Below are 71,610 nucleotides of genomic sequence, written 5' to 3'. Positions count from 1 at the left end.
ACATAGATATTCTTTGTCAAATTTCAGGAGTGGTAAACCTCGCACATGATCACCAAGAACGATCTTGTTGATATCTTTAAAATTGAGATGCGAGAGTATCATGTTCCATAGCCAACTATCATCAGTAGAAGCTTTCGCAAGTAAGCAAATTGTTGGCTTCCCTTTGATAGGATTCAGATTCAGCGGATACATTTCTCCTTTGCTTTTTTGTGACATCCCCCTTTTTACGGCCAGAAAAGACCGATTTTGTTTATGCTTTATAAAAATCAGAGTACTTCTTTTAATAAAAATGTTGCAGAATTTGTTCCCAGAAAAAACACGATAAATACGTTATTAAAACATTTTCGAAGTAACGTATTTTATTCATTTTAAAACGTTTGGGATTTCATCGTTAATACATAAACATAAGCATAAACAGAACTTACATTTATTTACACTAGTGATCTACATCTCTTTAAATCTCTCAGTGTAATGTGACTTCATATCAACACCTGTGATATAAATAAACTGAGTGGGTCAGGTTGGGAAACCTGGTGAGTACATAGGGTTTTCAACCCACAATAATATAATTATTAGGTTTAAACAATCAAGCAATTAAACCCCATTACCCATCCCCATTATATTCTCTATTCTTAAGGATCTACCCTAAGAATCAGTTTATTCCTTGTTCATTCGTTCCTAAGGATCATCCAAAGGAATCGGCACGAAGTCCATCGTTGCCATGGTTTACACAATGGGCACTAAGTCTGCATAGTCGCCAGGGTTTAGGCACCAAGTCTGCATGGTCACCAAGGTTTAGAGTACACCAGGTGAACACATCGTTCACAACACCTACAGGTTGCAAGCCTGCTAGTGTTCCACTAGACTGTCTAGAATAGTCTGTGGTTGTCATCCATACTCTGCTGAATGACAGGGACATCGTTTAGGAAAAAGGCTTCTCACATCGTACACCTCTCACCCATACCTCATGGTTTATATCACCTCTCAACTCCTTGTCCAACTCATATTTCATCTATTATATCTACCCATGTTTTATCCCAACATTTTCGTAGATATAAAATGCATATATAGTTTAAATCATTTAAAACATGTATAAAATCTTTCACCACGTATAGACAGCAAGTAAACAGACAATATGCACACATAGCACAAAGTAAATACTTCATATCTATGTGTAAGTTGAAGGGGACCATGCACTCACTTGAAAGGTGGTGACTGAGTACTCGAACAGCGCTTCAATACTCTCAAAACAATTTTTCCTTCGATAAAACCTAGTATCAACACCACTAGGGTTTAGTCTAACGATAACCGCGACAAATTAATAGTCTGACTATTATTATTATTATTATATAAGCGTTAAATAACACTCAATATAACTCATAATAATAACCCAAATAATTATTTTAAGGACCTAATAACATTACTATAATTATTTGGAAGCTATATTAAAAATTGCGTAAGCATAGCTCACTTACAGCGAATTTTATCGAAAACCGGAACTTTATTTGGAGCAGCGTTTCGAAACCGAAAGACCCTTTTTCTCGGGACTTCGGGAGCCTCGGGGCTTCCTTCGGGTGCTAGGGAGGTTCCCTAGGGTTTAGAATTGTTTAGGACACTTAGAGAGAGAAAGAAGTTAGAGAGAGAGTGAAGAAAGGTGTGAAAAATGCGGAACCCTCGCCCCCTTTTTATACCCTGTGAGGCCTCGGACTACGATGGGCGTAATCCTTGGCTACACGGGACGTAACTTCGAATAGGGTCCAGCTGCATCCAGTTGTCTCGCACTTCGGAAGAGGATAAGGACCGAGGGTACGCTGGGCGTACCGAACTCCGACGCGAGGCGTAAGGCGAAGCAAGGCGACGTGGCGTGATCCGAAGGGCGCTCTGTGATCGGCGATGGACGGCTGCGATGAGGCCACGTCATCTATCTCGCATCAGATTTCGCAATTTGCATACTCAACTTTAAAAATTCGTAACTTTCGCGTACGAGCTCCGTTTTCGACGTTCTTTATATCCACGCGAAGGTTGGAATGTACTCTACAACTTTCGTTTAGACTACGTCGACTAATTTTGACTTGATTTTAAATTTTATATTATTAACAGGCCGGGACAGGATTGGCCCGTTAAATCCTCATAACTTCTTCATCCGACGTCCGTTTTTGCACATCTTTTTCTCGTTACGCTACTCTTAACAAGATCTTCGATTCTTGTTTAGGTCGTGTCGGCTAAAAATCACTCGATCTAATATTCGAATTTCGGGCTGTACACCGCTAATCCGAAACTTCAAAAAATCATAACTTCTTCATACGAAGTCAGATTTGGGCGTTTTTTTATTGATGTTCTTAGTTTAACGTATTCTACAACTTTCTTTTATATCGCTAAGGCTAAAACTCGCTCTATCGTAAATTCACTATTTACGCTTCCCGATGACGTGTCGGTTTCGTCGCGAAACTTCGACGGGTCATAACTTCCTTGTTATAACTCGGATTTCGGCATTCTTTATATGTACAAAAACCTTGTGACATATACTACAACTTGGTTTAAATTATTTATTCTAAATAATCTTTTGTCGAAAAGTCGTTTTCGACCCTTATTGCCTCTAAATTGACTAGTCCGGATCTGCAGGCGTTACAGTTTTGATTTCACAAGCACAATTTTAGACTTCTTTTCGATTATCTCCGATCCTTCGTCGTCAAATGAAACTTCCAATCATGTCCTCACCACCAACTATGAAACACTAGGTTGTGTTGTAGTCCTTCCACGTAGGTGACCTTGCGAATTGAAAACTCTCAATTGGTTATCACCCCGTAACCTTTGATTTCACCAAGTGAATTGTTTCCATATTTCACTCTGCCGTCACCCTTTAGTGCTCTGAACTCTCACAGTTCCTCCTTCCTACCTGTCATGTGATGCGAGCAGCCACTGTCGATGTACCATTCAGATTCAAACTGCTCGTCACGTATTACCTGCGAAAGTTAAGCAGATTTAGGAACCCAAAGTTGTTTGGGCCCTCATGATTTTTCCACATGAAAAGAAATAGTAGGATCAACCAAATAATTTAATTTTATTAAGGCTGTTTTATCTTTCTTTGTGATTTGAAAAACAGTAATCCTATTGTCTTTTGAGTTCGTATCCTTGGAGGATAGATTCTTTTGTTTATTTTGGATTTGTTGTTTAACAATCTTTTTCTAAACTATCTTAGGCTTAGCTTCAGATATTTTTAGAGGAACTTTAGGCTCCGAAACTATCTTACCTTTGCCTTTGACATCTCGTGAAGTCTTGGCTAAATGCGAAACATTCATATTAGGAGAGAAGTAAGAGTTGGATTTCTGCACAGGTTTCACATGATTTAGAAATGATGGTTTTTGCAAAAACTTTTTTATTCGAGACCTATGGAGCATGATTTTGTTGAAAATTCTTAGGTTTCGCAGGTGAAGAGACTTCGCATTTGGATTGGATTTTTCTCTATGAACGAAGTTGGAATTCTTAAACTGCCATAACTGCTTCCTTTCCTTGAGATTCTTGTTGTATCTAGCATTCCTTTGGCGTTTTTGAGCTATGAACTGCTTAGAGTATTTGTGAATGCTAGCCCTAGGTTTTGGCTTTCTGGTAGGGGTTTTGGTCCAAATTGACGATGTGTTACTTGGAACGTTCTTAGTCCTACTTGGACTACCCTTTTCGTAGCTTGAGTTGACTTTGTTTAGGGGTTATGCTACGTATCGGCTCTTCATTTTCCATGAGGTCATTTCTGATAGACCTTTGGTTTCGTCTGCATTGTCGATTGGAGCAGACCAGAAGAACCCATCATAGCCATTTGTGTTATCATCTTCGACCATGGACGTTAATTCAACTGTTTGATTTTTGTTCAGTCCTTTAGTTGTAAAAACTTGGCTAGGAACAATTTGAACTTTGGGGAAAACAATTGCTTTTGCTTTTAAAACTGTAGATCAGAAACATGTGCGAACTTAATTGAATTTTCAGAGATTAGGACTTTCGCAGGTAGAGGCTCATTTTTAACAAACTCAGAGTAGTCAAACTCATCCTCCACAAAGATTTCAATCATATCACTTTCATCGTCAAATTCAGAAACATTTTCAATATTAAGTTTATTTTCTGAATCTAACTTGGTGCTTAACGAGTCAAAGTTCTGTACAGTTTCAGATTTAATTTGCTCTTTGTCTTTTTCTTCTAAAAGTTGTTTAAGCATGTTTTTGTGATCTTTGGACTTTATGAAAGATTCAATTTTGTCCAGTCCAACTCTGTATACATCTGAGGTTTCGTCTGATGAGACGATGGATTCACACCTGTAACACTCAACATTGATTTTGTCCTCTTTCAACTCAAGAAAGGGCAAAATCATCTTGTGAATTTTCTTTCCAATATCACAGTTTAGATGTAACTGAGTAATATTAAAATAAAGTCTTTTGGCAATCAAACATAAAATGTTATGTTGTTTTAAAAGACCTAAATTTTCTCTCTGCAAATAAATAGACTCATCCCTAAACTTAGACAAATCTGACTCCAACTTTTCAATCCACATGCGTCTTTCTTCACTTTTTGGCGAAACCATGCCGAGTTGATCGGTTAAGTTAGAACTTGTTAAGCGAGTCCGTTTTAAACTATCAATGAAATTTGAAAATTTGTATTTTAATTCGTTCAATTCAGTTTCATATCTGGACACATGTATATTAAAAGATTCGAGAATGGAGTTTACCTTGTTAATCACCTACTCGCATTCGCTTATCTGCTCAGCAACTGGTTTAGCAACGAAACAATTATCGACGTCGCGTCCACCATTAGTTGCATAGCCTCTCATCTTTGACACTTCACTTGTAAGCATCAACCACCTTCCATTGAACTGCGAAACTTCATCCTTCGTTACGAAGCTCCTTCCATGAGTAGGTCTGTGAACCTCTTCATCTTCAGAGTCAGTCGACCAGACTTCGACTCTCCCAAACTCATCTTCAACTTCGTTTTCCTGCATAATCAAAGCAGACATGGTGTTATCAACATTCTTATTCTTTTTTATCTCCTTCAACTTTTGGATATAATAAGCTTCATCATCCTCTCCTTCCTTCTTCTCGTTCAATCTTCTCAACATGCACTCCGTAGCCAGATGGTTTTTGCCATGACAATAATTACAATCATAGTCAGAGTCCCCCACAAGCTTTTTATCCTTCTTCGCTTCTTCTTCCAGTTACGGTTCTTGTTGGGACCAAAGTTCTTCTTTGCAAACTTCTTTGGATTAGACACCAGAAACTATCTTCCCTTCTTTCGTCACTTCATCTTCATGTGACCTCAGTACTCCAACTAGCTTTACCAACGTGTAGTTCTTGAACTGCTCATGCGCTTTTACAGTAGGAACTACAGCCTTCTATTCAGATCTCAACCCATTCATGAACGTGACTTTTTGCTCGATTAGTTCACATCCAATCTTGTGCTTCATCATGCTACTGAGAAGATGATTATAGCGATTGAAAGTTTAATCCAAACTCTCTTCAGGATTTTATACAAACACTCCAAACTCTAAAAAGCAGTAGAGTCTGAGTGGAATGCTCAAGATCAGCATCAGTTGAGTATAATTCTTTAAGCCTTTCCCAAATGGTTTTTGTTGTGTCATATGAACTAACCAAACGAAAAGTGTCTGGTGGTAAGGCAAACCTTGATTCTCATTGCTTTGACGTTGCTTATCAGCCTGTCCTTCTCATCTCGTGATACGTCTTTAACATTAAGAAGAAGCTTGTTATAATCGACTTGAGTTTTGATTTCTCTTCTTGTTCCTGTATGAGTAAACGTCACAGTAATGGCTTCCCATATCAAATAGCCATTGTCTTCAAGCCCAAGTGTGTAGTCTTCAAAATGCAACACCCACACTTCATAATCATTGGGAAAAAGAATGGGACTCCTGGTTGTAGATCCAATGTTGCTTGAAAGATTTATTGAGTTAATGTAAGAATCTCCTGTCATGTTTAGAAATCGATAAAACATGTAGGAATCAGATGTGTAAACTAAATGGTTTTTATGTAATATCAAGATCAAAGATCAACGTCGATAACAATGATGATGGCTGAACCATATCCTATAATAATGGAAACCCTAAAAACTCTTTTCAACAGAAGAAATGCATATAGATTACACAGTCTCCTGCTCTGATACCAATTGATGAGTTGAAAACTCTAAAGATTGATTAGATTCAAACAGATAATAACAATCAAACACGAATATGAATCAAGAATGTGTCGAATGATTATAAATCACAGCCTCAGAAGAACTCGATAAAGAATTGCTACTGTAGAGGTGTGTAGGGTTTACAATGACATGATTAACTGATACATGATGCATGCATGCACTTTAAATAGTAAAACCCTAATCATTAATCATGGGTGGACAGACCCAACCTGGATACACAAAACACTAAGTAAAAGGCCCAAAAGATGCAACACTAAATACCCAACACCTAGCAAAGCCAACTTTTTAATTCCACCCATTTCTTTTACTTATGACGCTTCGTATAGTTATGTTTGTTCTTAGGAACAGGTTACAACTCCTCACTGGCTTGTTTGTCGTCTTGTTCATTTCTTTCGGGAGTCGGGTCGTCACTAGAACTTTTAGATTCTATGTGTTGAGCATCTCGGAACTGGAAAGCCTCGGGAGGAGGAGATTGAAATTGGGTTTCTATAACCCTTTGAGAAGACTACATAAATGAATTATAACCCGAATTTTCTCTGAGACTAAATAGGTTGTAAGATTGTTGCACCAGGTAATAATATTGTGGATAGTTTTGGTATTGTTGATACTTTAGGAATTGAAATCCTGGAAAAGAAAATTAAATATTATGACTTGAACTGCCTTGCATGGATTTACGTCTTTGGCTAGAAGTTACTTGTTTAGTTGTATCTCGAGAATCCGTTGAATTGAGTAAGAGAATGAATTGCAATGACTAGCTACTTTGGATATATGTATACAAAGTTATGTAGAAAGAAAAAGTCACAGGTTGCATGAAAGCCCTTTTGTTTTTTCTTTGAAAATTAATTATAACGCAGACAAAATTTATCACGGGTTCTAAAGTCGTTGGCATGAATTATTCCACAGTCTGCTCCTGGCGGTACCATCGGTATCGTGGTGGTACCGCCCCAAAAAAAAAATTCAACCCGCACCTCGACTCAAAGCACTGTAAGACATTGAAAGAAAAATCTCAAGTACTAATAATTGAATAGTTAAAGTACAGGGGTTAAAATGGAACTTGCTTGTTCCAATAACAAAAACCTCCTTTTCGGTATGATTTGATCTCGTTTTCAAGAACATTCGTAAATTTCAGAATCTTTGCTCTGTCCTTTCATCTCTTCTTCTTTGTCCTCTGCCTTTGATCCACAATAAAACCCCTCAAAGATCCCACTCTTATACAAACGCTCCTTTCTTTCTCTCTTTTTTAAGAGGCCCAAATCAGGTACTGTTGCGATTCCCCTCTCATAACAAATCTAATCATTCTTTTGATCTAAGAAGTTTACACTTTGATCACTTGAATTAAATGATTTATATCATTTCTAGTTACCTTAATTTGACGGTTTGATTGTTCGTTTCACGCTTATTAACCATTGTCATTCCGACTGACGGATCAACTGGAGTAACTCTGGTTGTTTGATATCTGTTACTTCTGCCTTCGCTCGTTAGATTATTTAACTGATTTAGATCTCGTTATTGTTTCAATCTGCATGTACTTGTTTGGAAATTATGGATATTGTTTGATTTCGTTGTTTTTTGTTAATTAGGGTTTGATGCAAAAGCTTGTATGGTTTTCATTTCTTTTCTCAAACGTAATTACATATGTTATATAAGGGCTGCTAAATTAGGGTTGGCTGGGGGATAGTTTAGATGTGGACATATGGTTCTTTAAATACTTTCCTATAACAGAAGAACACTTGTTTATAAGGTAAAACAAAAATGCGATATGTGATCATGAAAAGTGTGTAGGATCATATTCATACCCTTTAATGCGCAGTGGTTTTTCATGATCAGCTATTATGCCAACAATTTATCTTTCAAAGACTTTAATTTTGCTTTGAATGTTACCAGTGTTACTATTGTTACAGATGGCAACACAGGCAGCAAATCCTGCTGCAGTTCTTCCAAGTGCTCAAGTTGTTGGCAATGCATTCGTGGAGCAATACTACCATATTCTTCACCAATCTCCTGAATTGGTTCATAAGTTTTATCAAGATTCAAGCATCTTAAGCAGACCTGATAGGAATGGCTTGATGAGTTCTGTAACAACAATGCAAGTAAGTTCCTTTTTTTGTTCTCTATTCATAACCTCTTTAAAAGACTCAAACTTTAAGCCGTGTTTTGATCTGAGTCACGTATAGATAGATATACATGTTTATGTACTTTATCACATGATGATGATGCGTTTTTATACTCTTGTGTGTAATTCACTTAAACCAGGCAATTGATGAGAAGATACAATCCCTTGATTACAAGAACTTTAAAGCAGAGATTAAAACTGCAGATGCACAAGATTCGTATCAGTCAGGGGTGATTGTTCTAGTGACCGGATGCCTAACTGGGAAAGACAACATCAAGAGAAAATTTGCACAAACATTCTTTCTTGCTCCACAAGAAAAAGGCTATTTTGTTCAAAATGATGTCTTTAGGTATGTTGAGGAAAGTGCATCATCAGATACAACTTCTACACCTGTTGAGGATATTGTCGACACTGCTCCTGTGGATCTTGCAATACCCAATGCAGGTTTGTTCCATGTAAATAAGTAACTTTAACATTCTTTGATTTCTTTATTGTAGCATTTTACTTTCATTTCTTCCTACTACAACATTGTACTTTAAAAAATATACCAAATTACAGAATCTAATATTCTTATGCTTTCAGATTCAACTCATGTCTCAGATAATCCAACATTAGATCCTACTACAAATTCAGCTTCTAATGATCTCAATAATGGACCTGAAGTTTGTGACCCTGAAGATAATGAAGGGTCAGAATCAGGTCTTGAGGATGAACACGAACCTGCTTCTGTTCAGACAAGTCTGAATGAAACAAGTCATCTTCAGAAAACAGATTCATCTTCAGCCCAAGAGGAGAAGAAATCATACGCCTCAATTGTGGGTTACAATTTTTTTATTCAATCATCTACTCTTTACTTTTTGCCCTTGGTTTATTTAATTAAACGAAATGGATAATATATACAGGTGAGAGTAAACAAGGTTAGTGGAGCAGCAGTTCAGACAAGTGGCTTGAGGTGGGCCCCTGCTGCCAACACTGATCAACACAAACCTAGGCCAGCTAAGCCTTCACCAGAACCAGAAACAACATCACTCCCTGTTGTTGTTAATGCTCCTGAAAGCAGCAAAGTTTATGATGATGGTAATCAACTTCTTTACTTTTTTTTTGCTAAATACAATAAATAACAATGTACTTTCATTTTTTTTTAAAGTACAATGATGTAATAGGAAAAAGGATATTGCTATTTTGTTGTGTTTAATTCTTTTACATGTACTAATTATTAGTTTTGTGGGGTAGTTGAAGGTCACTCGATATATGTTCGCAATTTGCCAATGAATGCATCAGTTGCACAACTTGAGGAGGAATTCAAAAAATTTGGATCCATCAAAAGTAATGGCATCCAAGTTAGAAGTAATAAGGTTTGATTATTTATATTCTCTTCTCATGTGTTTGATCAATTTGCTATATATAATTTTGGAAACGTGTATTTTGTTTCCAGCAACAGGGATTTTGTTTTGGGTTTGTGGAATTCGAGTCATTGGATTCCATGCATAGTGCGATAAAGGTATAAGTAATTAAGTATAACCTTGTTATTTTCATTCTAATTCAAAAAAATAGCAAATCTACTTTCATTGCTATAATTGGGTGGATTTTTCAAAGTAGAATGTTGTAATCTTTTTCAGGCACCTTCTATCGCAATTGGCAATCGTCAAGTGGTGGTTGAAGAAAAGAGAACCACAACACGAGGTAAACTACAAGTTGTTTCGTAATCTTTTTTTTTTCTTTTTAAATATTGAATCCAATGGCCATATTAATCCATATGAAATTGATTTTTTTTTCTGTCAGTTGGTGGTGGAAGAGGGCGGTACCAGGGCGGTGGTGGTGGTGGTGGTGGAAGAGGGGGTGGCGGTTTCAGGGGTCGTGGTGGTTACTTTGGCGGACGAAGCTTTGGTAGGAATGAGTTTAGATACCAGGGTGAGTTTACCAACCGTCCAAAGGGCCCCACGGGACGTAACTCAGAGGTGTATCAGCGAGTTGACCAGAACGGTGGTGGTGGTGGTGGAGGTGGTGGTGGTGGTGGTAGATATGCTCATCATCAACCAAATAAATACACTGAATCAGCACAGTAGTTGCAAGTGATGAAGCTTCAAATCAAAATTTTGACCATGAATTTAGTAGTACCATTTTCTTTAGTTTTGGTGCACGTGTTCTGTATATCATTGGTGTTTGATCGGAATTTTTACGAAACACCTTTTTGCAAGAAAAAAGAAAAAGAAAATACCGATTTTTGCAGGTTTATGCTAAGAGCATTTTTCTAACCAACACCATTTTGGTATTTATTCATTTCTTTTATATTTGTTTGGCATTTGTGTTTTTATTTTATTTAACTAAATAATGATATAATTATCACATAATACAATTAATGAAATTATTTGGATAATTTATTTAGGCTATAATTGTTAGATAATGCAATTAATAAAAAAGAAAATTGCAAATTTAGTCAAATACACTAATTACTTTGTGAAATATAGTAAAAAAACACAAATTACAAAATTAGCCCTTAAAATCACAGATGGATTATATCTGTGTTTTAGGCACTTATACGTTTGCAAATGAAACGGTCCATCCATAATTTTGTTATTTCCATCTATGATTTTGTAGATTTTTGTACAAAAATGTTTTTTTTTTCACTATCTTTTTTAGAGAAACAATCTCTCTCTCTCTCTTAGAAAGAGCCATTATGGATGATTTTTTCAAACCCTATCAATTTCGTAGTAAAAAATGATAATTTTTTGAAAAAGTTTATATACAATAAGGTTGTTTGGTAGTCGAACCCTATCAACTTCATAGTATAAAAAAAATAAAAAAATCGCAGGTGAATAGAAGAGGAAATCGCAGATAGACATTGTCCATCTGTGATTTTAAGCTGGAAAACGGGATATATATACAACAGGAAAAAAAAAAAAAAAAAATCTGTGAACGTACAAGTGGCTAAAGCGCGATTGTGCTTTAGTCATTTGTAGATGGTATGATGAAATCGCAGGATTATATCCATCTGCGATTTTAACGGCTAAAAATATAATTTTCGTTTTATTAGCTATTTTCCATAAAGTAATTATTGTATTTGCCTAAATTTGTAATTTTCATATAATAAAATTATCAAAATTAAGATGTCAATTAATTTGTTTAAAGAAACGCGGGGAGGGTCCTTACGGGAGATATTCGAATCCATATCTTTATTAATTTATTATACAAAAAGATTATTACATTTTAGCTAACAATCTGAAAGTATCCAAAAGGTATACAAACAAAAAGACAAGAAGATTTTAAACACACAATTTCAATCTTACTTTTGCAAATTCGAAACAAAATTTGAGGCAGCAAAAGCGGCGGAGCCACCAGCAACAGAAACAAGAGCAACCACCACCTGCAGCACGATTTCCCAGGGGTAATCCTCCGGTACCAAATACACAAAAAAGGGACCCAAAACCAATAGGAAGAGGCTTAAGCTGAAGAGAGCCGATGGAGTCGACGGGTCTGTCGCGGCTGAAAGGACTCCGAGCTCTTCCGCCTTGGAGAGCAGCCCTGATTTTTCTATTGACGATAATGAAAAACCAAACTTTTCTGCTGCTGAAAGCAAACCGGCCTTTTCAGCTTTTGTTAAAAGTCTGAGTTTTTCGACATTTGTTAAGAGCTTGATGCTTGATTTAGTTGTTGATCTTGAGCTCTTCATTGTTGCAGCCTGTGATTTATAGCAAATGTAAATAAAAGGTACTTTTTCCTGGGTTTTTAGTGGTTAACTAATTTTAGCACTAGTTGTATGATTGATATAAGAACTCTTAAGAATCTTTAGGTCGAATTATCAATCAGTAAGTGTTCAAAATCTTACTATTGTATTCAAGAAATACTAAGATGAAAGCGAAATTCATAGAGGCATCCACAAAAATGGTACTTCTAAGGTTTCGAGATACATTGATATGAATTAGAATTGACCACAAAGACACTAACCTTCTTATATCCAACAGCAAATGCAAAAGGCTTCTGGGTAGCCATTGATGGAACCAAAAGTGCCATCTTTCTCCCTGTTCTTGTTTGATTATTGTTAGATCTTATTTTTGTGCTTTTTAGCACACCCTTTGATTTGAATTGACTCAATTGAGTGATACAGAAAGAAACTACAAGGCTCTTGGATTGAGGGTGGGTGTTGTTGGGGTTGTCCACGTGTCATCCTATTATTTGCTGTTTGGAAAGTCGGTACTCTTGTCGCGTTATCCATGGATATCTTTATCTCTGAATAAGTATATTGCAATCCTCGTAACCAAACACAACACACAACTTATGTGGTGTTTGGTGTTCGATAATTAGGTAATCAGAAAAGTTATTCATTAAATATCATCTATTTTCTGTAGGTGTTTGGTTTAACTTTTAAAATGACTTTTAATTTTTTCTTTTAGAAAAAGTCAAAAAGATATTTGAGAAGATCAAAATGACTTTTCCAATAGAGTAAATTTGGTATTTTTGAAAAGTCACTAAATCATGACTTTTCCAACTTTTCAACAGTGTTAAACATTAAAATTACTTTTATATTTCCATCTACCTCCAATAAATATGTAAACATGTCATTTTTAGTCATTTTGCATGTAAAAATTAAACCAAACACTTTAACTTTTGATTTTTTTCCCTTCAAAAGTTAATCCAAACACATTTTAAAAAACAACTTTTGTAAAAAGTCCTTTTACAAAAAGGACTTTTGCCCCACAAAAGTTAAGCCAAACACCCTCTTAATAAAATGACTATGCGTTCAACGAAATTTACTTCGAAAATCACAGGTGTAAGACAAAGGTCTACACATTCAATTATTCGATCTTGTCAAACAAGTCATTGCGACTGTAACCTATATTTTTGCGATTGTGGATTATCAACCGACAACATGTTGGTGTTGCAAATAAGTAATCAATAATCATTATTTTTAAGTACATTTAACAATCATAAGTTCATATATATTTAAAAAGGTGTTGCTAATAAGACACTCTTCAGACCATAGTCACATAGATCGCCATATGACTCACGATCCCCGTTCCGGACGACCCGTTCCCAAACGGGGTGTGTTTGCGTTCCAGTTGGTGGCCGATTCGTTGTCCGATACGCGTACCCTGTGATCCCGTTTAATCTTCAATTTGGTCAAGGAACCATGAAATCGGCGATCCGGATTGCAAAGAAACGTGATTAGGATCGCCAATTTTGGACGTGGGGTCGCCAATTTTGGTTTGAGCGTAAACTTGCTTATATGTGAAAAAACGTTTGACGCTACGATAAAGTTATCGATCTCATCGATTCTTGGTATGTTTCTTTGATTCCTACATCCAATTCTTCTAGTAAATCTCGATTCCAATAATTATTTAAGATGCTTCTTATCCCACATCACTACTCACCAGTTTACCCACTCTCTCTATTGCTCAGTTCTTCTTCTGTTACGCTTCTTCATCACAGACCCTTTCCAATATACTCTTTCTTTATTGATTTGCTTAGTGTGAAAATGGTATTTTGCAAATCTTTTAACCGCACAGAAGATAGTGAAACACAACCACCACCTGAAGCTTTTGTTGATCTTGAGAATGAAGACCAAAGAGCATCAGATATAGGTACATCAGGAAGCAAGAAAACGAATGATAAGGATACTAGCAGGCCTCTATTGGAAGAAGTCACTTTTACTGGTTCTGGAACTGGTAAAAATGCAGGGGGGGCAAAAATATGGATTTGCAACCACTACAAAAGTCCAATACACAAGCTCCTATACCAGAATTCACACACATTTCTTTGGGGCTCAACCTGGGAGGACCGTAGAAATAAGAAGATGTCCAGTTATGATTAAGGACCAGGAGAAGCTACAAAGACTTTTGAGCAAGGTTAAAGAAGCCGAGAGCGGAGGTGTTTCAAAATCTTTAAAGAATTCTATACTTTCGAAAAAGGCAACATCAAGAAAAGAAATTGAGGAATCTTTTGGTCTTATGGAGCGAAATGTGGTTGACATGAAAATAATTAGAGGATTGCGTGCTAATGGTATCCCGTTTAATGTCTTGCGGAATCCACAATTTATTGAAATGCTTAATGCACTCAAGAAGGCACCGGAGGGATACAAACCTCCGTCTAGCGAAAAAGCAAGAACCATATTGTTAGATGAGTGCATGAGAGATGTTGGGAAAGACCTAACTCAAGTCAAAGATACTTGGTACACGCAAGGGGTTTCTATTGTTTTCAATGGGTGGTCTAATGTCAAACATAAGCCACTCATCAATGTTCTTGCGGTGAATGCTCATGGTGCTATGTTTATGTACGCGGAAGATTTCTCAGGGGTCGAAAAAACAGGAGTGGAAATCTCTAAGTATCTTCTTGGATCTATCGATGAGGTTGGACCAAGCAATATTTTGCAAGTGGTCACGGATAACACGGCTAATTGCAAAGCTGTAGAAAGAGAAATCGAGAAGGTATACAAACATGTATTTTGGTCACCTTGTTGCGTACATACTCTAAATTTGATTTTCAAAGATTTATCAGATGATTTTTTTTGGTTAAATAATACCTATAAGAGAGGGAAAACAATTGTCAAGTACTTTCTAAACCACACTCAAGTCTTGTTAATTTTTCGAGAAAATTCCACATTAGAGTTGTTAAGGGTGGCTAAAACAAGGTTTGCATCTCACTATATTTTGTTAAAAATAATCAAGGATTGTAGAGAGGCTCTTGCCACAACTATAGTCCTTAATTCTTGGAGGGAGTGACTTAAAAATGGAGATGAAAACACAAAATTTCTTGGTTTAAAAGTTACGGATACAATCAAAGATGATTTGTTTTGGGAAGATGTAAACAATATTTTAGCCATTACAAAACCCATTTTCCTACAAGTTTTGTGATGAGGAAGGTCCTAAAATGGGTGAGATTTATGAAAAAATGGATAACATGTTGGGGGAGATTAAAGACATTATGCAAGAAAATACATATTCAAGCTATTACCCGGAAGTTGAGAAGATAGTGTTAGCTAGATGGGAGAAAATGACATTCCCATTACATTATTTGGGGTTTGCATTAACTCCAAGATTTTATGATAGACAATATCTTCAAAAGTTAGCACTGGGGGGTATTTCAAGGAAAGCTCCAAATCTAGATAAAGAGGTTGTGATTGGTGTCATGAAAGCATTCCATAGAATGTCCGAAAATGAAGAGGAGGAACGAGTGTTATGAGAACAATTCGCAACATTCCATTTGGAAAAAGGAATCTATTCCATGGCGGCAACACAAACGGATGTCATGACAATGGATGTAATAGATTGGTGGTCAACATATGGAGTCGAAACCCCGGAATTAGCCGTGATAGCAAAGAAGGTACTTTCCCAACCGATTAGTATGTGAAAAGAAATAGGTTAAATTGCAAAAGAGCCGACAAATTGGCTTTCATTCACTCCAATATTCGACTCCTATCTCGTTTCTCGGATTCATATAGTGTAGGCCCATGCAAAAAATGGGACATGAATCTCGAAAACACTTACATTTAAGGCTCAAGTTCACGATTAGAAGAAATGTTTTGGGAGAATTTAGATGAAGACATGGAGAATGGGCAAGGAAAAAGACAACGCGTGGATTGAAGAAAACTTTTCTGTTAAATTGTTTTTTTGGGAATTCTGTTTTTTGTTTTTTAGTGTTGGAAACTTTGAATCTGTTTTGATGTGTTGGTGGAAAACTGTTTTGATGTGTTGCTGGAAAACAGTTTTGATGTATTGAAGTGTTAGTTTATTACTTAACTGTTTTTTAAAGTAATTTTTGCTGGGAAATATTAAAATTATGTTATTTGTTTTCCTGTTAATGTATTTTGAAGTAAAATATGGCTGAAACTTTTGTATTAACCATGATCGTACCGAAATACATGATACACCATATCGGAACGTACCGGGACGTACCGAAATCTCGTTCCCAATCCTCGTTCCTATACCGGACCGTACCGCGAACTATGTGACTATGCTTCAGACACCCTATTGAAACTTTTATAAAAATTCAACAAATAATTAACTGCTTATAATCAGTTTTTTTCGGAAAACAATGCAATTTCAGCCAATAAAAATATTTAAAAAAAATTAATTAGGGTGTCCATATTTTAATATGGGGTGTCTTTTTAGCCAACCCCATTTAAAAAACATACCCATTCAAATTCTATATTTTAGTATTTCATCCCTAAAACAAGCTAAGGTTAACTTTTTTTTTATTGTGGATCATCTGACAACATACTCGCATTGCAAATAAGTAATCAACAATCATTCCTTTTTAGTACATTAACAATCATAAGTTTATAATTATTTCAAAATTATATTCACCGAGTAAAATTTTGTATTTTATAATATTTCAAATTGTTATTGTGGTTTTAGTATACATTATCATTTCACCGAATGAAATTGAAAGTCTATAAAAACCACTCATCAACGCGATTGATGAACACATTCACGACTCACGGGCGTATAACAAAAGGGACATGTAGTGCACTCTTTTTAAGGTGTTTATCGCAAGTGTTTGAAAATGTATTTGTGGTTGTCATTGTATATACACAAATGTTTCAATATCTAGCTAGATTCTCTAAAATGTCATTTGAATAAGAGTTATCTATTAATCATCAAGGTAAATGTGCATTTTATGACAAAATAAAGAAGAGTTTGTCTCATTCTCTAGCTCATACAACTATATTTAGGACTTCATATTTTGGCTCGTGGTTAGATATTCAAAATACGAATAGGAAGGCTATTGATCCATTTAATGTTCATTTCAATTCTCCACCTTAACCATGGTGACAATGTGTTGTGGTTTCAAGTTCGAGGACACATGTTGCGTTTTGGACATGAGAAGTTTTCTCATATATATGGTTACGGTTTGAGAGTGTTACATTGATAGATGAGGATGTTAATACTGATTTTAATACGTTGTGTTTCCTTACATCTACTCCTTTTGATTTGTTGTATATTATTGACTTACTTAACTTATTTAATGTTTAATTAAATATTAGATGGGGATGTTGTATGTATGTATGTATTATTTTCATGTTGGAACATGGATTTATACAACGTCATGTTGGTCAAACCATTGATCCATTGATTATAGATGATTTAGATGTATGCAACAAGAATTATTTTCATAAAACGTTTTTTTTTACATTTGTTTGTTTTATTATAAACTATTTATTATGTGCCCATATAGATTATTTATATGGAAATATACATACAATTATATTCATTCAGAAGTTGATAGGCTAGAGGATATGAAATACAAATCGAAGATCAATGATAAGAGAAAGAAAAAGTAAATAGGCAAATAAAAAAATGATATGATATTGTATAATGTTCAGGAGATAATTTATATTTTCAAGATTAAATAATTTCAAACTATATACATATTAATATGAATAGCGTTTATGAACAGTTTTAGGTATTGTGATGGCGGTTTCCGGTTTTCTTTATGTTAGTTGGGTTCATACGGTTGTCGGCTGTTGGTTTGGAGCTGATTTCTATTACTTTTCTGTGGCATCGACTTCAATTGCTAAGAGTTCTTTTCTTGCTAAGGTTTGGGTGTTGGAAATGGTGCCTCCCTATGAAAGATTATATTGTATGTCTTCTTCCTCTCCCTTTTCCAAACAGTCTCTACGATGGTGAATCATCAAGCGGGACAAGTGATCAGTGACTTTCATGTTTGAAAGATCAGATTAATTTCTCTACAATGGTGAATCATCAACCGGACAACTCCCTCCGTTCCATCAATTTTTTGAGATGGCTATGCCACTCTTCTTCCTTCACGACTTTTAGAAAAAAAAAATAACTTCCTTCTTCAACATCAAACAAGGCAGTGGAGCAGTGGTTCTAGCAGCAGTGCTCTATTGAGCTTGAAGATGATTACGACTTTAATTTATAATTTTACAACATTTTGCTGCTCATACAAAACGATATCTGGAAAATAGGTAATTTTTTGGGTGTTTCATCTAATTGATTCAATGCACTTGTGCCATTTTCAATACTTTTACCAACATGTGTTGGTGTGTGTACTTGAGTGTGCATGTCTTTAAAACGTTGCCACAATTCATTAAGAGATTGTTTGAGATATTGATGAAGATGTTATTGGATGTTTAAGATGATCTCGCTTGGCTTATTATTGAGGTTGAACATGAGGATGCATGGGAGTGTAGCAATTACAGTGTTGGTCAAGAATGCTTATATAGATTTCATATGTGTTTCGGTGGAAATACCATTGTTCCTATTGTTTTCAAGATCTTTTCAATTTATTTAGCTGCTCCAGAGTGGTAGAAGCACTATGTTGCACTCATTGCATTAGCTTAAATTTCAGAAGGGTGCATAAAAGGTACCATTTTTGATGATTACTGTTTTCATTTCTATGTAGATCAATGTTGATGGTATTTTGTTGTGAAATCATTGTGTTACTATTGTAAGATTTTGTTTTTGTTTGCTCATTGATATAGGCGATGACAAAGAACTTAGAGCAAGTTGTTTCAATGGTAACCCATTTCAAGATCCTCACCCGCGTGTTAGTTGGGCAACCATCAATGCATTTGGTCATCTGTCAACAAATTTGGGCCCATACTTGCAAAACCAATATCATCATCTTGTGCTTCCGGTATTGGCTTCAGTAATGGATGATTTCCATAATCCACAAGTTCATGTGAGTAAGGATAGCACTAATGAGTAATGATATATTTTTATGTTTCAATATGCATTTGTAGATTGCTACCATGCAAGCATGATAATATAGTTATTGGATCATTGTAACATACATTGAAATAAATTAGAAAAATGATTGTATTTTCTGCTTGATTGTTATTTTCTCTGTAAATCTTGTCAATGGTTTAAATTCCATATAATTATCATTGTTGTGCAGGCACATGCTACTTCAACAGTGCTCAAGTTTAGTGAAAGTTGGACATCAGAACTTCTACAACCTTATCTGGATGGGATTGTGGGGAAATTACTTGTACTTTTGTCGGTTTGTCATTGTGTCTACTTAATGAAGCTTCTATATCTAAAAACTTGTATAAATAATTTTCCGTAACCTTTAAATACTAATATATGTATACTGAATCTGTGACAACCTAGAGGTTTCTATCATTGATCGTCATTAGGAAAGAGTAGGAAAATAGATGTGTAACACCCTGTTCCAAATCGTTTCCTATATGTCACAACTAGAGAATTTTGTGTCTTGTAATCACTAAACTTAAGTAAGATGTTGAATCAAAAACTTAAGAACATGTGAGATACCTATTATTATGACATCAAAAACTTCAATCAAATACATCATACAAATACTACAAATAGTCATCAAGCAATTGGAAACTCTAGAAGTTCTTGTTTAGGTCCATTTTGGACTAGGACTTCCTTATTGGACTCAATGGACCAATAAGCTTCCAATTTGACTATCATGGGCTCTAATTGAACCCACATTAATTTATTTCAACATTTTGGGCCATATTGGGCCTAGAATGAAATAAATTAAAAGTTTTGAACCATGATTAACCTAAACTAGCCCAACAAAGTGTAAAAATCATGTTATATTTCTTTTAGGTCAAAACTCATCCAACTTAACTTCTATATGGGCTTGAGGTCATTAAAGCCCAAATCTTTCCTTTTCCATCCAAATTCTCGGCCCAAGGCCCAAATCCAAGAAGAAAAGAATAAGGGTTGACTTAATGCATGCCACCTCATTATTATATGGTGGTTATCCAAGCTAATATCCCTCAAACATCCATGCTAATCTCATTTCTCCATGCAACTCTCTCTCTCTCCCTCCCTCTTCTTGTTTCGGCTGTGAGTAACACACACACACACCTCACAAACTCTCTCTAGATTACTCAAGAAATCATCCTTCCTCTCCATTCAAAAATCTCGAAATTTTGCTTGTGCATCAAGAAGATTTCAAGGAAATATCATCACTTCTTGGTAAGCTACACATATCTAAGGATTTTATAACTCTTTTCTCATGATTAGATCCTTTCTCTTAAACATTTGTGGTAATCATGCTCCTAGAATCATCTCAAAGTCGAGATCATCATCAAAGGGTTGCTAAGGCCGAAAATCACCAAACTCTCTTCCATCTTTTCTTCAAAAACCGAAACCACATCCTAAGGTGAGCTTCATACTCCCTATTTTCTATTTTATAAGTTTTGTGGGGGGGGGGGGGGGGGGAATACAAGTGAAAGTGTAGATCTATATGTGTTTTGTATGTCTTGTATGATTTCTATGCTTATATGTGTGTTTTTGTGTGATTATGATGTTGGATCTAGCCATAAACCTCTAAAAATCGAGATACATGTTATGTTAGATGATACTAGCATAAATTATATTATTACATACCAAGTATTCCAAGAAAAATTGCTAAGTGACTTGATAACATCTTCTTTGGGGCTAAAAACTCATTTTTTTGGACACAAAATGTTAAAAAAATAAAGTTAAAGGGGCCCAAATTGACATGTTACGAATTCTGATGGATGAGAGGAGTCAAAACAGTCTCAATAAAATATTTTCTGGAAATATATCCATTTGGAGGATTAAAAATATAAATTTCAAGCTTAATGGGCTAAAAATGACATTTTCGGCCCAATAGGGCCCAATATGCGAAAATTTCTGTTTTGGAGGGCTGAAACTGTGTTTTTCGGTAAAACAGTGGACTATTAGTGTTCTAAGTCCTTTTCAAAGGTTAAAAATGCTTTTCATAATTAAAAAGGACCAAAGTTGCAAAAAATTTCCAATTTGGGCCAAAAGTGTAAAAATTGCGAAAAAGAGGGTTTACAACCGAGAAAACTGTATTTTCAGGGACTAAAACTGTTTCCAACTAAAAATATGCTGAAAAATATCAATCTCAATAAGTTTTGGTGTTAAAATGTCAAGAAAAATGGTTTAAGGAATAAACCGGAAATTTATTTATTCAAAGGGTTGAAAAAGTAAATTTATAACAAAAAGAGGGGCTGTAACAGAAAAGTTGAAATGTTAATTCAATACATCCGTTGTGATCAAACACTGGCACTGCGACTACCGACGAATTATATTACACAACAACACCAAAAAATCGTTATCAAACGAATTGATTCGGTCTCGAATCAATAACAAACCCGAAACTACTAACACGACGATAACTCGACTCATACACGGAAAATTTGGGAATTCAATACACACGTGAGAGTGCACAGACGTCGACGCACCACCTTTGGGTCCAAAAGTGTAAAATCTTGTTTGTTGGGCCTAGCTAGCCCGATGACCTGATCTTTAGGCCCGAAGACTTCAACCTTACGAGTTGTTGGGTCTTACATGATCCAACACAGCGTAAAAGGACTTTCAATGGCTTTTATACTATTGGTCCCCAAGGGTCCTTTGGTACTGCTAGTAAAGTCGGTTATTCAAATGCGAGTCGGGTCAAAGGCCCTTCGCACTCTTTTTATCCCCAACCGACTAACGGAGTTATCGAGGTCTTCGTGCCCTCTTTCTCTTCGGATATGGGACTACAAGAAGTCAGGGCGGTTGGATTACGTGAATAGTACGGACGACGCCTACGGGATCGTTAGTATAGTTGTAAACCGGTCGTTTGTGTAACGCGTGTTTATAGCAATTCACCATGCGCAATAATCCGACGTCGCCTGGAATCAATGACTTCACACGCCGCGATAGTACAACAACTACATGGAATTCAAAGTGTTAGGAAAACATCGGGTTTTCCTAGGGTTTTTCAATACATACGGTTTCGAAATGTACACAAGGTTAATGAACAATTTTTACAACTATAGAAACAAAAAAGCATACTTATGGATCTTCACAAGCTATTTCATAAATTCTTTTCAGAAAATATCGGATTTTCTGGTAGTTTTTCAAAACAATACAAAACGTTGCTTTTCAAATACCGCTTATGAACTCACCAACATTTCATATGTTGACGTTTTTCAAAATACTTGTATTCTCAGGTAACAAGTAAACCGAAGGAAAATGTACTCAGTGATGGCTTGCAGTTTGTTTATCTATGAACCGAACAATTTATTTTCGGGAATGTAACGCTAAAACAATGTACTCAGTGTAAACTTTATCAGTTGTACTATATTAATGCATGGTGACGAATGATGTTATGTTTCATATATATTCAATGTTATGGTATTCAATTAAGTCACGACAGCCCTCGGACGTTTCCGCCGTCTGGTTCGGGGGTGTGACACTATAAGGGGGCGGTGACCCAAAGACCGAGTAGCATCAGGATTAGAGCCTTTGAGGAAAAGATATTTAGACCCATTTGGGTGTGGTTAATGTAATTTGGATGATTCAGGAGTTCGGTGTGTATTTTGGCGCCAAGGGGTATTTCTATAAAGTGTCAGTTCGGGATTTTATGAATTTTGGATTTTTTTCGGAAAGTTTTATGGAAATGATAAGTTGATAGAAGTGTAGAGCTTCTCCTTAACTTTCCATGGATATAAAGAACGTCAAAATCGGAGTTAGAACAAAGAAGTTATGCTCGTTTGAAATTTGGTCAATTTTGGGTTATGCTGAGTACGTTGGGCGTACAGAGGGGAGTACGTTGGGCGTACTAAGGCACCCTGAGTACGTTGGGTGTACCTGGTGGTACACTGCATGTACACGGTCGGCGCCTCGCTATTAGTCAACATCAAAGTACGTTGGGCGTACTCTGCTGGGAAGAAATATTGACTTTTGGACCTTGACCGTTCACTTTGACTTTGACCAGGGTTGACCATATTTGACCTAAGGGTATTTTAAGTTATCGGGTTAATTATTGATTAAGATTGTACTTATTGTTAATTGGCATGAGGTTATCCGGTTCGATGGTCTGAGCAGTTATTTGATTACCAACGGATTGAGGTGAGTCTTCCTCATTGTACGTATGGGTCGAAGGCACCAAGGTCGAACCATTGGATTAGATACCCTGATATGTGATAGTATGATGCTATGATTGGTGATCTATAGGTCTACCTGATTGTCTATTGACTGATTATATGTTTATCTGCATATGTGTACATATTTGGTTGGTGGTTGAGGCTTTACTGCTTTGTGTGTGAGTCAACATATCGAGGGTATTCCAACCCGATGGTTGACTGTTTTGGATCTATATGCTCAATAATCATTATTGAATGATGTTTCTAATAACATATGATCCTATAAGGTCACACCTTAATCAAGTTGGTACTTATTGAATATTTATTAAGTAATTTGTTATTAATAAATAAATTCAACTCTTGTATTTAATTAGAGAAAAAATTATTGCTCCATGAAAACAATATTATAAGAAGTAAAAAAACAATCTTTATATGATAATATATCATATAATAAGTCATGTACAAAGTTTTGGACACTTTGGTTAACCATGATTAAATCAAAGGCTTACTCTACCAAGGTTAAAAAGACTAATGAACATTTTTTTTGTCCTCTTTAGGCCTTATGGCCGAAAGTATGTAGAGGGATGGAGGTTGCTTGTCAACCTCCATCATCTTGTTCCCCATGCCTCTCCTTTATAGCCTATACTTTAGAATATTATATTCAAAAGGCCATGCTTGGGTGGTGTTATAAATAGAGGGTCTTATACATGGAGAAGTTGCAAGTTTTTTGGTCTAAAAAACTCATTCTTTATTCTCTCAAAACTCGTAAGCACATAGGAGCTTGGAGCTCCCTCCTCTTTTGAAGACATTACTTGCTTTTGGTGCCCACTTTGTGTCTTCCTTTTAGTGCTTAATTGTCTAAGCACTTAAGGCTTACAGAACAAAGTCATACAAGAAGAAAACTAGCATTTTGAGTACCTTATCTTGTTGGTGGATTACTTCTAAAGAAGATCAAGCTTCTTGTTCTTGCCATCTACTTCAACACCCCAAATCCAAGAGGGTCCAAAGGCTACAAATTTTGTTATTTCTAAACACCATATTGTTGTTGTAACATCATTCTAACCTATTTAAAATGATCCTTGATAGTTTGTTTTGTTGTCATACTCAAAATTTATAAGAAATTTTAAAGCTTCTGTTGCCGTTTTTTTTTGTTGAAATACTATATATTTATGCAATAAAAATCCCTTCAGTGGTATCAGAGTCATCTTTTAAATGTTAGAATGATTTTTCATGTTATGATAATCTTTGGTTTTTGGAAAACAAACATGGATTTCTTTTTGGCTAAAGAAATATACATATTTGTTTTCTTTGACAACTTATTGTTAAAAGTATTTATTTTTATATAACCATTTTTTCATGCATTTTGGTTATATAAAGGTTGCCTTAGAAAAAAAAAAGTTGTTTGTTGGTATGTTTGATATGTTTGTTGTGTATAAACAAACCATTAGAACACTTGTGGTTACTATTTATTCATATAATGATGTAATAGATAAATAGGTATTATTTCATGTGTTTATTTTTATATTTAATAAATTAGTTTTAGAATAGTTGTATTTTATAAAAATGTAACAAGATGGAGTTTGCAGATCTTATGAAGATATGAAGACATGGAGCCTTTTTTTGAAGACCTTGAAGTGTCCTATTAAGTCCTTTAGGAAATGACTTAATATTTGTTGTGATGACTCGCAACAAATATTACTAGAAAAATGGGTTTGTTTATACACTTTAAAATGCATGCATGTGATGGTTATTTTGCTGGTTGTAAAATGTTGTATGTATGAAACTATGTTTGCCATGCAAAAACATTTTCACAAAAATAACATCAAACTTGGGGTTTAGAGTTTTATATAAAAGCTTCAACATAAGATGTCAAAATTGAGTTTCTTTGTTAAAAAGATTTTTTTAAACTCTAAAGTACATAGAAAAAATTTTAAAGATATAAAAAGGTTTAAAATATATTTTTTTTAAACTTAATCTAAACTCCATATGTAACACCCATAAAAATTTGAGCCAATTTAAACTTTTAAAACATTTCAAATCCATTAAACATTACAAGCTTGTTTTCAAAAAATATCATATCAGAGTATCCCAGAAACAAATTCATAAAAACTGAGGAGCTGTACAATCACGCCTTAGCCTTGCCCCGATCTCCTGAGGTACCTGAAACAATAAACCGAAACTATAAGCCCGAAAGCTTAGTGAGTTCCACCAAAATACCGATACACATACAGTCCACATAATCATGTCAGCAACATCATAACATAACAAACTGAAATAGCATAAAATTGGTCCACAACTTTACAAACTGGATCACCCCCTGGGCCCACAGTGTGAGTCTGGATTGCTTCCAGCTCACAACTCACATCTGGCTTGCCATCGAGCCCATAGTACGAGTCTCCTTTAGCCCATAACTAGAATGCTCCCGGGTTTGTTGGATTACCGCACGAAGCAGTCTCACCTCAACCCATCCCACATAACATATCAACATGTATCATAACTAATGCACATACATATAATCATACAGTATCACAGGTAGTCCTATAGATCTACCCAACTAGCATATCAACTGGAATACATCACTAACTCAACTCATCATATCAATAACTGCTAGGATATCAAATCCAGTGGGCCAGCCTTGGTGCCTTAGACCCCTTAGTATAGTGAGGATAACTCACCTTGCGAATTTCAGCTCGGTAACTAAACTCCAACTCTCAGATCACGACCACAACTCCACCACCTATTATCATAATAGACTCATACTCGTAGGTTCTCAACCTTCCAAGGTACCTCATAAGTCAACTAGTCAATCCCTTGGTCAAAGTCAAAGTCACAGTCAAGGTCAACAGTCCATGTTGACCCTTACTCGTCGAGTACCCTCGACTACTCGCCGAGTTCTTCGGAATACTCGTCCACTCGCCGGGTCCCCGGAGTGACTCGTCGAGTTCCTATGGTTCACGATCGAAGCCCCAAGGACACTCGTCAGGTTTTCCTTCTTGCAACTCGACAGGTTCACACACATTCATCAATTTAGGGAAACATTAACCGACTCACCGAGTTGTTCATCCAACTCATCGAGTCTATGAAAATCTTCATTGGGATCGCCGAGTTGTTCATCCAACTCTTTGAGTTCTATGCCTATCTTCATGTGACTTGCCGATTCCCTTCAGTTCTTTAACCATGCAGACACTTTTTAAGCCATGCCAAGGCCCTAAATTGCATATCCAACTTCCTTGGGTATGCTTATCATGTAAAGTTGCAAACTTTACGTGCATGCAAGGATTTAATACCCTAAAATGGCACAATTAAACTTGCAATGAAGTCACATCCTTGAGAGAAAGCTCATACTAGGCAAAGCTGATGACTTTTACGAATCTAGAAGCCAAGGGGAGTCTAGATCTGAAGCTACAACTTCAGATCTTGGCTTAAACACAAGAATGTCACACCCCAAAACCAAGAACGGCGGAAACGTTCAGGGGTGGAGGACGTCATGTACAATATCACAACAATGCAAAGTAGTAAACAAGCAACAACATCATCCATTGCATTAAAAGTAATTGTTTAATACATGTGTGTTCTTTAATAGTAATAAGACACCAAAATATGAAATCAAAATAAAAGACGAGTCTTGTCTGTGCTCCGTCTTCTCAAAACCTAGCCATCGTACCTGTCTACTGGTGACCTGAGAATACAAGTTATTTTGAAAGCGAGTATCAGCATAAAGCTGGTGAATTCATAAGTATTTAAGTGTCATTGCCTTGTTTTGGAAAGCTGTTATGAATGCCATGTAAATCTTTGAATGAAACATTTGATATAAGTATGAAAATCCTAGAAAATCCCATATTTCCTATTAGTACCAGAGTAGTCTTCTACCAAGACCCGAATGTTTTGAAAGTAGCCTTCTACCAAGACCTGTATGTTTTGGAAGTAGTCTTCTACCAAGACCTGTATGTTTTGAAAGTAGTCTTCTACCAAGACCTGTATGTTTTGGAAGTAGTCTTCTACCAAGACCTGCATGTTTTGCTGTAACAAAGATGGTTTTTCCCCTTTATGACTACTATTAACAATATATAGTCTACCTCCTCGTGTATGTGAATGTATCACAAAATAAAAGTAATAGGGAAAATATAACCATAAAATTATTATCCTTTTGCATTAGGATAAACACGACATCGCGACTGCCGAAATGTATAACCTCGAACATCCGTAGATTGTTCATTTTCCTCTGTAGCTGGCAGTAGGTTTAAGGAATGGTTAGTCCCGTAAAGGTACTCCTAGTATAAGTATTAACTGTAGGCATCCGTAGATGTTCATTACCTTTGTTTCTAACAGGTGCGTGCCGGAATGGTTAGTCCCGTAAAGTATCCTTTTGTACTAGGATCGACAGAACTAAACTACACGTATGATATGTAATAGTTTCTAGGTACAAGTATCCATCTAAGTGTATCCATGTAAGTGTATCCATGTAACATGTAATGTATAGTATAGACTCATGAATGAACTGACTCCGGTGTAATTCCTTGTAATAGGAATAATGTCTTGTATCTCTTAACTATCCCTATAATAGTTAACTGGAAGGTAATTGATGTCCAAGAAGGTTTATACAACCTTGCTACGCAAGAATGTGGGAACTGAATGAAGGATGAAAGCTATCATATCAATACATATATATAAGAACATAAGTGTATAGATATAGTTTTGATCAAGAGGATGAAAATGGTTTTGTAAGACATTTAAGAGTTTTGAACAATAATTAACAATGACTTGATGTCATTTTAATAAACATTTCAAAAGTAATACATTTGATAACAAAGTATTTTTAAGAAAGAAAACCATTTCATGAATCACTGATGTGTGTGAAACAAACTAGTTTTAATCCTACTTACTTAGACACAAAATAAACACACGAAAGGCAGTGTACCTATCGATTAGTAATATATTTCAAGCACGTAGGGTATCGAACACAGGGAACGGTAAACAATTAAAATAAATGCTAATATTATCAAAATAAAATAAGTAATAGAAAATGGGTTTTCTCTAGTTTTGCAAGACTAGAAACTTAAACAATTAACTAAAATTTAAACTAAGAAACTAAGAACTAGATAAACAAAGATTCAACTAAATTCAATAACGAAGGGAACTTCTGTGTAGTTCAACTCAATTGATCCTATGGTTGATATTATGGTAATAGTACAATGGATTAATTCTTTTATTGGCTACCGATTCAAGTGATTAGATTCACGTTCGCTGCACTAATCCTTAGAGAACAAACTAACTCAAACAATGGCCAGTTGTCTAATTTAATTCAATTCACTAGGTTATTTATTCAGGTTAATTAAGACTTGTAATGGTCAACTAAATTGGCCCTTTAGTTAACCTCTTGTTGATGGTTCATCACACAAGCTCACACATGAATTTACCTATTTTTCTTATTAATTCTAGTTTCATGTTCATTAATCCTAGACATATGATAAAGTGGTCACATAAACATATGAGGTTAACAACTAAGAGATGTTCATGCAGCTCAATTATCTTCCTATTAACAGAAAAATAGTTATCATTCACACATAAGGTTCTTTAAGAAGCTAGAATCAACAAAATCACCAATATTACATCAATCCTACCATAAATCAAACCATAATCACAAAATCATCTATCCTAAACAGAAGTTAGGAGTTTTTAGCTCATATCTACAGCAAATAGCAAACTAAAAACATAATCTAATGATTGAAACATGGTTTATGCAAAAGATTAAGATAAAAGTAGTGTGTTATTGCCTTTGATCTTCTTCCAGTTTGATATCTAGGTTGAAATCTCGAAAACCACAGCTTCTAAGAACCCTTCTGGCCTCCAAAAATCGTCCTAAACTTCCCCCATTCGTTAGGGTTCGAATGAGAAGCGTTTCTATATTTATATTCTGAAAACAAGGGCTACTCAGCGAGTCCAGTGACCTACTCGGCGAGTTCGTCACTTAAAACCCGTGTACGGCAAGTCAGCGCGTCCAGAATCGCGAAAGTTCGATACAACTCGCCGAGTAATCGACCCTACTCGCCGAGTACGTTTCGAATCAGCATTTTCTCAAAACACAAAAGTCGTCCGAAATTGTGTTTAATTTTCAGAACATTTTGAATCTCGTCAATCGGAGTTACGGTTCATGAGATATGGCCAAAACACTAACGAGGGGTCAAGTTGTCTAGCAACATCCTTCTTTCTTCAAAATCCAAGATCCAAGCTTCCAATCGCTAGTTCCGTTTCCTTTTCCATCCGAGCATGTAATTGTTGCTAAAAAATGAAATTCTAAACTAATTAAGCACCTTTTGCTCATCAAATGAGATAAAATCAACATAAAGTATTAAGATAATGCATGAATTTTATAACTAAATATGTCCATATCAATCACATTTTGAAGTATGTGAAATCTACTGGATGAAAACACAGTTAAAAATCACATGTGATTGATTCATTAACATGTTGTTTTCTACTTGTATCCCCCCTGATTAATGCATTTTAAAATCATTTGAAACATTGATTAAGGGGTATGAACTCACATGTAGACGGTGGTTTGGATGAACTGAATGATGTAGGATAGTTAGGTGACAAGTGAAGACTTGTTCACACCCAATGATCCTAGTTAACATATAATCACACATATATGTATCCAAATAGACTTTAAACCACTAATTGACAAAGTTAAGACATCCTAAGGCATGTAAAACACCTTATATAAGTGCTACAAGTCATAAGGATTGAACCTAAGTGCTAAAGGACCTTGTTATTGTGTTTGGGGTTCAAGGGTAAACTCCTTTGGAGTTTACGGTTTTTATGACCTTGACCTAATGAGTTTACGGTCGTAAACTTCTCACTTTTTGACCATAAGTTGTTTTGAGGTTTTGCAAGTCCTTTAGAGCATTTCTACTTGATGGTTAGGCCTTTGGAAGAGATTAGGGCATCATTACACTCCTTTGAGGAGTTTATGGCCCCAAGGCCGTATCCTTTTGGGTTTACTACCTTAAAACCATATGGAAAGTGGTATTTTCATGTTTTCAAGTCCTAAGCACTTCAAGGTAATAGTCTAGGTTAGATTCTAGGCATAAGGAAGAAATAAGGGACACTTATTCTCACTTTGGGGTGTTTACGGTTTTGGGAGCTTCCCAAACCGTAAACACATATAAATGGGAGACTCTTGTGCTTTTTATGTGATAAACTCATCAAGGAAGGATTTAGACGTGTCCCTAAGGCTGTGAAGGACTAAGGCACCCTAAGGCACACTTTTGGCCCTTAAAGAAGGGTTTACGGTTCAAGAGGTTCTTGAACCGTAAACACCTTTGATCTTGGTGTTTCCTTGAGTTTCTTTGATGAATAGAAGTATAACAAGCCTTACAATACACTAGGGTAGGAACACTTACTAGTTGGAAGCTTGAAAAGGTGCTAAGGGCCCAAGAACACTATTGTGTGTTCTTAGTGTTCTTGGTGTTTTGGAAATCTAATCAAAACATGAAATTTGATGGATTAAAAGATGTATAATCACTAGTTGTTATGATCTAACAACAAATCAAGCCAAGAAGTACTTACGTTTTCGGGAAATCAGGTGAAATACGGAATGGTAGTTGAGAGTGTTTGGAGTTTACTCTTGAGGTTGAAAGTTAGAAATGAAGTACTTTGGGGAGTAAACTCATGCTTAAGGCATGAGTTTATGGTTTTTGGAGGGGTTTACGACCCAAACATAAAAGTTTGGCCATGACTCTCTTAACTACGCGGTACTTGCGGTTCTGGAATTTCAAGACTCGAGACGGCATTTCCTTTCACCCGTTCGTTTAAAGATTAATTATTAAAATAATCAAACGAACTTTAAATTTTCTAAAAACAAATAAAAGTGAACTTGACTTATAATTTGAAATGATTGACTTCTGGGTTTTACCAAATGAAGATTTCAGGTTGTCACATCATCCCCTCCTTAGAAGGAATTTCGTCCCGAAATTAGCTTTTTAAGCAAACCAGTAGTTACAAATAACTAAGCAAAAAGATGAGGGTATTTCAGTTTCATCTGATCCTCACGCTCCCAAGTGAATTCCGGTCCTCGTTTGGCGTTCCAGCGAACCTTCACTATCGGGATACAACTTTGTTTCGTTTGCTTGACCTCTCAGTCCATGATCTATATTGGTTCTTCCACGAAGTTGAGGCTCTCGTTGATCTCGATCTCGTCGAGTGGGATAACAAGAGTCTCATCGGACAGACACTTTTTCAAGTTAGAGACGTGGAAGGTAGAATGTACGTTACTGAGTTCGAGCGGTAGATTGAGTTTGTAAGCTACGGGGCCGATTCGGGCAAGAATCTCAAAAGGCCCAATGTATCTTGGATTGAGCTTCCCACGCTTTCTGAAGCGTATCAAGCCCTTCCAGGGTGAGACCTTCATTAGAACATGGTCGCCCACCTGGAATTCCAATGGTTTCCTTCGCTTGTCAGCGTAGCTTTTCTGTCGGTCTCTAGAGGCTTTCAATCGTTCACGAATTTGAACGATCTTCTCTGTCATTTCCTGAATGATCTTCGGACCCGTGAGAGTGCTTTTGGGAACTCGTCCCTTAGCTAACTGGGTATCACCCACCTCAACCCAGCACAGAGGGGATCTGCACTTTCGGCCATAGAGGGCCTCGAATGGAGCTGCCTTTATGCTCGTGTGATAACTGTTGTTGTAGGAAAATTCGACAAGGGGTAAATGAGTATCCCATGCTTTCCCGAAGTCTATCACACAGGCTTGCAACATATCTTCTAAGGTTTGGATAGTTCTCTCACTTTGTCCGTCGGTCTATGGATGGTATTCTGTACTCATGTCCAGCCTAGTTCCTAGGGAACTTTGTAACGACTGCGAGAACCTAGAAGTGAATCTACTATCTCTGTCTGAGATAATAGATATTGGAACACCGTGCAGTCATACAATCTCCCTAATGTAGGTTCTCTTAAGTTTCTCCATTTTGTCGGTTTCTTTGATGGGTAGGAAGTGTGCAGACTTGGTGAATCTGTCGACGATGACCCATATGGAACCAAGTCCACCCGTTGTCTTGGGCAACTTGGTTATGAATTCCATAGTGATCCGCTCCCACTTCCATTCTGGTATCTTCGGTTGCTGTAGAAGACCGGAGGGTTTCTGGTATTCAAACTTTACCTTCGCACAAGTAAGGCATTTACTTACGAAGGTAGCAATATCTGCTTTCATGTTAGGCCACCGGTATAACTTTTTAAGATCTAGATACATCTTATCTGAACCTGGGTGGACAGAATAACGAGTGTTGTGAGCTTCGGTCATGACCAAGTCTCTGAAGCGACCGTGTTTCGGTGTCCAGATTCGATCCATGAGGTATAAGGCTCCGCCACCCTTGACTTCCAAGTTCTTATCCATCCCTCTCAGGGATTCACTTGCCAAGTTTTCTGGTTTCAAAGCGTCGAGTTGAGCCTCCTTAATTTGCGTGGACAAGTGTGAATGGATAGTTAGAGTCAAAGATTTGACTCTACGACCAGAATATTCTTTCCAACTTAGGGCGTCGGCTACTACATTGGCCTTACCCGGATGATAACGAATTTTGCATTCGTAATCACTGAGTAGCTCGACCCAACGTCGTTGTCTCATGTTGAGCTCCTTCTCGTCGAAAATGTGTTGTAGATTTTTGTGGTCTGTAAAGATCGTGATTTTTGTACCATACAGGTAGTGTCTCTAGATCTTCAGAGCAAACACAACTGCTCCAAGTTCAAGATCGTGGGTGGTGTAGTTAACCTCATGTGTCTTCAGCTGTCTCAAGGCATAGGCTATGACTTTACCTCGCTGCATCAGAACACATCCGAGTCCATGATTTGATGCATCGCAATAGACAACGAAGTCTTCTATTCCTTCGGGGAGGGATAGTATTGGTGCGGTGCACAAGGCTCGCGTGAGTGTTTGGAATGCTCTTTCTTGTTTCTCTTCCCAGTCAAAGGCCACGCCCTTCTGGGTCAATGTCGTAAGAGGTTTCGCTATGCGGGAGAAGTTCTGAATGAACCTGCGATAGTAGCCAGGGAGACCTAGAAATTAACGAATTTATGTAGGCGTCTTCGGTGCTGACCAGTTCTTAATGGCCTTGATTTTGGAAGGGTCCACGTGTATTCCTTCTTCGCTAACAACGTGGCCCAAGAATTCGACTCGTCGGATCCAAAATTCGCACTTAGAGAACTTCGCATAGAGCTTCTCCGATCGTAATGTTTCTAAGAATTTGCGGAGATGTTGACTATGTTCCTCCATACTTCGAGAGTAGATGAGTATGTCATCAATGAAGACGATGACGAACTGATCCAAGTAAGGACGACACACCCTATTCATCAAATCCATGAATATTGCGGGCACGTTAGTTAATCCGAATGGAATTACTACAAACGCGTAGTGTCCATAACGAGTTCGGAAGGCTGTCTTGGGAACATCCTCCTTTAAAACTCGTAGTTGGTGATATCCAGATCGTAGATCTATCTTCGAGAAGTAGTTGGCTCCTTGAAGTTGATCAAATAAATCGTCAATGCGGGGCAAAGGATAACGATTTTTAATGGTAAGCTTGTTGAGTTCCCTGTAGTCGATGCACATACAGAACGATCCATCTTTCTTCTTGACAAACAAGACCGGTGCTCCCCATGGTGAGAAGCTTGGCCTTATAAATCCCTTCTTGAGAAATTCGTTAAGTTGACTGGAAAGTTCCTGCATCTCTGCCGGTGCCAGACGATAAGGAGATTTGGCTACGGGAGTAGCCCCTGGCACTAAGTCGATTCTGAACTCGACTTGGCGTTGTGGTGGTAAACCTGGAATTTCCTCTGGAAATATGTTGGGAAAGTCGCGTACTTCTGGGATGTTTTGAATGTCTTTTGCTTCTTGACTCATATCGACGATTTGTGCGAGGAATGCATGATATTCCTTTCGCAAGCACTTCTGGGCTTGGATGCACGAGATGATGCGAAGGCTCGTACTAGGTTTGTCGCCATAGATAACTAAGGTTTCGTTGTTAGGAAGGTTAAGACGAACTGCTTTTTCAAAGCACATGATGTCGGCGCAAAGAAGACTCAATCATTCCATGCCGATAATAACGTCGAAACATTTAATTTGGACCGGCAGGAGGTCTATCTTGAAAGTATGACCATCTAAAGTTAAAGTAAAACCTACGTATATGCAGTTAGTACTTTTCGTTTTCCCGTTTGCCATTTCTACCGTGAATGAATTATCTAATGCACATGGTTTTTGTTTAAGTAGGTGTGCAAATTTATGACTTACAAAACTTTTCTCTGCTCCACTGTCGAAAAGTATGCAAGCATATGAGTTATTGAGGAGAAACGTACCAGTAACTATCGTAGGATCAGCTACCGCGTCCTCGTGGCCCATGGCCATAACTCTTCCTACTCCGCTAGCCATCCCCGCTTTAGGGCAGTTCCTCTTGTAGTGACCCACCTCGCCACAACCGTAGCAAGCTTGGCCCACACCAGCGTTAGGAACTTGGGCGGTCGGTCCTGCTGGAGTCTTGCAGAAACGGGTTGTATGCCCCTTCCTGTTGCAGTTAGAGCACTGCATCTCCTTGCAAGGTCCATGGTGATGGAAGTTGCATTTGTTGCACTTCGGAAGGGTTCCAGCATAAGTTTTTGCTGGTAAGAGGTTTGCAGGGACAACGGGAGTTACCGTGGCAGCATTGATTGCCACAAGTTGTTGTCTCTTGGAGGATTCTTGCGAAGCTCCTCTTTTCCTCTTGTTCCACCCCTTCTTCTTGTTGTCGGGGTTGAACTTTTGTGGTCCGGGTGTAGGGATTGTTGGGTTCTGATGTTTCCCGTGATCTATGAGAGATTGTGCCAACTCCTTGGCACTGCCGAAGGTAGCAGGCCTGGATGCTAACACACTCGACTGGATCTGGGGTGACAGTCCTCAGATATATCTCTCTATTCTTTTGCTCTCCAGAGCAACCATGTCAGGGCATAGGATTGCCAGATCGCAGAACCTATTTGTGTAGGTTAATATGTCGGATCCAGTCATTTGTAGACCCCAGAGTTCCTGTTCGAGTTTTTTTATTTCCCCTCGAGGACAGTATTCTCTCATCAGCATGGCTTTCAAGTTTTCCCAGCTGATGGAATTTGCCACCACTATAGTCAGAGACTTAACATGGCCATTCCACCACGTTAGTGCTCTGTCAGACAAGGTACAAGTAGCAAACTTGACCTTGTTGCCCTCCGGGCAAGAGCAGATTTCAAAGACCGCTTCCGTGTTTTCAATCCATTGACTTAATACCATAACCCCACCAGTTCCATTGAAGTTTCGGGGTGTGGCATTCGTGAAGTCCTTGTAGGTGCATTCCCGAGGATGTCCATGGCTTTCGCCGTGGTTGGAGGGATGTGCACCTGTTCCCGATCCACTAGGGACAGGAGCATTGATAGCTGACACAGCAGCTGCTACGGCTGTTGTGAAGGCTGCCTGGAACATAGTGGCATCGAAAGGAGGAGGTGGTTGAGGAGGTGGTGGTATCGGTGTTTCGTTACTTGGGTTACGCCTGGGATTCCTGCGTGGCGGCATCTTTTAACTATACGTTTAAAGGATGACAACATGGATAAGAATAAATGAATAATGAGAGTGACTCATGGACTAACTCCCCATAGTCTAATAACACAATGAATAGTATGATTGAATCAAGATGATATCATTTGGATAATAATTTCCATATGATTAGATATCTGTCAATAATACTGGAATTACAGATGTAACAAGTTCGGGAAAAGTGGCCTAAAAGTAGGCCTTACATCAACCAAGATAGGAAAATTTTGACAGAACTATGACTAGATCAAGATCTAACAGGTCTAAGATTTACAAGGATAGGAAATTAGACCAAAGTTTTTACATAAACTAGGTTATACCCAAAAGATGAGACGTTGAGATTCTATCAGCGACGAGAACTGCTAGCATGAGTTCTTGATCCCGACAGTAGGTGTTCCATGTCCCTCATACGCCTGTCAGCCCTCGCTTGCTGAGCTCGAAGTTCCCTGACCTCAGCTTGGGTTTCAGCAAGTTCCCTCTGTAGAGCTGCATTGCGGACCAGAGTCCTTTCATGAGCAGACTCTAGTTGGCGAATGTGGACTGTGTTAATGCCAGCGTTGGCGTCAATCTCCAAGACTCTATTGATAGTTGATTGACCCAGTATCGTGTTCCGAGAAATCCTACGAACTATGATGGGTAGGACCCTGTCAGCAGAACCTCCTTTAGTGAGGTTGTAGAAGCTTCTGTCTCCATTGTAGGGGATAGGTTGACCTTGTTCCTGACTCCATCTATTCAAGTTTGTGGCCCACAGAGGTGTGGGTCCTTGAAATGCGGGACGGGGGTTCAGGTTTGGGTTTTGAGCAGCTGGAGGTAGGTTGTTGACTTCAGGCTCCGAGTCAGAACTATCAGAAAAACCCTCAGCATGGTGATCATCCAAAGGAATTGGGTGATCATCTTCTGGTTCTTCCTCTAGCCATCCAGCGTTGCCTTGGTTTGGGAAGTACGGGTCGTCGTGGGGAAATCCAACCATTTAAAATCTACGCGAGAAAAGGGATATAAGAAATAACTAAATAGACGAACTAACTAAGATAATTACAGTAAGACCAAATACCCCTATGGTATTTCTTTATGATTGTGTTGGTAAGTTTTTAGACTTGTTGCCACATCACAATCATTCTTGGGCATAGGCTAATCACTCCTTGGACCAACACAGTTGATCAGGCTTTGCCACTCCCAAGACTGACCATATATCCCCAGGCTTACTTGTGATATTCAACAATCGTAATACTTTTGTTCTTGTCGTTGTGACACTGATTTTAGTATGAATGCAGGCACGTATACTTACTTAAATATTTTATTTAAAAGTATAAACTCTTAGACAGAGTGTTTTAATCCCAATGTATTTATAGTTAGTATATATTTTATGGGTTGATATAATATATTCACTATAAACAATGCTCAGATACCAATCTGTCACACCCCAAAACCAAGAACGGCGGAAACGTTCAGGGGTGGAGGACGTCATGTACAGTATCACAACAATGCAAAGTAGTAAACAAGCAACAACATCATCCATTGCATTAAAAGTAATTATTTAATACATGTGTGTTCTTTAATAGTAATAAGACACCAAAATATGAAATCAAAATAAAAGACGAGTCTTGTCTGTGCTCCGTCTTCTCAAAACCTAGCCATCGTACCTGTCTACTGGTGACCTGAGAATACAAGTTATTTTGAAAGCGAGTATCAGCATAAAGCTGGTGAATTCATAAGTATTTAAGTGTCATTTCCTTGTTTTGGAAAGCTGTTATGAATGCCATGTAAATCTTTGAATGAAACATTTGATATAAGTATTAAAACCCTAGAAAATCCCATATTTCCTATTAGTATCAGAGTAGTCTTCTACCAAGACCCGAATGTTTTGAAAGTAGCCTTCTACCAAGACCTGTATGTTTTGGAAGTAGTCTTCTACCAAGACCTGTATGTTTTGAAAGTAGTCTTCTACCAAGACCTGTATGTTTTGGAAGTAGTCTTCTACCAAGACCTGCATGTTTTGCTGTAACAAAGATGGTTTTTCCCCTTTATGACTACTATTAACAATATATAGTCTACCTCCTCGTGTATGTGAATGTATCACAAAATAAAAGTAATAGGGAAAATATAACCATAAAAGTATTATCCTTTTGCATTAGGATAAACACGACATCACGACTGCCGAAATGTATAACCTTGAACATCCGTAGATTGTTCATTTTCCTCTGTAGCTGGCAGCAGGTTTAAGGAATGGTTAGTCCCGTAAAGGTACTCCTAGTATAAGTATTAACCGTAGGCATCCGTAGATGTTCATTACCTCTGTTGCTAACAGGTGGGTGCCGGAATGGTTAGTCCCGTAAAGTATCCTTTTGTACTAGGATCGACAGAACTAAACTACACGTATGATATGTAATAGTTTCTAGGTACAAGTATCCATGTAAGTGTATCCATGTAACATGTAATGTATAGTATAGACTCATGAATGAACTGACTCCGGTGTAATTCCTTGTAATAGGAATAATGTCTTGTATCTCTTAACTATCCCTATAATAGTTAACTGGAAGGTAATTAATGTCCAAGAAGGTTTATACACCCCTGCTACACAAGAGTGTGGGAACTGAATGAAGGATGAAAGTTATCATATCAATACATATATATAAGAACATAAGTGTATAGATATAGTTTTGATCAAGAGGACGAAAATGGTTTTGTAAGACATTTAAGAGTTTTGAACAATAATTAACAATGACTTGATGTCATTTTAATAAACATTTCAAAAGTAATACATTTAATAACAATGTATTTTTAAGAAAGAAAACCATTTCATGCATCACATTTTGAAGTATGTGAAATCTGCTGGATGAAAACACAGTTAAAAATCACATGTGATTGATTCATTAACATGTTGTTTTCTACTTGTATCCCCCCCTGATTAAAGCATTTTAAAATCATTTAAAACATTGATTAAGGGGTATGAACTCACCTGTAGACGGTGGTTTGGATGAACTGAATGATGTAGGATAGCTAGGTGACAAGTGAAGACTTGTTCACACCCAATGATCCTAGTTAACATATAATCACACATATATGTATCCAATTAGACTTTAAACCACTAATTGAAAAATTTAAGACATCCTAAGGCATGTAAAACACCTTATATAAGTGCTACAAGTCATAAGGATTGAACCTAAGTGTTAAAGGACCTTGCTATTGTGTTTGGGGTTCAAGGGTAAACTCCTTTGGAGTTTACGGTTTTTATGACCTTGACCTAATGAGTTTACGATCGTAAACTCAAGAGTTTACGGTCGTAAACTCAAGAGTTTACGGTCGTAAACTCAAGAGTTTACGGTTGCAAACTCCTCACTTTTTTACCATAAGTTGTTTTGAGGTTTTGCAAGTCCTTTGGAGCATTTCTACTTGATGTTTAGGCCTTTGGAAGAGATTAGGGCATCATTACACTCCTTTGAGGAGTTTATGGCCCCAAGGCCATTTCCTTTTGGGTTTACTACCTTAAACCCATATGGAAAGTGGTATTTTCATGTTTTCAAGTCCTAAGCACTTCAAGGTAATAGTCTAGGTTAGATTCTAGGCATAAGGAAGAAATAAGGGACACTTATTCTCACTTTGGGGTGTTTACGGTTTTGGGAGCTTCCCGAACCGTAAACACATATAAATGGGAGACTCTTGTGCTTTTTATGTGATAAACTCATCAAGGAAGGATTTAGACTTGTCCCTAAGGCTTGTGAAGGACTAAGGCACCCTAAGGCACACTTTTGGCCCTTAAAGAAGGGTTTACGGTTCAAGAGGTTCTTGAATCATAAACACCTTTGATCTTGGTGTTTCCTTGTGTTTCTTTGATGAATAGAAGCATAACAAGCCTTACAATACACTAGGGTAGGAACACTTACTAGTTGGAAGCTTGAAAAGGTGCTAAGGGCCCAAGAACACTAGTGTATGTTCTTGGTGTTCTTGGTGTTTTGGAAATCTAATCAAAACATGAAATTTGATGGATTAAAAGATGTATAATCACTAATTGGTATGATCTAACAACAAATCAAGCCAAGAAGTACTTACGTTTTCGGCAAATCGGGTGAAATACGGAATGGTAGTTGAGAGTGTTTGGAGTTTACTCTTGAGGTTGAAAGTTAGAAATGAAGTACTTTGGGGAGTAAACTCATGCTTAAGGCATGAGTTTACGGTTTTTGGAGGGGTTTACGACCCAAACATAAAATTTTGGCCGTGACTCTCTTAACTACGCGGTACTTGCGGTTCTGGAATTTGAAGACTCGAGACGGCATTTCCTTTCACCCGTTCGTTTAAAGATTAATTATTAAAATAATCAAAGGAACTTTAAATTTTCTAAAAACAAATAAAAGTGAACTTGACTTATAATTTGAAATGATTGACTTCAGGGTTTTACCGAATGAAGATTTCGGGTTATCACAAAGAATCCTTTCCTAACTCATGCACAAAAGGGTTTAGGAGAAAATGAGTCAAGGGAAAAACGATCTAATACCTTCAAGAGAGCCCTTTCTGTTGTAGAACTTGAAACCCACCAATTCTTGCTTCAACTAGCTTGCTTCCCAAGTGATTTCTCCACCAAAAACTTCCGTCCAAGCTTAAACCTCCAAAGAACACACACACACACACACACTCGATTTAGGGCCTTTCTGGACTCTCAATGGACTTTATAGAGGCCAAAGGGGCTTGTGTTTCTTTAAATAGGGGTGCAAAACCCCGGGATTTAGGGTTTCATCTACCAGCTCCTACTCGTCGAGTCCCTTCTTGGACTCGACGAGTAGGCCCCTAAATTCGCGAACCAGCCCGCTGCTACTCAATGAGTAGGGCAACCAACTCGTCGAGTAGACCTTGGAAACAAAAGAGTTCTTATTTAAATGAATACCTGAGAATCGGGGCGTTACACCATAACACAAGAATAAAAGGTTGTTTTATTAACAAAGTTAAAAATTGGTTCCAATCCGTATAACATCGAATTAAAATTGAAATATAACTCACATGTTTTTTAAATTGATGATTTGATCAATTTCTTATGTGATAAAGGTCACATAAGCATAAGAGTTTCGAGGCATAGATGAGATGAACATGCCATTTAAAAACAAAGTAATGTTTTTTTGGATCCCATAAATCTAAGAATTACATAAGAGTTGTAATTGATTATCGTAACCTACCGATCAACAAAATCACTTGAGTAGTGGGTCGCCTCCTCAAGTTATTTTGGGTGATGTGGATCTTAGCTTTTCAAAATTTAATTTGAAGGGTAATTATTTTTAAAAATAATTTATATCAAATATATTAAAATGAATCCTATTATTTTGTAGATGACTACCCCAACCGTAGCCACCTCATCACTCACCATCCGATCCATCATCAAGTGGACCCAACTTTATTGATTGGTTCAGACAATTGAGAATTTTTCTCAAACTTGAGAAAAAGGACTACGTCCTTGATGAACCTATCCCAGAAGAGCTCCCAACTAATGTTGCCAAAGCATCAAAAGATGCCCGGGTGAAACATGTTAATGATTCGAACGAAGTGGCTTGCATCATGCTTGCACCTATGACTCCTAGACTTTAGAAAATTTTTGAGTTTCATGAAACATTTGAAATGATTGAACAACTAAGAGTCATGTTTCAAGTTCAGGCTAAGCAAAAGAGGTTTGAGACCTTGAATGCTTTCATTGGTTGCAAGATGGCTGAGGGATCTTCTATGAGTGCACATGTACTCAAAATGAAAGCTTATGTTGAGCAACTTGCCCGCCTCAGATTCCCATTTGAGGATGAGCTAGCGACCGAAGTGATCCTAGCCGCATTTCCTAAGTCATTCAACCAATTTGTATTGAACTTCACAATGAATGAATGGAAAAGAGCATCAATAAGCTTCATAACATGCTAAAAATGTCGAGTCAAACATTAAGAAATCTGGGAACAATCAAGTGTTGATGATCTGTGTTGGTCAAATCTCCAAGAAGAAAACCGGTAATAATATCGGTAAGGGGAAATGCAAATCTGCCAAGAAAGGAAAGGGCAAAGGAAAGGGTAAAGGGAAGCCTCCTTCTACTAACCCAACTCCTAAAACCAAGGTTGTTGTTGACTCTAATTGATTTCACTGTAATGAAAAAGGACACTGGAAGCGCAACTGTCCCAAATACCTAGAGGAACTTAAGAAGATCAAGGCCAACCAGGTTGGCACCTTAGGTATATATGTGATTGAATTACATGCATTCCGTACCAATTCTTGGGTATTCGATACTGGAAGTGGTACTAATATATGCAATGATTTTCTGGGACTAAAGAATGTTAGAGAGCTAAGACATGGCGATTTGGAACTTCATGTTGCCAATGATAATCGAGTAGCTGTTAAAGCCATAAAACAATATTATCTTTTGCTTCCAAATGGCCTTAATCTTATTATGAACAATTATTGTTATGTACCTAGTGTAACTAGGAATATTATCTCTACTTCTCGCTTGTATGAACAAGGTTTTCGTTATAAGTTTGACTTTGATTCAGAAAACATTTTTGTGTTTAAAGATAATATGTTCTATTTTGATACTAGTCCCAAAAATGGAATATATGAAATCGATTTAAATGATTCATACAATAAGGATAATTCAATGTTCAACTTAAATAAGAAAACAAAGTTAGACTCAAATAAAACTTATTTATGGCATTGTCGACTTGGGAACATAAGTAAAACTCGCATTTCAAAGTTCCAAAAGGATGGGATCTTAGAGTTAACAGGCTCAGAGTCTTTTGATGTATGTGAATCATGTCTATGTGGCAAGATGACCAAAGCTCCTTTTACCGATGTTGGTGAAAGAGCTTCGGATCTGTTAGGACTCATACATATTGATGTATGTGGACCTTTTAGAACAATGACCAAAAGCAGTGAAAGATACTTCATTACATTTACTGATGATTACAATAGATTTGGATATGTGTATCTCATGAAACATAAATATAAAGCATTCGATGTCTTCAAGGTTTTCCAAAATGAAGTACAGAATCAACATGGTAAAAAGATTAAAACCATACGATCAAATCGTGGTGGTGAATATCTGAGCTATGAGTTTGATGAACATCTGAAGAATTGTGGCATAGTGTCACAACTCACTCCACTGGGAACACCTCAACATAATGAGGTCTTGGAAAGGAGAAATCGTACTCTACTTGATATGGTGCGATCGATGATGAGTCATACTTCCCTTCCTTATTCATTTTGGGGTTATGCCCTCGAAATCCCAGCTCGAATTGTAAACATGGTCCCAACTAAAAAGGTCAGTAAGACTCCCTAAAAGTTATAACCAGAGTCTCCTAGAGGGAGAGCGTGAGATTTGTATATAGATCTATACGAGACTAACAATCCCACACCTAAACGGTTAGCTACAGTTAGGCCGACAGGCCTGGGGTGACAAATATCATACCATTATGACGCCTAAAGAACATCGTAGATGTCACTAGGTTACATCAAGCATGGTTATACCAAACTCACAATAGTATAAACTAACCATTTGTTTACGGGATTTCAATTCTTCAAATAGTTTTATTTTAAGTAATAAAACTACTATACATTACTAGTGGTATCCATGGATTGCATACAAAGGTTTTCATACAAGACAATACTATACAATACAGCTGGTGGTATCAAGGCGTACATACAAAGATATTCAATACAACTGGTGGTATCCAAGCATACATACAAAGATATTCAAACAAGGGTTCTCATCAAACAATATTATGATATACAAATACAGAATACAGTAACTAACGTACATTTTGATCTTAAGGTTTAAGACTACTTTTCACTACTAAAGAAAATATTGGATTTTCTTGTGAAACATACAAACTTTTTCAAATATTCAAGGACAAGATTTCGTTACAAAAACATTCTTATGAACTCACCAAATTAAATGTTGATACACTTTCAAAGCCACGTGTATTCTCAGGGAACCGGTAGACAGGTACACCCGCAAGTTTTGAGAAGACGGAGCTTTAGAGTCGCATCTTTTATACTTTTGTTATACATTTTGATGTCATACAAACTATGTATCGAACATATGCAAATACCTTAATTATTCAATGTAATGGTTGTGTTTATTTTGATTACTATGATGCAATTGTTGTGATACTATACATGACGTCCTCCGTCCCCGAACGTTTCCGCCGTTCTGGTTTGGGGGTGTGACACTTTAGAATATTTTATTAGATAATGTATGATGGAATCATTCTTCGATCAACTTATGAAGTTGATGATGATGTTTAATGAGTTTGGATGAATTACAAGAATATCAAATTTATGATGGGTGTAGTGGTTGGATTGGAAATGATAGTGCAAAAAGGAGGAAAGTCATCAAAGGTGGGAGAAGTGTAAGTTGCAAAGGATTATAAAAGAAGTTGGAAAAATGACAAGTTTAATATCATGTACCTTGCACAAAGGGCTTGTAGCCCAGCGGTATCAGGTGGTGCCCTCCCTCTTTGAGGTCGAGGGTTCAAGTCCCGTTGTGGACATAGGTGGAATAGGTGTTGTTAGCTTAGGAGTAGATTAGATTTGCCGGTTCAAAAAAAAGCTATATAGGAAAACATACGTTACAAATTCTCTACGGTGTCGATATATATAACTTTCAACAAAGTTCATGGGCAAAAAATGTAATTTACCCAAAACATCTCTAAATATTATTAAAAGAGAAACCTTATGACATTATCTAAAACAATATGGATCGTTGATTGTGTTTTCTTTATAGGTTTTACACCCTTAGATCAATTTGCTTACGTCACCTTGATCAAACAAGAAGTCTATCCGTTATATTAGGAAATTAAATGTAGGAACTGAATGAAAATGATACTTGAATTCTTTCCAAACTTACAACTACAAAATTGGTTCCTTATTAATGTAAACCTTAAATTTAGGCTCTATTTCCATTCAAAATTGTTTTCCAAATACATTATATATTGAAATCTCGGAAACTATTAATTTCAAATTTTAAAAGTTTCAGATATTTTTATCATTTTATGAACCAATACACTTTTCAAGCATGATATCTTCTATTTTAAGTTTAAATAAGATTTCAATTGATTGCCTGCTAATTTTCATCATATTGACTTGTATATATATTTCAAACCTTTTTAATAATCGATTTACACAAACATTATGTCATAATTCCCACGTAGAAAACAAATGCAAAAAAACTTCAACCTTCCCATCAGTCTAATTAGTTGAATAAATGTATGTATTTCTTCCTTAAATCATTTTAATCTGTAAGTTTGATATTGTTTTCGAAATTATAGGTTTTTACTCATTCGTATGGTTCTTTGTTGAATACTTATAATTTGGATGTATAATGTTGTTTTTGAATTTTGTTTTTTTGATGTTATGTTCGGTTCTTGGTTCCATCTTTTTAATCGATAACTATGATCCTATTTTCGAAAACATTAAACTCAATGTTAAAATTGGATGTTATATATAATGAAATTATGATGTTACATGTGTGTGTATACCTTTGTAAAAAATCAATAGACAAGACAAGAGATGACATGACATAATATAACAGACAGGTTGTACAAAAGACATGAACGCCCTCATTAGAAATTTTTTTATGTCTTCGGTAGTAACAAAATAAGAATAAGAAATATACCTTCTCAACAATTGATGTGAGCTTTAAAGTTAAATATAAGCATGTTGTGAAAGATGAAAATAGGCTCCCGTATTCTTTTTTTCAAAACAAATCGATACCATACATGGGCAGGTAAGAATGCACGGTATAATAGAAGTGTGCACTCAACCAGAGTCACCATTTGACCCTGAAATATCAAAAACGCCCCTCAGAACCTTCTGAAAAAAAAATCAGGTATACTCAAGGACCAAAAATGTAATCTACGCTAAACTTAAGTTATATATATATATATATATATATATATATATATATATATATATATATATATATAAATTTTGTTGTTATGCTATATGTTTTTTAGTTTTGGTTCAAAGGCAAAATGGTGATTTAAAAAAAAACTAATAGCTAGGCTGTTAACTTAGGCAATCATAAAAGTTTTATGAAACAGTGAAACAAGGTCCAAAAACTACAACCTGATTCTTTTAGGGACCAAAACCAAAAAAATCAACTAAACAAGGACCAAATATGTAAATCACTAAAATAAATGAAAAAACTTTTGTTTATACTGATCCCCCCCCCCCCCCCCCCGGGTTTTGAGGTCATGGTAGTAGATTGAGCTTCAACAGTTATGCCCCTAATTTGCTCTTTGTTTTATAGTAAGGAATGTTCTTTACTACCATTGGATCATTTCTTGCACGTTCAGGATCCATTGATATAATCCCTGTTGTATTTCAAATTCAATAACAAAATTGTAATTAATTAATTTCTCATTAAAGTTAATAAATTATAAATTTATCTCACTTCTTGCTCATCCAAGTTTTTGTCATTGCTATAGCATCACGAAGTTGATCATATCACATATTTTTCTAAATAAGAAACACTAATATCAACAAAAGAAGCTATTTAATTTCGTAATAAAGTTGAATTAAAAAATAAGTAAATAAATAAATAAGAAATAGAAGAACCTTGTATTACCACCATATTTTATGTTTGACCTCATCACCATATTTAAATCCTCCCATAACTTGAGGCATTGTGATTAACCAAAATGCAACAATGCTTGGATCTTTCATGCTATCAATAATATGCTGAAACAAAAAAGTATATGTTTTGAAGTGAGATAATTGTTACAAGAGGAAAAGGGGTAGAATCCTAATTGGCATTTACCTCATAAGGGTTTTTTGTTTTTTTCATTATGTTGTAAGCTTTGCATGGAGGCTCGATAATTTGCAAAGTAAATAAAACTAAAGGGGTGTTTCTTTTTTCCTTCATTAAACTCTATAGTGAATGGCTATATAGATAAAGTGTTCTATACATAAAGATTGTAGATAAAGATGGAAAATAAAACGCAATGGATTATGAGAAATCACAAAAAATAAGAACCAAACCTAGGGACCAACCGCAAACAAAAACCCTACTTTTTTTACTTAAAAAAAAATCAACATACCTGCACATACTCAAAATCGTAGAAAGAATTTCACAAAAAAAATGTTATTTCATATAAAAAAAAAAAAAGGAGCCTGAAAAAAAAAGATGGTGGTAAACCGAATAAGACATATCAAAATCAACAAAAAAAACGAAGATATAAACATAAATGATGGACCTGATAAATGATTTCTGTCATATTATCCCTAAAATAAAAAAAAAGTCATCAATGAATCTTAACATTGTCGATGATAGTGATAATAACTTAGATTAAAGAAAAAAATATCTGATATTAGAGGTGAAGTAGAGGGAGATGATTAGCTTCATTGCAGATTTATTGGTTATAGTTTCTTTATATTTAATATTGTGGGGGGTTTTATGTGGTTCATTTTGAAGGAACATAAATAAGTTGCTATTTTTTGAAATAAACACTTATATTTCACAATATAGCCATAAAATAACAATGTATTTTGAAAGTACATTGTTAAATGTTGGATTATACTTGTGTAGACCCATTTTCACGCATGGTTGGCTATATATAGTTGTTTTCCGTGTCACATGTAAAAAATATTTGAATGTACTTATATGTGACAAACAAGGTCATTGAACTAATAAAACAAAAAAAAGTTGTCTATAAAGAGGTCCTTTAACGCTATATATATTTACCTATTTTAGTGTAATTTCTATACATTTCAATAATACCAATAACCCTATTTTTTTTATAATTATTTTGTAATATCTATATAAATTTGCATTTTATTTATGTGTTCCCCGCATTTAACACGGGTCATAATCTAGTTAAAATACCATTCAATAATTTAATAAGTTAAAATATCCAACTAATTTTGAGATAGACTATGTAAAAGGATATAAAGACTTATGTGACGTGCAAAATCAGACAGGAGTTGAATTTTAAAATATTAAAATCAAGAGCTGGAGTATATAATACTTGTTTGGTTGCTATTTAAAACCGATTTAATCCCAACATTTATAATCATACTCTTTCAGTCTTTTTGTATATTGTACCAAAAAAGAAAATCGGTTTTTTAGAAGACTAGAGATAACGTTAATATGTTTATTATAAAGGTAATGTACGTTTTGTATTTAGCCTTGTAAAAATATCTAAAGGACCAAATAATAATATTTCAAGATTTATCAATAATGCTTTGGACTTTGGAGAATATCCGAATCCAAACAAATGTCAATTCAAATTTCAGGTAAACTCGGCATGGAATAGGGGTTGATCCGAGGCACAATCTCTATAAAACCTCTGTTCATCTTGTAAGCGAATCAAACAACGAAACCCCCAAGAAGATCGCAATTTTTTGGGGGATACAGATCAAGAACATCATCATAACCAATCAGAGTGGAAGGAGCACGTCCTAATCAATATGAATTCATCCAGTAAGCTTCTAATTTAAACTTCCTGTTCCAAGGTTTATATCTCTAATCTCTGTTTTTATTCATTGAGTTTATCGGTTTGCTTTGGCTTTGTGGAAATCTTGAAGTTTTTCGATGTTTACGAACTACGCTAGTCGTAGATTGTTCATAGAAACACACTTTATGGTCAAAATAGCTAGAATTTAAGTCCAAAATCGTTAAGGTTTTGTGAAATTTTTTAATGGGATGTGATGATTGGATTGAACCGAAGAATTAATGGTAAATGTAGAAAAAATTGGTGTTTGGTTTGACTTCAAAACTCGAGTGAGTATTGTTTAATCAAGTTTTGTTTTCAAGTAATGCTAGTAAGTTTTGCTTCTCATGCTCTGGTTTGTTTCTTAATTATTAATAACTGCAACAAATTTTCAATAAAATATGCAGTTTTTGATCAAATTTTTTGTAATTTCTTTTAGGAAATTTCATAATGTATTATTTTTCTGCAAAACGTTGAACTGCTGAAGAACTTTAAACCGAAGAATAAATGTGTGATGTGCATTTAATCGTGCTTTTTCAACTGTTTGTAACATCAAATCAGTTTTGACTTTTGAGCATTTGGGTAAAAGTGATTGATTATGATGTTTTTGATTACTTAGCTACAAAACAATCAGATTTTTATATTAAAAAAAAAAAACGGCAAGAAACTGTAGTAATATACTAATAAATCTGATTGCAAATCCTGAACCAGTTTCTTAGATTGCAATACTTGTTCTTAACTTTTGTTTTAAGAACCCAAATAAATGATTATCAATTAGAAGTTTTTAAAAATCAAAAGTTTTGACCTAAAAATCATAGTTTCCCTTCTTCCAAAATCCAAACTAATGTTTTAAATTGGTAAAAATCTCTGCCAGGTTGTGCCATCATTACTTTTCTGCTACTCTTTATCGGATGTTCTTCAAGGCCACTCTACCCGCTTCCAAGTCATGATGAAAAGACGAAAATACCCCTACAAACTTTTCGTCCATTTAACGTTGCACATCGGGGTTCAAATGGAGAACTCCCAGAAGAAACTGCTCCTTCTTACTTGGTACATGTTTTATAGCATACATCTTAAAAATGTAGTTTTAACTACAATTTTTATATTATAAGTTTTGGGTAATTTTGTTTCCTACAGAGGGCAATTGAAGAAGGAACAGACTTCATAGAAACAGATATTTTAGTTAGCAAAGATGGTGTTCTTATGTGTCACCATGATGTTATTCTTGATGACACAACCGATGTTTTAGATCATATACAGTTTGCAGATAGAAAAAGAACCTATGAAGTTGAAGGAGCTAACATGACTGGATTGTTCATATGTATGTTTCCTTAAAACATCAATTTTTATCTTAAAATTAGCAACCTACTTTCATTGATTTGTTTAGTATAATAAAAGAAATGAAAGTAGGATGCTATAACACATAAAGTAGGATGCTAATTATTTGAGTGTTTGCAGTTGATTTTACATTAGAAGAACTAAAAACATTGAGGGCAAAACAGAGGTTTTCATTCCGTGATCAGCAATATAATGGTTCGCTACCTTTATTTTTTTAATCAAATTCTTTAAAAATATAGTTTTTATTCTAACATATCATTGTGTTATGCCCATAAACAGGTAAGTTTCCCATTATAACCTTCGAAGAGTACATTCAAATTGCAATAAATGCACCGAGGGTTGTTGGAATATATCCTGAAATTAAAAACCCTGTTTTGATGAACCAACATGTGAGTTTATATCTATATTCTCAATTGTTAAAACAATACATTGGGTTCATGAAATTAAAGTTAATACTTTGATTTTTTTTTTAACAGGTGAAATGGCCAAAAGGGAAAAGATTTGAAGATGTTTTTGTGGAAATTCTTAAGAAGTATGGATATAAAGGTTCTTATATGTCAAAAGAATGGCTTAAACAGCCTTGTTTTATTCAGTCGTTTGCCCCATCATCACTTGTTCATATCCACAACAAAACCGATCTACCAAAGATTTTTCTCATTGATGACGTGGACGTAAGAACCCAGGACACAAATCAGGTAAACTGATCCATGTTTGACCATTGACCCGACCCGGTCCTAGTGCATCTCTAGAATGAATCATGATTCATGAACCCGGTTTTCTATTGTCTTCATTTTCAGACGTATCAGGAAATCACTTCCGATCGTTATTTCAACTATATCAAGGAATTTGTCGTCGGAATTGGCCCATGGAAGGATACAATTGTTCCCGTGATAGATAACTACATCGAAACGCCGACTGATCTCGTGGATAGAGCACACGCATATAATCTACAGGTACGTTGTTTTTAGGGTTTATGTTTGCAGAAAAAATGGTTTGATTTCGAAAAAGTCAAAATTAACGTCTTCAATGTAATCACAGGTGCACCCATACACATTTCGCAACGAAAACAAGTACTTGCATTTCAATTTCTCCGAAGATCCGTATATTGAATACGATTACTGGATAAACACCATTGGAGTCGACGGCCTTTTTACCGATTTCACCGGCAGCCTCCACCGTTACCAGGAGTGGACCTGCCCCAGTTCTTCCGATAACCGCGACGCCACCAAACTGTTACAAAAGATTTCTTCCATGATCGTGAAATACGAGCTGCCTAGGAGAACATAGCTTTCAAAATTCAAATCTGTTTTTTTATTGAACATTAGTCGTCACTCGTAAGTAAACAGATTGGTTTAATTTCTTTCTCTTTGGTTTTTCTCTTGAAAATTGAAATGTAATTCACGAGTATCGATTGTTTTATGAAATTACTTTACTACCCCGTACCAGGTAGTTGAGGATTAGGAATTTAAGATTTATAAAAATATAGGGTTGGTGTGGTGTTACTTAACAATCTCCTAATCATAAGTCATTCTTTTGATTTTTCGACATAATTATATCGACAACATTCTCCCTACATAAACGTGACATTGGTTTAACTTAACACAAAGTGGGAAAATAATCAAGTATGGCTGGCGGTGGTGACCTTAGTGCAATTACAAAAACCGGTGAACATGCAGTGAGAAGGCCACGAGGGCGACCCGCCGGGTCAAAAAACAAGCCGAAACCGCCCATCATCATAACACGAGACAGTGCTAACACGTTGCGGGCCCATGCCATGGAGGTGAGCCCGGGGTGTGATGTTGTTGAAAGCTTAGCCACTTTTGCTAGGAGGAAGCAGCAAGGGATTTGGGTGTTGAGTGCAGCTGGCTTTGTCAGCAACGTGATGCTGAGACAACCGTCCCCATCACCGGCTGGTCCGGGTAACGGACCAGTTGTCACTCTTCATGGACGTTTTGAGATTTTATCGTTGATTGGTTCGGTGTTGCCACCGCCAGCCCCGCCCGGTGTAGCAGGGTTGGCTATTTACTTAGTTGGTCCGCAGGGCCAGGTGGTGGGTGGGGCCATTGCAGGTCCACTTATGGCATCGGGACCGGTTGTCATCATGGCGGCTACTTTTATGAATGCAACTTTTGATAGGTTGCCGATGGACAAAGAGGAGGTAGTTGTTGCCCCAACTGCACACGATCACCACCACCACCATCGTGTTATCGGTGTTCCCGATGTTTATGGGAACCCACAAAGCTTGCTTTCTAACACGGCTCTCCCTCCTCCTGAGATTTATACTTGGTCAACTGGTCGACCGTTGTCTAAGACATGAGGATATGTTTAACTAATTATTATATATAAAAATTACAAAACATTTAAAAATTCATATATAACTAAAATTTGACATGTTTTTTACAAAAGTAACGTTAAATGTGGAATTTAGTAAGGACCCAAAAAGAAAAATCGCTTCCTTTTCCTTTAAAAAAATAAGGGTAAACGAGCCAACATGTAGGCATATGATGATAGTTTGATATATGTAATGGTTTTCTTATCGTATTGGAGCAAGTGGAAGGTGAAGGTCTTGTTTGGTTGATCAGCCAAACTTATATTTAAATCACATACCTTTCCATAGTGTGAGTCCAAATTGTAATGTTTAGGAGTCGAAAAGGGAATTATGTGGTATTTTATTCCTTGATTGAATGTATGATATGTTAAACTTAGCCAGTGAAACGTATCTAAGAAAATGTTGATTATATGAATGTTAAAAGTTGTTTGGTTTGTGTTAGACTTTGTATTTTTGTTGTCATGTTCAGTTTCTGTTTTTGCCTAAAACCATAACGAAACCAATAAATACCAATAGTCCAATATTAGCTACGGATCTTATTCTGTTTGGATTTTTTTAGTTCAGATTTTCGATATTTTGTTTTAAACATGATTAGCTTTTTACTTTTTTGGTTCTCGGGTGCATAAAGGAATAAAAATATTGATCAAATACAAAATGGACGTAAATTTATGATCATGTCTATCATATCCACACATGCAAATGTGGTGAAAACAAAGAAGAAATAAAATGGCAATCATGATATATAAATAATTCATATTATGCTCATGGACGATTTGAGCAACTCTTTTAGCGACTTCTTGCTTTGGCCTCAACAGCATACTTATCCTTCACTCTGCACCTGTGTATTAATTCATAATTGAATAGATCCTATTTTCTGTAAACAACTATGATGATAGTGTATGTATTCACAAAAAATGAGACCACACGAGACATATACCTCAAATGGTTTATCTTGTTAAGTTCATCACTGGAGCCAAAATCAACATTGGGAGTCATATATATGGCTATACACAAGTTAATAGCAACAAAATATGAGCATAATCAATACAAAAAGTCAAAAACTATTAAAGGGCATGGCAGCAAAAAGAAATGTTTAAAACCGTGTTCTCAAAACTTAGAAATATATGTAGGTCTCACTCACATAGAAAATAAATAGTGAAATAAAATGTCAATGTCTTGTTAAACTAAAATTTCAATCATTCCACTAAGGGTAATAATAGGCAACAAACTAAAATAATAATACCAAACATGAACCGGTCTAGGGTTTGGTAGGCCAAAATGTATTAGTCGATCACTCCTTTTCAAGACTCGTGACCAGAAGGTATAATTATATGTTTTACTAATAATATCAAAGTCGTGAGAATCGACAACAAAATGATAACATGTACTGATGTACAAAAGGGTAAAAAATAAATAAAGAAAGACAAGTTATTTCAGTTGTCTAATTTCAACTCATACATACACACGAAACCCAAATTAAGATATCTATTGTATGGCTTGAAACAAAACAAAACCTATAAAATTATTGAAGCATGAAAGAAATATGACCATTTAGAAATTATATTTAATTCTATTTGTATACAACCTAAACACAGAGACTATCAAGATAATATGATTAATAATAAATGTTTAGTTAATCATATCATTCAAAATAATTAAAATAATTAAAATGTTTTATATCAACTTATATAATAATTATTATTTCATTGATATTAACACTGAAAATCCTTCTTAAAAACATATATTTAAAATTATTGTGATTACATATTTATATTATTCTACATAACATGAGAATATAATGTCAACAGGGTCAAACAAGACCAGGGTTGTATCCCCGCCTTCACCCTCGAAAATTTTCTGTTAAAATCTCCAGCCTCCCCACCCTCGCCCCCTCGCATGAATCTGTCCTCGATTGATTTCGGGATGCTTTTTTTTGGGTAAAATAATGTATTTTTTAGGTAAAAAATAATTATTTATAGAATAATTTTACATATAAAAAATAAAAATGTTATGACACTCAAAAAATGTGATATGTTGCTTAGGTTTGACAGTTCAAAGTCACATTATTATTTATTATATTTATATAATATATTTATATTAACAGAATTCCCATCCTTGCCCCACTCCCAAAATTAAAACATGGGTTAACATTGTCATCGCCCACGTCCCGCCTTTGATTTTTTTCAAACAAAAATCCCCCCATATGTAGGGGTGGCAAATTCTTGATACGGCCTGCAACACGACACGAAAATAAACGAATTTAGGTTGAGAATTATAACCGTCAACCCGTCAAATAAACGGGTTGTGTTCGGGTTAGTGAATGGGTATACGAGTTAACCCACCAACTCGTATAATTTTTTTAGTTTTGAAAGGGTATTATCATTTTAAAGAAAGCTCACCGAATATGGTTTACGTTAATTGTATAATATATTAAATTTAAGGTATGCAACTACTCCTATTAGTCTATGTGCATTACTTGCCCTAAATTAACCAATCCTCACTGTTACGCAAATAAAATATGGGTTCATGGATCAACACACAATCCAGCCAACCCGTGAACCTAAATCTGACTCACAAACCCACAAACCCTTATAATTAAACGGGTTAGACGGGTCATGTCCGAGTTAATGGTTCCAACCTGCGATACGAATAATTTATACAAGTTGTTGCATTCTGATACGCCAACTCAAACAGAATACGATAGACAACTCTACCTATATGAGATTGGGGTCTCATAAGGCTTTTTAACATCCCTACATGTGAACATTGATGATTGATCTTCTAATTGTAGTTTAATCCGGTCCATTTTTATATGTTTGGACCATAGGTAACAAAATGAATGTTGTTAGATAAAAAGTGCAGGTCAGAAATTGTCTAGGGACTAATCTCGTAACTTGGTTGAATGTTTAGTATAAATATAAGGACTGTGAGAATAAAACAATGTTGCGTCTTGCTCGTGGCAACTGGTTGCCGGAGCTGCCTAACGGAATATCAAAACTCATTGAAACCGTCAGAAACTCAGAGAAGCGAATCGATGGATTCTTCGGAGAAGAGGTGCCTATATGAAGTCCTTGGTGTCCACCGCGACTGTACCGCAGACGAGATCCGATCGGCTTACAGAAAGCTCGCCCTCCAGCGTCACCCGGACAAACTCGTCAAGTCCGGCGTCTCTGAAGCCGAAGCGACCGCCTCTTTTCAGGAGCTTGTCAACGCTTACGAAGTTCTCTCAGACGCGAAAGAACGTGCGTGGTACGATTCTCACCGTTCTCAAATCCTGTTCTCCAGTTCAAATTCTAATAATTCATCCCCCGCAATCGTACCTGATCTCTTCGGATTCTTCTCAAATTCTGTTTTCTCCGGCTATTCTGATAAAGGCACTGGGTTTTATAAGGTTTATAGCGATGTGTTTGATAAAATCTATCGAAATGAATTGAATTTTGCGAAGAAGTTAGGGTTAGGAGATGTGGTGAAAGAGGCGCCTTTGATGGGCAATTTGGATAGTCCGTATGCACAGGTGAATGCGTTTTACGGATATTGGTTAGGCTTTGTAACGGTGATGGATTTTGTTTGGGCTGATCAGTACGATGCCATGGCTGGACCGAATAGGAAGTCCAGGAGGTTGATGGAAGAGGAGAACAAGAAGACCAGGAAGAAGGCAAGGAGAGAGTTCAATGACACAGTCAGAGGCTTAGCAGAGTTTGTGAAGAAGAGGGACAAGAGAGTGATTGATATGCAGGTGAAGAGGAATGAGGAGATAGAGAGGAAGAAAGAGGAAGAGAGGTTGAAGAAGAAGGAGATGGAGAGGGAAAAGGCTGAACGAGCAAGGGCCTATGAGGAGCCTGAATGGGCAAAGGTGGAGGATGATGAGATCAGTGAGTATGAGGAGGAAATTGAGAAGAAGAATGAGCTGTATTGTGTGGCTTGTGGGAAGAAGTTTAAAAGTGATAAACAATGGAAGAATCATGAGAGATCGAAGAAGCATAAGGAAAAGATTGCAGCTTTGAGGGAAGTATTTGGAGATGAAGATAGAGAAAACAAGTATACTGAGGAAGTCGCAAGTGATAAAGATGAGTTTGTATCAGCTGATGAGGTCCATGAAGAGGTTGACAACCTCAAGAATCCATTTGCAGGTGGCTATGAAAATAAAGATTACGATCAAGAAAGTGAATTGACTGAGGATGAAGAAAATGTTAATGTTGATGTTGATAATGGTGGAAAAGGAAGGAAGCCAGTGGCTCCTTTTAAGAAAGCTTATATTGAGGTTGAAGATGAAGAGGTAGACTTGATGGAGTATAATAATAACAAGAAGAGTAGAAGAAAGAAGGGAAATCAGAAAGAAAAAAATAGAACAGCTGAAGAAGAAGAAGAAGAAGAAAAGCACCAAAATAATGGTAATGATGATCATGATCATGATCATGATCAGCCATCATCATCATCTCAGCTTCATTCAGAAAATGTGGACAAAGATGATAAAGGTGATAATGTCCCTTCTCAAAGTATTAATGTCTCAAAACAAGCTCCAACAAAAAAGGTTGCCAATAAAAAGGAGACAGCTCCCAAATCAAAAAATGCATCTAAAGGAAGAAAACAGAAGGTGGTATCACTCTAGACCATGTTATTAGTAAAAGATAATTTATTTTTGTTATTTTTTAGGGTTAAACACATATTTTTGCAACCACCATTCAACAAAATCGACTACTTATGAGTTTATACAACAATATTTCAATTTTTTTTTACCACTTTACGCTATTAAGTTGAAATGGGGTTGCATAATTCATGTCAAACACTATTTTGTTGAATAAATTGGTAAAAAGTGAAACATAGTTGCATCAATATGTATTTTACCACTATTTTAACCATTTCTTTTACACCAGGGAACATCAAAAAGTTCTAGCCTTACATGTGACACTTGTGGAGAAGATTTTGAATCAAGGTATTTACACCATCCCCCCTTCAAAAAGTTCTAGCCTTACATGTTTTCTTATATTTTTTAGATCTTAATGGGTTAAGTTTTTTTTTTTTTTGATAATTGTCTGACAGGAATAAGTTGCACAAACATTTGAGTGACTCGGGTCATGCTACACTCAAATCTCGATGAGCTTTTTTGATTCACTGGTATCAATTTTGTTTTCACATTAGGCTTATGTAATCAGACACGTTAACATACATACATTACACACATGAAACTCATAGGCAGAGATCAAAAACTAGGTGAAGCAATCACTGTCACTCCATCAGCAACATTTGTGGTACAAATTAGAAACAATAAATTTAAAAACAAACTCTTAACTATTAATAAAATACTAAACTACATCTTACGTACTCTCTACCTAAATTCGGGATTAAACTAGACACCATGACACCACCAGAAAAGTAACACAAAACTCCATGATTGTCTGTCTAATATTTTCCATAAATAGAATAATTGTAGTACCATTCTTTTTCATCAACCCCAAGTAAGCATAAAAGCTCCCACACCTACGATGATAGCAAAGAAACCAAAAATGTTGGTTTCTTGACGTCCACCGTGGCTGACATCTGTGTCCATGCTGGACGCAGATGGGCCCAACCCTCCTCCCATTCCGCCACCTAATACGCCAGATGGGTTGTTTCCGTACGGGGAAGTGGAGGTGGAACCCGGTGATCTTGTGTTGGTTGTTGATCCAGTTGTACCACTACACATTGATACAACACTGTCAAAATTATATACTGTATTGTATTTATATGGTTGAGTTCAAAACAAAATCAAATTCTATGAGCAAAATACAATTTGTTTGACATAATAGAATTTACAAAATTACTTTATTTGCAATTTACTGTTCAATTTTGTCACACGTTCACTAAAAGAATCGCAAACAAATTCATGCCTTACAAAATTTCTTTATAATTTCGGAAAATAACAGGCGTGTTTTAGGCAGAACAGTAAGAAAATCAATATTTGCAAATTAAGTAATTTTTTATAAAATTTGCTTTGCAAAATAAATAACTCTTTTGTGATATTTAAAAAACAATTGTGACATTTATATCTCCCTATCTAATAAAAGAGTAGTTCTTTTACCATGTGTTATAATGTTAGGCATTGTAATTAATATCAATCTATTGACACTTGTAATTAATATCATGATACTTGTCAATCTATTAATTCTCCATTTTAAATTTCAAAATTTAAATCACATTTTAAATACATTAAATTAATATTAATAATATTAGAATAAAAATAAAATAAAGTTTATACAATTTATATTAAAATAAAATTTATACAAATTATAAGATGATATATTTTATGTATTTATTTGAATCAACGATTATAATTTTATATATAACAAAAAAATATATTTTAATTAATAAGTTATTTAAAATTATTAATTAATAGTTTTGAGTTTTTACTTAGAAAGTTTAATTAGTTTTCTAACCGTGGTTCTCACGGGTTATAAACTAGTATATATATATATATATATATATATATATATATATATATATATATATAAAGGATAACACGGTTATGAATTTATAGCTTTTTTACGCTTTTGCCTGAAATATTTTACCTGTTGGCATTTTTTCCCTTGTTTTTGACTTTTTTTTTTCTCAATTCTCTCTCTCCAAAGGATTCCCATTTTTATATTTTACATAAAGGGTCCTTAGGTTTTGTTGAATTTGACTCTTTTGGTCCATTTTTGTTTTTTTATACATATTAAAGATTTTTGTAGTGTTTCCTGTGAGAGAATTGACTTATTTTACATAAATGGTCAATAGGGTTTGTTGAGTTTGACATTTTAGGTTCATTTTTGTTTTTTTATATATCTTAAAGATTTTTTTAGGGAAATGGCTTAATTAACATGAATGGCACCTAGATTTTGTTGAACTTAGATTTTGTTGAACTTGACACTTTTGGTCCTATTTTTGTTTTAAAAAAAAGGTTTTGGGCGACCCCGAATCACCTGCTAGTTATATTAAATTAAAATGAAGGTGTTTGTAATTTTATATTTCTTTAAAAAAATGACACGCATCTCAAATAGGAAATCTGGCCCTGGTCTAACGGCTAGTATTTATTGTAAGTAGTGTATAGCAACATGTCATGTGACATGATGTGTCCAAAAAGGACAAATTTATTGGGCAGAGCCTCGTTAACCCTCTCACAGTCCTCAGTCTTTTACCACTATTTGACCGTACGATAAATCTATACAAATCGTGTGCTTGTGGGGGACTACTAAATATTTTAACCTAAAACACTATTTAAACTTTTTTTGTTGTTATTTATTTCTAAACAATTTAAACATTCTTCACTTTTAAATGTTTTAGATTTTACACTCTATTGAAAAGAAAATCGAAAATATTCATCAAGACATACCTGGCAGAAGTAGGAAAAGTACATCCATTGGAACCTATTAAAAAAACAAACAAAATAAGAATTAGTGACTCAAAAGTTAATCAATGATACTTACTAATAATGGTATCAAATAATCATAATTCAATATTCAAGTTGTAAAAATGAGTGGTTGTGGAATTACTGGAATATGATGTTTGCATTTTTTTCTGTTTGAAATTGTAATAAGTAAACAATCAAGTATTTGATAAATTCTGACCATCAAAAGTTTGATAAATTAAAAAGCTTAATTGTATGAAAATGATGAGAAATCAAATAAAAAGAAATGGCAAGTACAGTTTTAATCTCTTCAGATAATACAAAACATGTAAAATTGATTATGACGTCTCTATATTATGGTGATCAAATAATGAGTCCCAAAACGCAAGTTTATTGTTGTAATAGTAATATAAATAAAATCAAAAGTTCCTAAAACATAAAACTGATGATAGGAAGATGTGTGTTTGGATGTGGTGGAGAGAGAGAGAGAGAGAGAGAGAGAGAGAGAGAGAGAGAGAGACTAACTTGGATCGGCGGTGACCACCATAGCTGCACCGGAGAAATCACATGAACCAGGGGCCTGATTTTTGTTTTGGAAATAGCTGTTAACCGCATAGTTACAGTGGTCCATCACCGTGTCCGGATTGAAACATTTGCCACCATCATGAGTTTGAGTGCAGTCTGCTCCATTTCCACATGCGTAGTCTATCGCTTGCTGAAGCACCTTATCTTGTCCACCTTTCTTACACACACACCAGTTTCCACCTACTCAAACATTCAGTAATCACAAACTTAGTTATATCCACACAAACATTCTATGTGTAATGTGTATATATTCAAACATTCTCGATAAATGTACGAGATCCATTGAAATTTACAACTTACGACTTTACTCCAAATATACATATTTAGATCTCTACAAACACTATGTGTATGCATCGATAACTGTAATTTCGAAAAATGTACGAGAACCATCGAAATCCACAACTAACTCAACTTATTGTTCTGATTTTATTCTAACTCGGTTTTAGTAATTCAATAGACAGTAGCTACGAGTCGGATCCAAACGGAGCAAGTTATAACAAAAATTTAAGGGAACAAGTGGAGATAACTGAGTATTTTGGGGGAAAGGAGAGGGAAAAAAAAGGGGGAATATGCTTACTTGAATGAGCAGCCATAGATAATATGAGCATAGACACAACCAAAATAGCCATTGATGAATGATGACCAGCAGAACCAGAAGCTTTAGCTACTTGGAGAAGACGAAGAGAGCAGAAAGCAGAGAGAGAATGAGTATCTGTGTGATTAAACGGGTTTTATTTGAGTTATTGAGACCATAAAAAGTCGGGGTAAATTGGTGAGCTCTTTTTTCGAAGTATTCTGGTTGTTGTGTATTGTATTTAATAAATACCTTAAAAGAACGATCATAACTAAGGCTGGACGGACCTGACCGGAAGAAACTGAATTGGACCGGACAGAACGGACCATAACAAATTTTTTGTGTAGCGTTTAGTAGAATATGTTAAACACAAAGAAATTATAGTTTACAAAAAATATATAAATTGCCGTATTATCCTTATATCAAATAACACAACACATTACTTTGAAACTAATAAAATTTGCTGATTTTAGGAATTTGATGAAAAGTTTAATTGGAATGATGGTTTGTTGTATATAGGAAGCTACAATTTGAAGAATTGATCCGATTTTGTTAAAGTTAAGTGTTTCGTGGATTATGTTTTTGAAATCATCTTATTATTGGTCTAAATTTAGTTCTGATGATTGCTTTGAAACACCAATGTTTGATGATTAACTTAAAATAATGTTCATATTGTAATATCCCGACTCTCAAGTATGAAATTTAAGGGTTTTTATGCATTTCATAAGACCTACTCGACGAGTTGAGGCCCCAACTCGTCGTGTAGAGACAAAGATGGCCGCGTAATTTACAAAGCATACTCGACGAGTTGGCACCAGATTATGAAAACCCTAATTTTTAGGGTTTGCATCCTATATAATATCCTTAAGTCACAGAGGCTTGCCCCTTATTAGCCTCCAAACCCTAATATCGATAGTGTAAACCCAAATCTCCATTTTTCCTTCCATATTGTGAGCTAGTTAACACTTTGGAGCAAGAAGAGGAGAAGTTGGTGAGAAAGAGGCGGGGATTTAGCAAGCATCTTCTCATTGGAACTGAGGTGGACTATTGTGAGTATTCAAAACCTGATTTTTATGTACATGCATAGCTAGATCTTGGATTTTGTCCCTTTTCCCCTCCTTATTCTTAGATGTGCATGCATGGAGATTCATAAAGCTTGCAACTTTATGAATCTTCGGGGCAAGGGAGCCTCGTAGTGGGTTAGATTTGACTTTTGATCAAGTTTGATGCCATGCATGGACGTTAGGGCTTAATTCTTCTTTTTAGCCCATTTTGTCATCAAGACATGCATTGGAAATGCATGTCTGTAAAGCTTCAATCTTTGGGACGTACTTGAGGTTAGAACCTCTTCTAAAAAGGAGTGGATTCCAAATCTTCAAGGTCTTGGGCTTAATGGTTAAGCCTTTGGGTTTACAAGGCTTGATCAAGAGTTTTTGGACGTTTGGGATGGCATCAGAGGATAAAGTTGGAAACTTTATCCTTTACGACACATTAGGGGTGTAGATCTAAGCCTTAGAATCCCTGGAATCGAAAAACCATTCGAATGTGTGCAACAGGGAGAAAACTCGACGAGTTGCTTAGCCAACTCGACGAGTCGAGTCGAGTTTTCCCGCTTTCTAGATTCTAAGTGAGCTCGACGAGTTGGTGAGATAACTCGACGAGTTAGTTAAGGTTTTTCCCGGTTTTCTGAGTTCTGAAGAAACTCGACGAGTTACTAGCTATACTCGACGAGTTGGGTCAACATGGACTGTTGACCTTGACTATTGACTTTGACTTTGACCAGGGTTGACCAAGTTTGACTTCTTAAGGTATTTTGGTAATTTGGGATTTTAATGGAATTAGTCATATGGTGGTTACATGCAGTTGAGTTTGGAGCTGTGAGTTGGGATTCGATTTATCGGTTCAGCACTTCTTGTGAGGTGAGTTTTCCTCACTATACTAACAGGATCGAAGGCACCAAGGTCGGCCCATTTTAGATTGTATCCTGGTTATAGGATGATGTTATGTTTAGTGATGTGTTAGATTTGTATCCATGTTATGTTAGCACCTGAATACCATCACATGCAATGAGGCTTAGATAATCCTTCGAGTAAAAGACTCGTCCCTACAACGGTTAGACTCAGACGAGAGCTGCGCAATAGGGTCAAATCCAACACTCTGAGATTATTCAACCCTGATCACATGTGACTTGGCGTATTCACCTAATGGCTAACTCTCATTACTCAGAACCCCACAAAGCACGAAGCAAGCAACATTCAGATAAAGGAAACATACTCATGCAAACTATTCTCATAGCAAGAAACTGTACTAGCTTATAATGCTAAGCTCATACTATCAGGCATAAACTACACAGGCTATCCTACTACTGTCTGTTCACTACTAGCATGCAATTCTTATCAAGTTGAAACACATAAAGCAGGCACATAAGGCATCCTCCTAGATCCTTAGTCATATACTAGCATGTTGTTCTACTGAAACTGAAACTGAACTGATCTAAATTGAAACTGAAACTAATAATATAAACTTGTATGGGTAATTTGGGAGTACTTACTTGAGCTAGGCTAATCGCATGCACCAGACCTTTTTCTCTTTATCAAAACTCTTTTTCTTTCTAAGTTCTTTTCAAAAAATTCCTTTTTCGAAAATGTTTCTCCTTTGAAAATCTTTTACCGTTTCCTTAGTTTGAGTTCAGACACACCTGAAAGTGTATCCAAATCCCTCAAACCAAGGCTCTGATACCAACTTGTAACATCCCAAAATACGACCCAAAAATTTTTGTTTAATAATTACTAAAACCATCATGTCAATATCATAAAATAAAACCCATACGTCAATATCTCAAAACCATAACAAAGTATCACGAGAAAACTGTATCAAGACTGTATCAAATCATATCTATGAAAAGCTAAATCAACTCCCAAGACAAACTGAAGTTGTGGTGTGTGCGATGCCATCATCCCGAGCTCTTCCCTTTACTTGCGGAAGTACCTGAAACCAAAACTGACCCTATAAGCACAAAGCTTAGTGAGCTCCCTCAAACTACCACATACCATACAATAACGTATAACACATACTAGGCCTTGCCCACTGCATCGGACCGGAGTCCGGAAACTGCATCAAACCGAAATCCGGAAACTGCATCGGACCAAAGTCCGAAACTAACCAGGGCCTTACCCTCTGCATCGGACCGAAGTCCGGGACTAACTGCATCAGACCGAAGTCCGGAACTGACTGGGACCTTGTCCCCTGCATCGGACCGAAGTCCGGAAACCGACTGAGCAAAACATAGCATAGCATAAACATATCAACTAGCATGAACACATAAACTGCATACTGCATCGGGCCGTAGCCCGGAACACATAACACATAAACCCTGTCTGAGCCACGAAGGCATCAAACATTCTAACTACTGCATCGGACCGAAGTCCGAAAACTACTACTAGTTAAACAGGCCGGCATTGTGGCCTTAAACCCGTTCCTACTGGAAGGAAACTCACCTCGTGATGCTAGCTGCTGAACTCCTGAATGAGAAATCACTGACTGCTGCTCCGGCTGCTTCCCAGCTATCATGGGAAAATAAAATACTAAATCAGAATAGGGATTCTCCTATGGGTAAAATGACCATTTTACCCATGCTATGGCATGGGTCACAACATGGCCCAAAACCCTCAATTCCTTCTAAGTCCATCCATGGCCCCACTAAAGGCCCACTGATGGCCCAATTTGCTAAATTGGGCCTACAGCCCTTTATTGGGACTTACTCAAGCCCAATACTAATCTTTGGCCCATAACAACTAAATTTTGAAGGCCACTAAGGCCCAAAGACCCTAAGTCTAAAACTCAACCCACACCGAGGCCCAAACACTCGAAGCCCAAATTGGCAGTGTACGCGAGGCGTACACCAAGGTACGCTGAGCGTACTGGCTGCTGGCTTGTACGCGACGCGTACCTCCTTGTACGCCCAGCGTACTGCCCTGTTAAGCCAAAAGTCTCATTAAGTGCTTAATAATCCGATTCAGAAGCTAAAATCTTAGATCCAGGTCTTATCCTACGTCTTAAACCATAAAGTTGCATACTTGATGGCTTACAAGACTCCCTTAAGCTCAAACTTCTAAAAACAACCATTTATAACCAAGAAGGTGGCTAGATCTCATGCATGGCTTCATGAAAGCCTCAAAAATCGAAACTTTACTGCTGTGGGGACACTTTGAGCTTCAAGGATAGCAATCCCAAGCTCCAAAAACGAAGTTGAATGATAAAGGTTCTTCCTTTGGACCTAAAAGGTCCAAACTTCCAAAATCTTCTAGATCTAAGCTTACAAGAGGAAAGTTGGAAGCTTTATACCTCTTTTGAATGCCAAATGAAGGAATGATCCCAGATCTTTGAGCTCAAGGTACTCAAGTTTTCCTTCTTCCACTTCTCTTCTTCTTCTTCCCAACTTTTCTTCACAAAAATGAGTCCAACAGATCAAACACACACACAACAAGGAAAAAGGGATGAACTAGGGTTCTCTGGGGGTGAAGGATAAGTGAGGAGGCCAAATAGGAGGCTATAATGGGGTTTAAATACGTCTCAAACCCTAAAATTAGGGTTTCGCCACCTGGTCGCGTACGCTGGGCGTACCTCTAGGTACGCTGCACGTACGCCTCTCACAACCCGCGTAAACTAAAGACACTACGCCCCGCGTACGACTTATGGGCAGCTTACATCTCGTCCCAAAATCATGAAGGTCCAATCCAATCCAAGATGACAATTACCAATCAAAGCCCACTAACATTCAAGAAATTAAATTAATTAATACCTCAAAAGACGATCGCTACAAATCTCCCCCACTTGAATCTGACTTCGTCCTTGAAGTCCACTGCCACTGAATCTGAAAACAATTCCTGGTAATGCTCAAACATCTCCTCCTTGGATTCCCACGTCCACTCTGAAACCTTCCGGTGCTGCCACTGCACCTTCACTAGCTGAACTACCTTGTTCCTCAAGGTCTTTGTCTTTCGGTCCAAAATCGCGACCGGTCTCTCAATGTAATTCAGGCTGCTATCAACTTGAATGTCTTCCAAGGGTACAACTGCTGACTCGTCCACTAAACACTTTCGTAACTGGGAAACATGGAAGGTGTTGTGGATCTGGCTGAGCTCTGCCGGAAGATCCAACCGGTAAGCCACACGACCCACCCGGGCCAAAACCCTAAAATGATCAATGAACCTGGGGCTCAGCTTGCCCCTCTTCCGAAACCTGATGACACCCTTCCAGGGTGATACCTTCAGGAGGACCATGTCACCCACATGAAACTCCAAGTCTTAACGCCTCCTGTCGGCGTAACTCTTATGCCGACTCTGCGCGGTCTGCAGTCTACTATGAACCTGCTGGATCAACTCTGTCGTCTTGAGCACCACCTCGGTGCTCCTAATGACACGCTGACCGACCTCGCCCCAACAAATCGGGGTCCTGCACTTCCTCCCGTAGAGCATCTCGAAAGGAGGGCGGTCAATACTCGCATGGTAACTGTTGTTATACGAAAATTCCACTAACGGAATATACGTATCCCAACTGCTACCGAAATCTAGAACACATGCCCGGAGCATGTCCTCGAGAGTCTGAATCGTCCTCTCGCCCTGTCCGTCCGTCTGGGGGTGGAAAGCGGTGCTGAAATGGAGACGAGTTCCCATCTCGTCGTGAAACCGCTTCCAGAATCTAGAAGTAAAACGGACGTCTCGGTCTGACACCACCGAAACAGGCACTCCATGCCGTGCCACAACCTCTCGCACATAAATATCGGCTAGCTTCTCCGCCGATATGCTCTCCTGGATCGGTATAAAATGAACACTCTTCGTCAACCGATCCACAATAACCCAAATCGAATCCACTCCACGTGTGGTCCTAGGAAGCTTAGTGATGAAATCCATAGTGATGTATTCCCATTTCCACACTGGAATGTCTAACGACTGCATCTTGCCGTGAGGCCTCTGGTGTTCTGCCCTTGACCTTTCTGCAGGTCAGGCACCTCTCCACATACCAGGCGACATTCCGCTTCATGCAGGGCCACCAATAATAGGGTCGAAGATCTCTATACATCTTCTTCGCTCCTGGATGGATGGAAAATCGAGACTTATGGGCCTCGTCCGTCAATACCTTCCGCACACCGCTCCAGTACGGTACCCAAACTCTCCCATGAAGGGTCAATAATCCTCGACTATCATAATCGAAGGAAGCTACTCGGCCCACAATCCTCTCACACTTCTGCCTCTCTTCCTTGAGGCCTTCGACCTGAGCCTCTTTGATATGCTCTAACAACGGAGTAATTACTGTCATCCTCAAACATATGTCCCTGATCGGGGCCGCTGCCGCCTTGCGGCTCAGGGCGTCGGCCACTACGTTGGCCTTCCCTGGGTGATAAAGGATATCACAATCATAATCCTTCAACACATCTAACCATCGCCTCTGCCTCATGTTCAGATTCGGCTGATCCATGAGGTACCTCAAGCTCTTGTGATTCGTGTACATGGTACAACGGACCCCATAAAGGTAATGTCTCCAAATCTTGAGGGCAAACACCACTGCCCCCAACTCTAAATCATGCGTAGGATAGTTAGCCTCGTGAGGCTTCAACTGTCTCGAGGCGTAGGCTATCACACGACCTCGTTGCATCAACATTGCTCCCATACCTGCGATCGAAGGTATGGGAGGGTAAGAATCGGTGCCTCGCACAATCTCTACCTGAGGGTCTCAAATGTTGCCTGCTGCTCAGGCCCCCAACGAAACACCACCAACTTCTTAGTCAGTCGGGTGAGCGGTACAACTATCTTGGAGAAATCCTGGATGAATCTCCTGTAGTACCCTGCTAAACCTAGAAAACTCCGAATCTCAGATGGAGATCTCAGGACTTCGCACTGCATCACGGCCTCTATCTTGGCCGGATCTACCAAAATACCCTTCTGGTTGACGAGGTGTCCAAGGAACTGCACCTCGCGCAACCAGAACTCGCACTTGGAGAACTTTACGAAAAGTCTCTCCTTCCTCAAAATCTCTAGCACCTCCCTCAGGTGTTCCTCATGCTGCTCCTGAGTCTTGGAATAAACCAAGATGTCATCAATGAATACTATCACCGATCGATCCAACAACGGCCTACATACGCGGTTCATGAGATCCATGAACGCGGTTGGAGCATTGGTGAGCCCAAACGGCATCACCACGAACTCATAATGACCATACCGGGTCCTGAAAGCAGTCTTCTGCACATCCTCATCCCTGACTTGCATCTGATGATACCCGGAGCGTAAATCGATCTTGGAAAACCAAGACGCTCCCTGTAACTGATCAAACAAATCATCTATCCTTGGGAGTGGGTAACGGTTCTTCACCGTTACCTTATTCAACTCCCGATAATCAATACACATACGGTGCGACCCGTCCTTCTTCACGAACAAAATCGGTGCTCCTCAGGGCGAACTGCCCGACCTGATAAAACCCTTCTCTAGCAGCTCATGCAACTGCGTAGACAACTCCTGCATCTCTGGGGAGCCAACCGATACGGTGCCTTAGCAATCGGAGCCGCATCAGGGATCAGGTCAATCCTTAACTCAACCTGTCTCTCGGGAGGTATTCCAGGCAAATCCTCTGGAAATACATGTGGGTAATCTCGCACCACCGGAACATCATCAACCGTCGTCTTGCCCTTCTCCCGGGCATCTAAAACATAGGCAATGTAACCGGCGCAACCCTAATGGAAATAGCGCCTCGCTCTCGCTGCTGAGCACAGAACTGGTCCGTGTTGTGGCCTCTCGCCCTGAATCACTAACTCTCCCCCACTGGGAGTGCGAACCTTCACTAACTGCAGCTCACAGTCTATCACCGCCCCATTGGGGCTCAGCCAATCCATGCCTACTATGACCTTATTCCCTCGCAGGGGAATAGGGACCAAGTCTACCGAAAACTGCTCATCGAATAACTGTAGAGAACATCCTATGTGTACTCTCGCCACCCTAATGGTCCTGTCAGCTGCTATCTCAACCTCAAGTGGACATTCTAGCTCCCCTGGAGCTCTGCTAAACCTCCTGCTAAGCGCAAGAGAGACGAATGATCTTGGTAGCCCCTGAATCAAACAATACTGTGGCGGAAATGCCGTTCACTGAGAACGACCCTATACAAAACATATAACCATAAGAAACAATCAATAATAAATGCAGAGATAAGGGAAAAATACATACCCGTCACCACGTCAGGAGTCGGTCACGCCTCCTCCGCTGTCAGCTGAAAAGCCCTACTCTTCGCATCCGGCGTCTCAACTCGGCCCTGACGGCCATCTGTAATCCTCAAAGTAGCAGGAGCAGGTGCTGACACCTTCCCCGCAGCAGCTAAACTCGGACACCGGGACTTTTTATGCCCCCTCTGATTGCACTGGAAGCAAATCAGATCTGATGCCGCAATGGCGGTAGTTGTGGCTATACAATCTCTGCTCATATGCCCAGTCCGGCCGCACTTGTAGCAGCCGGCACTCCTTGCCTTGCACGCCCCATTGTGCAATCTCCCACACTTGCCACACCGACCGTGGCTCTGCTGACTCCTAGCTTTGTGATCTGAACCCTTGGGCTTTTTGCCCGAACTCCCTATACCTGGAGCCGCCTCCGACTTCCTCTTTCTCTCCATCTCAAGGTCAATCTCTCTCTCTCTCTCTCTCTCTCTCTCTCGCTCTAGCAATCATGTCATCTAGCGTCTTACAGCTGGATCGGCTCACAAACTGGCGGATATCACTCCGCAGCATCTCATGATACTGGGCCTTCTTCATTTCCTCATCAGCTGCGTACTGAGGAATGAGAAGTGCCCTCTCCCTGAACTTGGCGGTGATCTCTGCCACTGTCTTTGTCGTCTGGGTGAGTTCCTGAAACTCCCTGGCTAACTGCTGCACCTCAATAACCGGTGCGAACTCATCTTTAAACCTGGCAGTAAAGTCAGCCCAGGTCATAGCATCCAAAGTTGTGTCATCTCCAATGACATATCCGACCTCCTCCCACCAATCCCGTGCCCTGTCCTTCAGAAGACAGGACGCCAATCTGACATTGTCCCCCTCGGGACATCTGCTCGTGCGGAAAGCGTTGGCCACATCCGCCAACCATCTAGTACTCGCTATGGGGTCCCGCGCCCCATGATAATCTGGAGCTCCAGATGCCCGAAACTCCCTAAATGTAAGCATGCACGACCCCATCATGGCCGCCACCTCAGCACGAAATGTGCCTAATCTCTCCTCCATCAACTCTAGTATTCCCTCCTTGATCGAACCAAAGATCACTGGAGTCTGCTCAAGAATGATACGGGTCACCTCAGAAGTGAAAAACTCTCTAGTCTGCTCATCAAGATGCTCGGCTCCCGAGCCTGTTCCGGATCCCTCTCCGGCACCTGAACTGCCGGCTACTGGCCTAGGTCGCAAAACCACCATTCTGAAAACATATCAAGGCAAACATTAGTACACTGAAATATCTTAAGGGATCGCTGCTACTACAAGCTCCCCAGCCTCATCTCAACCTTCCTTGATTCGAGTACGGATCCTCTGCTTTCAGTAGTACGGGCCCATACTACCTTCCACATCTGTTGCCGTTTCCTTAGTTTGAGTTTAGCAACACCCGAAAGTGTATCTGAATCCCTCAAACCAAGGCTCTGATACCAACTTCTAACATCCCAAAATACGACCCAAAATTTTTTGTTTAATAATTACTAAAACCATCATGTTAATATCATAAAATAAAACCTATACGTCAATATCTCAAAACCATAACAAAGTATCACGAGAAAACTGTATCAAGACTGTATCAAATCATATCTATGAAAAGCTAAATCAACTCCCAAGACAAACTGAAGTTGTGGTGTGTGCGATGCCATCATCCCGAGCTCTTCCCTTTACTTGCGGAAGTACCTGAAACCAAAACTGACCCTATAAGCACAAAGCTTAGTGAGCTCCCTCAAACTACCACATACCATACAATAACGTATAACACATACTAGGCCTTGCCCACTGCATCGGACCGGAGTCCGGAAACTGCATCGGACCAAAGTCCGGAAACTGCATCAGACCAAAGTCTGGAACTAACTAGGGCCTTGCCCTCTGCATCAGACTGAAGTCCGGGACTAACTGCATCGGACCGAAGTTCGGAACTGACTGGGACCTTGTCCCCTGCATCGGACCGAAGTCCGGAAACCGAATGAGCATAAAATAACATAGCATAAACATATCAACTAGCATGAACACATAAACTGCATACTGCATCGGGCCGTAGCCCGGAACACATAACACATAAACCCTGTCTGAGCCACGAAGGCATAAAACATTCTAACTACTGCATCGGACCGAAGTCCGGAAACTACTACTAGTTAAACGGGCCAACATTGTGGCCTTAGACCCGTTCCTACTATAAGGAAACTCACCTCGTCATGTTAACTGCTGAACTCCTAAATGAGAAATCCCTGGCTGCTGCTCCGGATGCTTCCCAGCTATAATGGGAAAATAAAATACTAAATCAGAATAGGGATTCTCCTATGGGTAAAATGACCATTTTACCCTTGCTATGGCATGGGTCACAACATGTCCCAAAACCCCCAATTCCTTCTAAGTCCATCCATGGCCCCACTAAAGGCCCACTAATGGCCCAATTTGCTAAATTGGGCCTACAACCCTTTATTGGGATTTACTCAAGCCCAATACTAATCTTTGGCCCATAATAACTGAATTCTGAAGGCCACTAAGGCCCAAAGACCCTAAGTCCAAAACTCAGCCCACACCGAGGCCCAAATGCTCGAAGCCCAAATTGGTAGCGTACGTGGGGCGTACACCAAGGTACGCTGAGTGTACTGGCTGCTGGCTTGTACGCGGCGCGTACCTCCTTGTACATCCAACATACAGCCCTGTTAAGCCAAAAGTCTCATTAAGTGCTTAATAATCCGAGTCAGAAGCTAAAATCTTAGATCCAGGTCTTATCCCACGTCTTAAACCATAAAGTTGCTTACTTGATGGCTTACAAGACTCCCTTAAGCTCAAGCTTCTAAAAACAACCATTTATAACCAAGAAGGTGGCTAGATCTCATGCATGGCTTCATGAAAGCCTCAAAAATCGAAACTTTACTACTATGGGGACACTTTGAGCTTCAAGGATAGCAATCCCAAGCTCCAAAAACGAAGTTGCATGATAAAGGTTCTTCCTTTGGACCTAAAAGGTCCAAACTTCCAAAATCTTCTAGATCTAAGCTTACAAGAGGAAAGTTGGAAGATTTA

The 71,610-nt window shown here is 37.5% G+C and overlaps 5 protein-coding genes and 1 pseudogene across 8 annotated transcripts; 4 read left to right on the top strand and 2 right to left on the bottom strand.

Moving 5' to 3' along the window:
• Nucleotides 1–7,280: 7,280 nt before the first annotated feature.
• On the top strand, nt 7,281–10,601 carry LOC145052463 (Nuclear transport factor 2 (NTF2) family protein with RNA binding (RRM-RBD-RNP motifs) domain-containing protein). Of its 2 annotated transcripts, none has more exons than XM_079000290.1 (9): nt 7,281–7,444; nt 8,088–8,276; nt 8,440–8,743; nt 8,882–9,114; nt 9,202–9,376; nt 9,533–9,654; nt 9,735–9,800; nt 9,919–9,982; nt 10,082–10,601. In XM_079000290.1, exons 2-9 carry the CDS (start codon nt 8,088–8,090, stop codon nt 10,363–10,365), a joined length of 1,437 nt encoding a protein of 478 aa, XP_078856416.1. In that variant the 5' UTR covers nt 7,281–7,444; the 3' UTR covers nt 10,366–10,601. The 2 variants fall into 2 exon arrangements, with proteins under 2 accessions (XP_078856416.1, XP_078856417.1); XM_079000291.1 differs by having other exon boundaries at nt 8,071–8,276.
• An 854-nt stretch (nt 10,602–11,455) lies between these two features.
• LOC145052462 (wiskott-aldrich syndrome family protein, putative (DUF1118)) lies at nt 11,456–12,402 on the bottom strand. The gene is made up of 2 exons (XM_079000289.1): nt 12,245–12,402; nt 11,456–11,978 (listed from the first exon to the last, which is right to left on the bottom strand). The coding sequence occupies exons 1-2, from the start codon at nt 12,308–12,310 to the stop codon at nt 11,583–11,585; spliced, it is 462 nt and encodes a 153-aa protein (XP_078856415.1). The 5' UTR covers nt 12,311–12,402; the 3' UTR covers nt 11,456–11,582.
• Nucleotides 12,403–47,796: 35,394 nt separating this feature from the next.
• Nucleotides 47,797–50,995, top strand: GDPD6 (PLC-like phosphodiesterases superfamily protein). Its single transcript, XM_079000287.1, has 8 exons — nt 47,797–48,145; nt 49,030–49,205; nt 49,293–49,476; nt 49,614–49,688; nt 49,773–49,882; nt 49,970–50,188; nt 50,291–50,446; nt 50,532–50,995. Exons 1-8 carry the CDS (start codon nt 48,133–48,135, stop codon nt 50,778–50,780), a joined length of 1,182 nt encoding a protein of 393 aa, XP_078856413.1. The 5' UTR covers nt 47,797–48,132; the 3' UTR covers nt 50,781–50,995.
• Nucleotides 50,996–51,056: 61 nt separating this feature from the next.
• LOC145052460 (AT-hook motif nuclear-localized protein 16 pseudogene) lies at nt 51,057–51,810 on the top strand (annotated as a pseudogene).
• A 2,966-nt stretch (nt 51,811–54,776) lies between these two features.
• LOC145052457 (DNAJ protein JJJ1 homolog) lies at nt 54,777–57,140 on the top strand. 3 transcript variants are annotated; one of them, XM_079000286.1, is made up of 3 exons: nt 54,777–56,297; nt 56,697–56,755; nt 56,863–57,140. In XM_079000286.1, the coding sequence occupies exons 1-2, from the start codon at nt 54,857–54,859 to the stop codon at nt 56,714–56,716; spliced, it is 1,461 nt and encodes a 486-aa protein (XP_078856412.1). In that variant the 5' UTR covers nt 54,777–54,856; the 3' UTR covers nt 56,717–56,755; nt 56,863–57,140. The 3 variants fall into 3 exon arrangements, with proteins under 3 accessions (XP_078856412.1, XP_078856411.1, XP_078856410.1); XM_079000285.1 differs by having other exon boundaries at nt 54,777–56,416; XM_079000284.1 differs by having other exon boundaries at nt 54,777–56,419.
• PDCB1 (plasmodesmata callose-binding protein 1) lies at nt 57,031–60,560 on the bottom strand. Its single transcript, XM_079000288.1, has 4 exons — nt 60,348–60,560; nt 59,711–59,950; nt 59,171–59,204; nt 57,031–57,497 (listed from the first exon to the last, which is right to left on the bottom strand). The coding sequence occupies exons 1-4, from the start codon at nt 60,397–60,399 to the stop codon at nt 57,269–57,271; spliced, it is 555 nt and encodes a 184-aa protein (XP_078856414.1). The 5' UTR covers nt 60,400–60,560; the 3' UTR covers nt 57,031–57,268.
• Nucleotides 60,561–71,610: the final 11,050 nt, after the last annotated feature.

The sequence above is a fragment of the Lactuca serriola genome, chromosome 5 (assembly GCF_051521515.1).
Source record: "Lactuca serriola cultivar US96UC23 chromosome 5, Lser_US96UC23_V15, whole genome shotgun sequence".
Classification (NCBI taxonomy): Eukaryota; Viridiplantae; Streptophyta; class Magnoliopsida; order Asterales; family Asteraceae; genus Lactuca; species Lactuca serriola.
This window is presented reverse-complemented; position numbering and strand designations above follow the sequence as displayed.

Bases quoted from the DNA above. Each gene is read 5' to 3' on its own strand.
- GDPD6 (XM_079000287.1), top strand. The intron at 49,206-49,292 runs GTACATGTTTTA...TGTTTCCTACAG, and splicing joins AAACTGCTCCTTCTTACTTG to AGGGCAATTGAAGAAGGAAC. The intron at 49,477-49,613 runs GTATGTTTCCTT...GAGTGTTTGCAG, and splicing joins CATGACTGGATTGTTCATAT to TTGATTTTACATTAGAAGAA.
- LOC145052463 (XM_079000290.1), top strand. From the start codon at position 8,088: ATGGCAACACAGGCAGCAAATCCTGCTGCAGTTCTTCCAAGTGCTCAA. The intron at 9,115-9,201 runs GTGGGTTACAAT...TAATATATACAG, and splicing joins AGAAATCATACGCCTCAATT to GTGAGAGTAAACAAGGTTAG. The intron at 9,983-10,081 runs GTAAACTACAAG...TTTTTCTGTCAG, and splicing joins AAAGAGAACCACAACACGAG to TTGGTGGTGGAAGAGGGCGG.
- PDCB1 (XM_079000288.1), bottom strand. From the start codon at position 60,399: ATGGCTATTTTGGTTGTGTCTATGCTCATATTATCTATGGCTGCTCAT. The intron at 59,951-60,347 runs GTAAGCATATTC...ATGTTTGAGTAG, and splicing joins ATCTATGGCTGCTCATTCAA to GTGGAAACTGGTGTGTGTGT. The intron at 57,498-59,170 runs GTATGTCTTGAT...ATCAATGTGTAG, and splicing joins ACTTTTCCTACTTCTGCCAG to TGGTACAACTGGATCAACAA.
- LOC145052457 (XM_079000284.1), top strand. From the start codon at position 54,857: ATGGATTCTTCGGAGAAGAGGTGCCTATATGAAGTCCTTGGTGTCCAC. The intron at 56,420-56,696 runs GTATCACTCTAG...CTTTTACACCAG, and splicing joins AAGGAAGAAAACAGAAGGTG to GGAACATCAAAAAGTTCTAG. The intron at 56,756-56,862 runs GTATTTACACCA...ATTGTCTGACAG, and splicing joins GGAGAAGATTTTGAATCAAG to GAATAAGTTGCACAAACATT.
- LOC145052462 (XM_079000289.1), bottom strand. From the start codon at position 12,310: ATGGCACTTTTGGTTCCATCAATGGCTACCCAGAAGCCTTTTGCATTT. The intron at 11,979-12,244 runs GTTAGTGTCTTT...TATAAATCACAG, and splicing joins TTGCTGTTGGATATAAGAAG to GCTGCAACAATGAAGAGCTC.